Here is a 71,096-nt window from a genome sequence, read left to right as displayed (position 1 = left end):
AACTTTTATGGTTAAAATTTAAATTTTCGATGAGTTGATGATGATAGGTTAAAATTTTTATAGTCTATGGAACATTATACAGGACATCCCAATAGGCAAGAGACAATGAGACCCCACGAGAGCAACGTTAATATAATTTATCGGAATGCCAGTGTTAGATTTTTATTTTTTGATTAAATTTAATTCTTTTTACAAAATATTAACTAAAAAGGAAAAATCGAAGCAATTTCTTCCCCCTGCCCTCGGGCCTCGATAGCATAAATGCCAAGCAGACACACAAAGCTTCTTTATAGTGACTAACGCCCTTGCTCTCTCTCTCTCTCTCTCTCTCTCTCAGAAAATCCTCTCCCATTTGCCCATTTAAACGCTTCAATGAGGTCAATCTCTTCACACCATTCTCACTTCTGCGCTTCTCCTCTCTTTTTCATTATCTATTTCTCTTTCTCTCTGTTGTGTATTCGTTTGTGTTTTGTTTTAAAGAACCAAACCAAACCAAACCAAACCATGGTGGTTCTTTCACAATCAGCATTAGAACATTTCTCTGTAATCAAAACATACAAGCCTTCAAGCTGCGTATTCTCAGAAATTCCAGTTATAGACATCAAAAACCCTGAAGCCAAGTCTCATATAGTAAAAGCCTGTGAAGAATATGGGTTCTTCAAGCTCATTAATCACGATGTTCCATTGGAGTTCATGGCCAATTTAGAAGCCCAAGCTGTCAAGTTCTTTAACCTCTCTCAGTCTGAGAAAGACAAAGCTGGACCTCCTGACCCTTATGGCTATGGCAGCAAAAGAATTGGCCCCAATGGGGATGTTGGTTGGATTGAATACCTCCTCCTCAACACCAACCCTGAAATCAATTGCCAAAAAACTCTTGCCGTTTTCAAAGACAGCCCTCAAATTTTCCGGTAAAATTCTGCAAAGTTGCTTTCTTTATCATATAAAAGCCTGTATTATAATGTCAGTTGTTTTTTTCATAGGAGTGCTGTGGAGAAGTACATAACAGACGTGAAGAAAATGGCATACGAAGTACTGGAATTGGCGGCTGATGGGCTAAGAATAGAGCCAAGGAATGTGTTGAGTAAGCTTATAAGAGATGAAAAAAGTGACTCGTGTTTCAGGCTAAACCATTACCCACCATGTCCTGAACTGCAAACATTGAGTGGTAGAAATTTGATTGGGTTTGGGGAACACACAGACCCTCAGATAATTTCTGTACTAAGATCTAACAATACTTCAGGACTTCAAATTTGTTTAAGAGATGACACTTGGGTTTCTGTCCCACCAGATCACTCTTCCTTTTTCATCTTTGTTGGTGATGCTCTGCAGGTAACAAATATTATATATAATACACAAGCTCCATCCTTCCAATTTTTCATTCCCTTCTCTCTCTTTTCCAAACATGGAAAGGTTTTGGTGCCTCTTCAAATATTGACAACATCAAATCTATTTTCCCTTGTTTCTGTTTTAAAGTTGGTTTTCCAAAACATCCCAAATATGGACAAATACTATGATTTTGAGTGGTAAAACTTTATTGTTCAAACTTTTTTACCATTGCCTTTGGAAAACTTCTGGTAAAACTTTAATGGGTATCTATCTATATCAATCTTTCTATTTTAATGTTTATTTTAAGGTCTAATTTGAGTTTGGATTTGATGCAGGTATTGACCAACGGGAGATTCCAAAGTGTTAAGCATAGAGTGTTGGCTGACACAATGAAATCAAGAATTTCAATGATATATTTTGGAGGGCCACCTTTAAATGAAAAGATAACACCTTTACCCTCCCTAGTTTCAAAAGAAGAAGATTGCTTGTACAAGGAGTTCACTTGGTGTGAATACAAATACTCTGCCTACAAGTCCAAGTTGGCTGATTTTAGGCTTGGGCAGTTTGAGAAAAATGTTCGGTCAAACCAAAGCCAAAACCAAAACCATATTTCCCCAATATAGCAAAAATTAGGGTTTTGTCAAACCTTTTAATAGTTCACTCAACTTGCCATAGATGGAATATATATATATATATATATATATGTATAGCCTGTACTTTCTCTTATTTAATTTTATTTCTTCCTCGTTTATATATAAATATACTTATCTATCTATATGTATCCTCAACTACCCTTTGTACTAGTTATGCAAGTTTCATTCTTCTGCACTTATGTCAAATTCCTTAAATGCCCTTTAAATATTGAATAATAATTATACTTTGATAATATTGTAAAAATATTCAAATTCTATAAAGTTTCTAAAGGAATAAACAATGAACCGGAAAAAGTTTAGTGGGGTGGAGAAGATCGGTGATATCAAGAGTTTACATATCACAACATCCAGGCCGAATGACAAGTTGGCCCCTAATCTATTGCAAAAGAACACTTTCCCCCCTTGGTTTCGAAAACAACACCCACTATTACCTAATTTTTCGAAATATATTAATATAAGGCAATCTGATCAATTCATCTCACATATATAACATTATTTTGTTCAATTTTTACCAAAGTTAGTGTGAATCAAATGAAATCTCAATAAAAAGAGGGAGCCATTAATGTCACAGTCACAATCTCATGGTTTTGAACGGAAGGCAGCCCCCACACAAAATAAAACAGTGCGAGAATAGACTCTGAAAGGGAAAGCTTTTTTCATTTGAAATTGAGCAGCCAGCCCAACCGAAAGTCGCTCTCATGAAGAGTTTGTTTTGACCATCTCATCTCTTCTTCACCACCACCCTTTTCTTGACTCACCATTTCATAGCCATTCTAATATACCCACGTGCTACTTCAATCTTCTATCTATTGACTATTATACGAGTTTCATAATTTTATAAAATCTTTTTAATATTAATATTTACAACAAATTAGAGTCCCCTTAAAGTAAAAGAGCAAGAGGAGGATCTAATATGATCTTCCGAGTTCGAGTCCCCACGGTTGCTAATAGGGGTGGTTATTAAAACTCTTACCCAGTTGGTAGTTTCAGGATCCTGATAGATTAGTTAAAGGTTGAGGTGTGTGTAAGTTGGCCCGGACAACCCCTGGTCATAAAAAAAAAAAAAAAAAAAAACATATATATATGTCAATTCAATGTTTGCAAATTGAACCCATCAGCTCAAATAACATCCATCCTTTTTTTCACTTAAGTCCAAGGTGTCTCGTTTTACTTGATAATAAAATAATGAACCATCAACAAATCAGCTTGTAAACCCAATTCTTCACAAGTAGCCGACATAGTTTTGGACGAACCTCTTTTACCTAAATGGAAGCACAAATGTGAATATACAAAGCGAAANTTATTTTCCTAGTTTTACTATGTGGATGGATAAGTGAAAATCTTTGTCAGGAGAAATTCAAAATGTATAATCCAAGTAAATTTTGACCATTTGTCCTTATAAATGTGACATTTATCGACCCTTCTTTCAAAGTTTTGTATCTTTGAAAGTTCAGTCTCATCATCACATTGCTAATTTCCGTATCTTAACTCTTGTCGTAAGATTTGGTAATTATTCAAACTATGAATTATAATGATATATAATTAAAAAAAAAAAAAAGGTTGTGTATTGTGAATTGAAAATGATATAAAAATCTAAACTATGATTGAATGATCGAATAGTTTGATAGAAAATTTTGAGTCTATTACTCAAAATATCTTGAATTTGAGTCTCTCTTCAGTTACTAATAAGAATGATCATTAGAACTCTTATTCGATTGATAATTTTAAGGTTTGAGAGACTAGTTAAAATACGCGTAAACTGATTCAAATACTCCCGATTATTAAAAAAAATATATATATAGAAAAGTCTAGCAAGTGATGATATCACCGGATTCACTTTGCGGATTCTTAGATTTAATCAAATCATGGTTCAGTTGTAAAAATTTCATTAAAAACACTTGATTACATTGAGAAGGACTTTACAAAACGAGGTCTACATCACTTTTAAAAGGCAGTAGCAATTGGAATGGTGATATAAACAAAATGTACTTGCATTTTTTTGGTGAATGAATAAGTGCTCTCAAACCCTAATAAAATTTGACACATTTGATGGGATGTTTTCTGAATTTCTGAATTTTGAATTCAACTGTTCTATTACCAGCCTGGATGATTAGATTGGCCGAGAATTTTGACGTTAATTATAAGAGCATATAAAGTAGTATCCAAGAAGATTAGGTTTTATGTTTTAATTTTTAATTTTTGGTAGCATTTAAATCAACACTCATATCTTTAAGGGACCTACAAGAACTAGAAATAATTATTTATTGAAATCCTTATATGGCCTACAATTACTAGGAATTCTTGTTACTCTGTTTGGATTGAGAGAAAATAGAGAAGAAAATCGGGCAAGGAGATGTTAAATTTTCATTCTTTTGGAAATGCGATTAAAAAGGTGAATTAAAAGGCAAGGATTTAGAGAGCAGTAAAGTATATCGCTTTTTTTAATTTTTAAATATATAGTTATATAAAAAAAAATTATATATATTGTCTCTAAGATTTATAATATTTAACATAAAAAATTAGTTGAAAGACTTAAAAGTAAATTGACACTAATAGAACCACGTAGGATGTATTTGGATCTGACATACATCAACAGTTGGCATTAGAAGGAGGGAATAGGCCACTCCCAAGCCCCTCGCCCCCTGGGGGCTATATTGGTGTCAAAGTCCCACATCGGTTAGGAGATGAGGGTATTGGTCACTTATATAGCATAATGACACCCTCACCAGTCACTACCCAGAGGCGCATTTTTTAGGACCAAATCATGCGAGCTCCAAAGCCCAAAGCTAACAATATCTCAAAGAACCCACCTACCTATCATGTGTCTAGATCCGACACACATCAATATATCACAAACATGTCTTTAAACACGTAGGATATGTATGGATTTGACATACATTAATAGTTGGCGCTAGAAGGAGGGTCTAAGTCATTCCCAAGCCCCTCACCCCCTAGGGGCTGTGTTGGTGTCAAAGTCCTACATCGGTTAAGAGGCGAGGATCTTAATAATTTATATAGCACAATGACACCCTCACCAATCACTATCCAGAGGCGCATTTTCAGGACAAAACCGTGCAGGCTTCAGAGCCCAAAACGAATAATATCTCGAGGAACTCACCTACCTATCATGTGTTTGAATCCGACATACATCAACAAATCCCAAACATGTCTTTGAATTAAATCACAGATGAAAAAGTGCTTTTTTAATATTAGAAGAGCACTTAAAATATTAAAAAGAAAAATTAAGTGATAGTTGAAATAGATTAAAAAAAGGAACTTTAAAAGGGGAAACTACTTCTCATAAAAGAATTTTCTATATATATAAATTAATAAAGTCTTTAAAGATCCGAAATAAGTAAAAAAAAAAAAAAAAAAAAAAAAAAAAAAAAAAAAAAAAAAAAAAAGGTCCCCACAATGAAAGAAGTTTCCAAGCATAATCATTAATTCATTTAAATATTCTCAATAGAAGTCACTTTGAAGTAGAGATGTACCACCATTGAAGGGACACATTGCTGTTAATCATTCCGATTGGCCTTTAAGACCCACAACCAGTGGACAAGACTACTCACTCTTTCCCATTACAACCCCATCCATTCCCATTTTCACTTACTCCTCCTTTACCATAAACTAAATCCTTAAAATCATGAACAAATACGTCTACCACACTTTGATTCTTGGATGCCAAGTTTAAATTTTTTAAAAATTGGGATTCTCCTTATTGGGTATCAATAAAATTTAACCCATAGTTAACCACCACTGGGTTGGCTGAGCAATCAATCAGGACTCTTAAGTGTATTTACTGAAGAGGTTTTGAGTTCGATCCACCTCGTGCTCCTAATAGAAGTGGCCACTGGAAACTTACCAGTCGCTACTTTGGTCTTGGGGGAGCAGTTGAGGTCGATCACCTGACTGCTAATAGAGTGTGACCATTGGAGGCTTTCTAGTTGTTAACTTCAAGGTCTTGGGGGGGTTAGTTAGGGTCAATCCACCTCAAATACTATAAGAGTGGCTACTGAAGGCTTACTGGATGTTAACTTTAGGGTCCCAAAGATTAGTTGAGAATCGATTACCTCAGCCTGTAAATAGGGTGACCACTAGAGGCTTATTCAATCTTAACTTCAGGGGCAATAGATATTGAGGTATGCCAAGCTGGTCTCGACACCTTGCTCATAAAAAAAATAAACATTTAACCTATATTTTTTCCTTAGTGTTAAATGAAATAAAAAGCTTTTTAATAAACCCATCTAGTGGGATCGAATGAACTTTATGGTAAAATTTAAATTTTCGATGAGTTGATGATGATAGGTTAAAATTTTATAGTCATGAGAACATATACAGGACATCCCAATAGGCAAGAGACAATGAGACCCCACGAGAGCAACGTTAATATAATTTATCGGAATGCCAGTGTTAGATTTTTATTTTTTGATTAAATTTAATTCTTACAAAATATTAACTAAAAAGGAAAATCGAAGCAATTTCTTCCCCCTGCCCTCGGGCTCGATAGCATAAATGCAAGCAGACACACAAAGCTTCTTTTGTGACTAACGCCCTTGCTCTCTCCTCTCTCAGAAAAAAGCCTCTCCCATTTGCCCATTTAAACCCTTCAATTCTTCACACCATTCTCACTTCTGCGCTTCTCCTCTCTTTTTCATTATCTATTTCTCTTTCTCTCTGTTGTGTATTCGTTTGTGTTTTGTTTTAAAGAACCAAACCAAACAAACCAAACCATGGGGGTTCTTTCACCAATCGCATTAGAACATTTCTCTGTAATCAAAACATACAAGCTTCAAGTGCGTATTCTCAGAAATTCAGTTATAGACATCAAAAACCCTGAAGCCAAGTCTTATAGTAAAAGCCTGTGAAGAATAGTGGTTCTTCAAGCTCATAATCACGATGTTCCATTGGAGTTCATGGCCAATTTAGAAGCCCAAGCTGTCAAGTTCTTTAACCTCTCTCAGTCGGAGAAAGACAAAGCTGGACCTCTGACCCTTAGGCTATGGAGCAAAAGAATTGGCCCCAATGGGGATGTTGGTTGGATTGAATACCTCCTCCTCAACACCAACCCTGAAATCAATTGCCAAAAAAACTCTTGCCGTTTTCAAAGACAGCCCTCAAATTTTCCGGTAAAATTCTGCAAAGTTGCTTTCTTATATATAAAGCCTGATTATAATGTCAGTTGTTTTTTTTCATAGGAGTGCTGTGGGAAGTACATAACAGAAGTGAAGAAATGGCATACGAAGTACGGAATTAGCTGCTGATGGGCTAAGAATAGAGCCAAGGAATGTGTGAGTAAGCTAATAAGAGATGAAAAAAGTGACTCGTGTTTCAGGCTAAACCATTACCCCACCATGTCCTGAACTGCAAACATTGAGACGGTAGTAATTTGATGGGTTTGGGGAACACACAGACCCTCAGATAATTTCTGTACTAAGATCTAACAATACTTCAGGACTTCAAATTTGTTTTAAGAGATGACACTTGGGTTTCTGTCCACCAGATCACTCTTCCTTTTTCATCTTGTTGGTGATGCTCTGCAGGTAACAAATATATATATAATACCAAGCTCCATCCTTCCAATTTTCATTCCCATCTCTCTCTTTCCAACCCTGAAAAGGTTTTGGTGCCTTTTCAAATATTGACAACATCAAATCTATTTTCCTTGTTTGAAGTTGGTTTTCCAAAACATCCCAAATATGGACAAAATACTATGATTTTGAGTGGTAAACTTTATGTTCAAACTTTTTTACCATTGCCTTTGGAAAACTTCTGGTAAAACTTTAATGGGTATCTATCTAATATCAATCTTTCTATTTAATGTTTATTTAAGGTCTAATTTGAGTTTGGATTTGATGCAGGTATTGACCAACGGAGATTCCAAAGTGTTAAGCATAGAGTGTTGGCTGACACAATGAATCAAGAATTCAATGATATATTTTGGGAGCCACTTTAAATGAAAAGATAACACCTACCCTCCTAGTTTCAAAGAAAGAGATGCTTGTACAAGGAGTTCACTTGGTGTGAATACAAATACTCTGCCTACAAGTCCAAGTTGGTGATTTTAGGCTTGGGCAGTTTGAGAAAAATGTTCGGTCAAACCAAAACCATATTTCCCCAATATAGCAAAAATTAGGGTTTGTCAAACCTTTAATATGTTCACTCAACTTGCATAGATGAATATATATATATATATATATATGTATAGCCTGTACTTTCCTTATTTAATTTTATTTCTTCCGTGTAATAAAAATACACTTATCTATCCATATGTAATCCTCAGCTACCTTGTACTAGTTATGCAGTTTATTTTCTACACTTATGTCAAATTCCTTAAAGCCTTTAAATATTGAATAATAATTATACTTTGATAATATTGTAAAAATATTCAAATTCTATAAAGTTTCTAAAAGAATAACAATGAACCGGAAAAAGTTTAGTGGGGTGGAGAAGATCGGTGATATCAGAGTTTACATATCACAACATCCAGGCCGAATGACAAGTTGGCCCCTTAATCTATTGCAAAAGAAACACTTTCCCCCTTGGTTTCGAAAACAACACCACTAACCTAATTTTCGAAATATATTAATATAAGGCAATCTGATCAATTCATCTCACATATTAACAGTATTGTTCAATTTTTACCAAGTTAGTGTGAATCAAATGAAATCTTAATATAAAAGAGGGAGATTAATGTCACAGTCACAATCTCATGGTTTTGACGGAAGGCAGCCCCCACACAAATAAAACAGTGCGAGAATAGACTCTGAAAGGAAAGCTTTTTTCATTTGAAATTGAGCAGCCAGCCCAACCGAAAGTCGCTCTCATGAAGAGTTTGTTTGACCATCTCATCTCTTCTCACCACCACCCTTTCTTGACTCACCATTTCATAGCCATTCTAATACACCCACATGCTACTTCTATCTTCTAATCTATTGACTACTATACGAGTTTCATAATTTTATAAAATCTTTTAATATTAATATTTACAACAAATTAGAGTCCTAAAGTAAAGAGCAAGAGGAGGATCTAATATGATATTCCGAGTTCGAGTCCCCACGGTTGCTAATAGGGGTGGTTATTAAAACTCTTACCCAGTTGGTAGTTTCAGGATCGATAGATTAGTAAAGGTTGAGGTGTGTGTAAGGTGGCCCGGACAACCCCTGGTCATAAAAAAAAAAAAAAAAAAAAACTATATATATGTCAATTCAATGTTTGCAAATTGAACCCATAGCTCAAATAACATCCATCCTTTTTTTCACTTAAGTCCAAGGTGTCTCGTTTTACTTGATAAAAAATAATGAACCATCAACAAATCAGCTTGTAAACCCAATTCTTCACAAGTAGCCGACATAGTTTTGGCGAACTCTTTACCTAAATGGAAGCACAAAGTGAATATACAAAGCGAAAGCAGTTGAATGTTCCAGGTGTCTCGTTTTACTTGATAATAAAATAATGAACCATCACAAATCAGCTTGTAAACCCAATTCTTCACAAGTAGCCGACATAGTTTTGGACGAACCTCTTTTACCTAAATGGAAGCACAAATGTGAATATACAAAGCGAAAACAGTTGAATTGTTTCCAGGTGCCGGGTATTCCTATCTGTTGTGCCCAATTCCTGGATGGTCAGATTTGTGCCGCATGTCCCTAACTACATCAAAGCCGACAACCGGGATCCTCCTACGTGTCGTCCCATTGGCGCTTGGCTTCCTTCATAAGGTAATTATTGTCATAAGTATGGGTTAAGCTACCATTAGCATGGCTCGGTCTATCACAAGCATAAGAATTACTGACTCAAATCCTAATTAGGAGGATTATGCATGCAAGCAACCCTGTAACACTCACTCTTAATCATTGTCATCAGACGTGCTGAGTGTAAAAGGAGCAGACAACCTCCTTTTCAAAGGACGATTCCAGCACTAGTAAAGCTCAAGAGGAAAATATAGTTATCTTTTAAAAAGAGTTAAGAATGGATAAATAACGAGGAATAAATGTCTTCTGTTCACCTCACAAACTCCCCTTTTTGTAACCTCATTCAACCTTGTAACACCCCTCAACAATAAAATGACAATGAATGTAGGTTTAATTTCTATACCGCCGAACCACTATAAAATCTCTTACGTTCTTTACTTTATTATGTCGCTTTAGCGGTCTTGTTGGTTACCAAACGCACATCTTGCTTGGTCTCCTCTAGGACCAGTTGGGTATCTTTGGTTGATACAAATTATCGCATCAACACTATCCATATATTTTGACCTACTTATTTTTTCGAAACCAAAGCCAAGCTCACTCTACTCTCTCTTTTGCCAAGATGACTCAACACTATATATATTGTTGATGCTAGAATTTGACACCAACTATTCGCACGTGAGAAATGCTAAAAAGAATTAGAAGTCACACGTGATATGAGAGTATTGAATTTAATAAAGGGTGAGAAGTAATGTTTAAAGTGGTTCGGATGCTCAAATGCAAATCTTACGTCCATTGGTATTGTATTAATGAATAAGGTCAAGTCGCATTAAGCGAATTGAGTTACAGCTTAGAGAATACCAAGGCGAGAGAGAGAGAGAGAGAGAGAGAGAGAGAGAGTAAGCTATTCTAGAGTGAAATTAGCTAATCCTGCAAATGAGAGAGAATACCTCTATTTATAGTGGGATAAATCAAGGTAATGATTATTAATTCTGCAAGTGGGTGGATACCATGCAAATCCTTCTCTGTGTCTCATTGCTCACCTGCCCGAGTGATTTCCTCGACTTATGCAAGGATTGGACACATTGACGATTTCCAACCATTTGCTAGCCTGACACTCATCCATTGTACTGACAGGAGCGTGCCACTTACATCATTATGCGACGTGGGTGCGCATGAACGGTCGCAGGACTTTCCCAAGTTCTGGCCATCCCATACTGACAAGACTCTGCATCAGCCTTACTTTTTCAGACATAACATATATCATTGGTAATTGTCAAATGAATCAATTAAACAGTGACATTACAGATATCTTGTGCACATGTAGTAGGGTTTATTTAGTGTCAACTCTGTCCTGCATATTAAATATAAGTTCACGTGAAGGGATTTTTATGTATGCATTTCTGCAGATAACCTTGACTGATTTTGGACCCTCCAGACGGAACATGTTTGTAAACAAAATAACACCATTTCCGTAACCCTATCTTGTTTGTTTGGATATGTTTCCTTGATTATTCATTAAATTAATTTTCGGAATATAAACTAAATGGAGATTTACTATGACCAAAGACCTGCGCGCCCTAAAGTAATAATTTATGAGGAAAACTGAAAAGCATTGACAAATGATAACCGTCCAAAGACAAATGCCATAGCTGCCTTTGAAATTCTTTTTGGCCCCAATAATGAAAAGGGGAATATTATATTTGTGTGAGTGGTTTTAGAACATAGAATCATCAAATGAATATATCTAAGAAATAAAAGCATATTATATACAGTTTAAAAGCATGGCGAGATTTGGTTTCCCATTAGAAATATCGCTTTCCCAAACATTAGTCAGAAGTCACTAGAAAGAAAATGCCATTCTCGAGAAAGATCAAGTCAAAGAAAGGAACTTTCCAAGTTTCCAATTCACTTTTTTTTTTTTTTTTTTCTTTTTTTTTTTTAAACGGAGGAGAAAAAGATATGTATCCCACTGGTTTGGGCAGTTTGTTATTGGCTGAAAGCAACTCAAGAGCTTCTAAAGTCTACCCAACTCCTCCTCCGTCAATAAGTTGGTGCTTGCGCAAGAGATTGCGCCATTTCATGTGTATCTATATATATTGTGATAGTGATGATGACGATGACGATGACGACGATGATCAAAATGGACGGTTGTTTTCAATGGAAAATCTTTTCTGTCTGAAACAAACTTAGAGTCATACTTGCAATTCATATTGTCACAGAAGACTTTTTGACTGATATTATTTTATTAATTAGGTTAGTCGGCATTCTTCCACGATTTGGTCTCTCTTTAGTGACTTCAACTGTTGCAGTATTGGGTGTGTGTCACTCTCGCTTTGAATCTTGCCATTTCTTTCGGCCACCAGGTTCATTGAATTGAACTACTAGCTATATATTTCAACATGAACACTAAATGAAAATGGTAAAAGGAGTCGAACATCCAAAGAAAGAGATAAAATCAAAAACAGGAGATGAAGCAGAAGCAGTCATCCATCAACGTCATGTGGGCTAGACTTTGTCTCGTGAAAGAAAGTGAGGAATGACTAAAAAAGTAAGTAATGAAGAAGACGAAAGTTGAATGAGAAAATTAACATATCGATCCGACCAAGAAACCAATTATCTACAAACAATAGGGTCATTTTGGTTTGTGATAGAGTGCAACAATACATGCAGTGGTCCTAAGGACCACTCTTTGCTGTTAGGTAACCATCAATAAGAATCAAATGTTCGGAAAAAATTTGCCGGTCTTTAGGGACGTGCAAGTGTCCGATTTATGTACCACCCAATAGAGTAGGCACCCTATGTATTCTACTCTGTTTTCTATTTTTCTATTTTTTAAAAAATAATATTTAACTCTTTTTTTTTTTTAAAGGACCAGGGATGTCCGGACTAGTTTGTGCATACTTCAACTAATCTCCTAAGACCTTATCTTGAATGATCAAGAGTGTTTAGACAAATGTGCGTACTTTAACTAATTTCTTAGGACCCTAAAACTACCAATCAGGTAAGAGCTCAATAGTAATCCCTATTAGGAGTTGTGGGGTTCGAACTCGGAAGACCATGTTAGATCATTCTCTTGTTTTTATAATAAAAAAGAATCGAACCGGAAGACCGTATAGATCCACTCTTGTTTTTTACCATCAAGGAAACTCGAATCGGAAAATTATGTTAGATTCTCTTTTTCTTTTTTATATCAGGTCAATCAATATTAACTTTCATTATTAATCATACATTTAAAAAAAAAAAAAAAATTGCATTCAGTTTGCAAATAGTGATGTTCGGCTTTGGACCATTCGAATTGACATTACAAATATTAGTTCACGTCAATGCGTTTATGAGTTCAAAGAAGAAACTTGTTAGTGCCCGCTGTTCTACTGTCACCGATGTTGTAAACTTGTAATCTCAATTTTAAAGTTAAAAAAAAAAAAAAAAAAAAGAGTAAACGACTTTTTCCCATCCAAAATGAAATAATAGCTTAATGATATTTTTTCACCCACAGATTTTTTAAAATATCATTTTTCTACCTAAATTTTGTATTCCATTTTCGATTTCGACATCATTGCAACCTCACACTACCACTATTCCATTCTCTAATCATCACTCACCAAACTCTACTTCTATCAACCCCATCAATCGCTGGCAATCGAACGATTAGGGTTTGTACAACCCTCCTCCAGTCAAATTCTGATCAATCTCACCTACCAAAATCTAACCTTTTATCACCAAAATACTTATCGACCTCTCCTTTTCAAAAGCCTCAATAGTTTAGAATGAGATTGCTCTGTGTTCATCCCCAAATTATAAATTTGAGTAGTAAGATGGTATTTTAAAAGTCGGTGGGCGAAAAAGTGTCATTAAACCACTATTTTGGTGGGAAAAAGTGGTTAACTCTTAAAAAAAAAAAAAAAAAAAAAAATTAAATAAGTTAAAAGAAGCTGGCTGGACTTCAATTGCAGAAACGCAGATCCCTTACTTGCATTGGCCTTCGTTATTTCTTGTTGTTTCTGGAGTTTTAAAAGTGGAATATTATGACGCTCTTGGTGGTATGTACAGTTTTTGATTCCTTTGTGATTGACTCTTATGCGTTTATGCAGTTTTGTAGTGTATTGTATTTATATATAATTAGATTTTGTTGGTTGCACGTGCATGTAGTCAGATGGGCTTGCCTTTGTGGCCCATTTATATAATCACATCTAGATCTTACAAAGTTGTCATGCATGATACAATTCATAATATAATCTTTAAAGGTAAGTTCGTTTATTTTTATTTTAACAATGTTCATACTATAATCATACTACAACTTTAATAGTTTCCATGTGCATTTCTATGCTATCTTGGGTAACACCCGCGCATGTTTATTGAAAATTGCTAACTTTAACTTTATTCTACACCCATTATTGTAATTCGTACAAGAATATTCAAGATGGAATGTGGGGTTTATCTTCGTGAATAGTAAAAAGAGTAATCAACTTTTTCTCACTCAAGGTTTGGCCTAATGACACGGTCTCATCCAAAAAGTTTCAAAATACAACTTCACTACTCACCATAGTACATATCTGTTAGTAAATTTCATTGTGAAGAAGGGCATGATGGTCAAAAGTCTGTTATAAATAACGGCATACGGTTAATTAACCAACATTTCAACCGGATTGTGCTGTTTCCCATAACTCACTTTCTCATCGCGCGACTACCGTTCTTTGGCCAAATTGGCTTGATTTCGGCACTGTCGAACCTCCCCGATCCCACCATCATCACGTCCTTGCTCCCCCCAACAAAACCCACAACAGTAGCCGCGTCACTCGAATGTTCTATGCCAGATTTCAGCTGATTCTAGCAACAACAACCCCTCCTACCACCACCACCCCTTGACTCATCAGCACCTCCCTTGCATTTTTTTTTTTTTTGTTTAAATCAAATTATTGTGTATTATAAATGGTACAAATGTGGCCTAATTTACCATGTGAGGTAACTTACGACACCTCCAAAAAAAGATATGGTTTCTTAGTGTTGATGCAAGAATTACACCAACTAGAGTGATTCGATTAACCTTGGTGGAACGGGAACTGATGCATGCGTGATTAAAGATAAGTAGCAATGCAATGAATATAAAACAATAAAGTGACGAACATAAAAGGTTTTTAAAGTGGTTCGGCCAGTTTGAATCTTGAGCATGCGTTCGCTATTTTTCTTATTTGCTTAGAGAGCTTACAAGAAAATAGTCTAATGTCTGAAACAATTTGCAAACCCTTCTTCCATCGTTGGAAGGGGTTTATATACAAGTTTTTTACAAAGGAAATCGTGAAACTAAAGGAATTACAATTAAGATTGAAATGCAACTTCGATATTCTCGCGATTAAGCGCTAAGATCTCACCATTATTGCTGTTGATTTGATCTCTTCTGAAATATCTCGGATTTGAGCTTATTCGTGATTTGCTTGAACAACTGTCAAGATTGGTCACGACTAGCTTATGTTGGGTCAACCTATAACTTGACGAATTTATGTTGGGTCGGATAAGTGTTGAGCCGAGCTAATTGCAGGTCGAACTATAACCTCACGGAACTCTGACTTCTCTAAGCTTAATGGAAAAATCACACACAACATATGCTCCCTAGTTTTCGGTGCTCGTTTCGAGCTTCGAAGACTAATTGCTCGATTTGATATTAAGCTCGAGCTTCACAAGTCGTATGTTGAACGTAGGCTTGGACGAGCTTCATGAGTCGGACTTAATTTTAGTCGACGTGAACAAGACTTAGCCTTTTTTCTGCCGTAACATTCAAGATAAACCTAGAATTTGGAATGAGGGGCATGCGAGTAATTTCCACGTGGTCATGTCGCATTAAATGTAGCTGACTTTTATAGTTACTTTTCGTCACGCATGAGCGACTATAACTGTCCATGTGTGAAGTCCAGGTGATGTGTAGCAATGGTTGATCGCCCTTTGCAGATGATCGACAAGTGCCCACGTCGAACAGTCAAGATTTCTCCATGAATAGAGGGTTGGGATTCATCAAAGATTGACGGTCAAGGTCGAATCCCGCCTCTTCGTCTCCCATGCCTACCACCCTAAACTCCCACCACTTTCACACTTCGGTAAGGCCTTTTCTTCTCCCTTACACATTTTAAACTTTCTTTGCTTTTGAGGGTGGCCATTTTTGTGGCCACATTAGCCTTTTTTAGGGTTTTTTTTTAAGTGTACCTTCCGATTTGGGTTTTGGAAGGGTTTAAGGAGGTGGCCACCAGAATCCTGGTAGCTCGCTTGCATCTATTGATCGATACAACTACCCTGGGTGCTTGAATTGAAAGCAAAGTGTGGATAGCTCGCCGAATTTTTGAACTGTAAGACTTGGTTGCTTCTGTTTTAAGTATCCAGAGGCAAGCTTCCATTATGTTTTCGTCTTGCAGCCACAACATAGATCGACTTTTTGATTCCTCGACGACCTCAGTTGTTCATGAGAAAGTTGTCTCGAAGGTTTCAAAGGACCTCATTGTAAGGAGGTCAGATAGCGATGTTGTAGGCTCTTCAAACCATGCTTCTACAGAGACTCCTCCACCAAATTGAGCACTAGCGAATAAAAGACCGAAAAGTGCCAAAGAAGAGAATAGAGTAAGTTGTGCAATGGGGAACCTGTGAGTGATGAGTAGAGTCACGAGAGTGGGTGCTTTGTGATTCCCAGCCGTGCGTCCAGTAAGATGAGGCCATGACCATCACGCAAAGTGGAACATGAGGTTCCAGCCGTGCCTCCGGTAAGATGGGGCCGTGACATTCAGAGAGAGAGAGAATACACTCACATGGCCAAAGGTTCCGAATCCATGCATGACTAAATCCGATCGGTAGCGAAATGAGCGGAAGTCACGTAGAGTGGTAGCGCCCAGCCGTGCCTCCGGTCAGATGAGGTCGTGACATTGCAATGAGTAAGAATGAGAAAGAAAAGAAATAGAAAGAACAGAGATGCAAAAAGCTAAGAGTTAAGCTGTCTTATGAAGCTTGAGTATGAGTACTAGCTTGAGAAAGAGATGAGCAAACATGAGAAAGAATAAGAGAGAGACAAGAGCATAGAGTAGGTTATGCGATGGGGAACCCGTGAGTAATGGGTAGAGTATTCCCGCATGTACGCCGCATTGAGAGAGCGGCATGAGTATGAGAGAGAGAAGTGGTGTAGCCCGTGAGAGTGCATGCGGATAAGGGCTATACCCGAGTACCCGAGAGAGAGATTATACACTCACGTGGCCAAGGGTTCCGAATCCATGCATAACCAAGTCCAATCGGCTAGAATGAGAAGAAGTCACGTAGAGCGGGAGCGAGTCCCGACCGTGCCTCCGGTAAGATGAGGCCGTGACTACTAAAGAGAGAGTTAACAGAAAAGAGTTATGAGAAAGAGAAACAGAAATGAGAATGAGATAATAGAAAGAATTAAAGAATGAGAAAGCGTGAGAAAGCTTGAGAAAGAATGAGATAGAAAGAGAGAGAGAGTATAAGTTTAAGCTAATAAGAATAGAGAGTAGAAGAAAGAAACATGCAGTTCTTTCGTATTAATTTCATGTAGAGCTTGTACCAGCGAGAACCATGATTTTCCTTCATGGTGAGTAAGAATAAGAGAAAAAGAACAGAGAGAAAGAAAGAGTAAAGAGCAGAACAGAGTTAAAGGAGAATAACAGTATTAGAAAGAAAAAGGAAAACAGTGAGAAATAGAAATAGAAGAACAGTAAAGTAAGGAAAGAACCAAAGAGTGAGTTGCGGGGACAGGTAGTAGAGGATTTACTTACTGAGCATTGTTGTGCTCACCCCGTTGTTCTTCTCTGTTTTGCAGGAAATAGGAGCAGGGGTCGGATGGACGTCGAGGAACGAAGAGTATTGGCACTACTATCCACCAGCTATGATATTTTGTATTAATTAGAAAGTTTTTAAATACATAGTCTTTTGTATTTGTAAAGAATTATGTTTTATGAGTAAAGAAAAATTTGAGCTCACTATCTTTCATATGATATACATATCTATATTTTACATAGTATGTATTATAAGAATAGTACTAAAGAGGAGGTGTCACAGTACTTCAACTTCAACTTCAAGGTCAAGAATCGAGACTTCAGGGTGCACAGGTCGGATTGCACTTTTGAAATGCCAAATGCAAAATTTCCTCAAAATAGTCATTCTGCACAGGTCGCACTAAAAAGACCATAACTTGCGTTATACACCTCGGATTGCTACGGTTTTGGTCTCGTTTTAAATCTTAGAAACAGGGCTATAACTTCTATGTTTTGGTCTCAGCCCAATTCAATCCGTAAAATGCCCAAAAATCACTCAGAAAGTCACAGCTGTGACAGGGCAGTTTGGTAACATGTTTTCACTTAGGCATTTCATCAAACAACTCATGTGCATACAAAAACTCTTCTCTAACTACAACTCTCCTTCTCTTTTTAACCATCCAAAATGGGAGGAAACTCCCTTCTATGGGCATGGTTCCTATCATAGAAGAACATTCCCAAAATATCTACTCAATTTCCTCCAACTTCATCTCAATTTCACTCTCTCATCACACATCAAAAACACTTCTCATAAAGGAAATATCCAACAAACATAACATAAATACTCTTCTCAACTCAATTTCTCAACAAGTAGACATATATCTCTACTCAATTTTCTCAACAAGCATCATATATACATGCATAAATAAATCTCTACTTAAGAATTTCTTAAACTTTAGCTTGAGTTAGATTTACTTATCTCATACTTGAGTAGTCTCCACTAAAGCTCTCTACTCTTGTCAGATCATAGCTTTCCCTTATTTCCTCTTCTTGCTTAGGATCACTTCTTTGTCAAATTCCAACTCAAAACTCTCAAAAATCCCTTGGAAAATTGAGTGAGAAATTAAGAGAAAATGGGAGATGAAGAGGCGGTGGAAATGGGTGAAATGAATGGGTTTAGAGAATTCAACCCTTATTAACTCATATAATATCCACTCTTTCCCATTTTGCCCTTACTCTTTCTTGAAATTTTCACCTTTATCCTTTAATTCTTTACAAACTCACCCCCATTTTACACTATTCTCCAATAAATTTCCTTACATTTTACTCCCCACTTTTCCTGCTAATTAGGGGTAGAATGGTCATTTTACCCCTATGCAGAATTCTCTAGAAACTTCAAGGAACTTTTCTGCCGTCTCGTCGCCGCGGTGAAGAACTTTCTGTTGCCCCAGCGAAACAGTCCAGAACCGACACCGCCAACACAGAACCAACGTCGCCGCGACGAAGCTTCTCCCTCGCCCCGGCGAAGATTGCAACTCCAAAATCCGCTAAGTTTTGATCAATTCCATGGTACACACTCAATCAAACCCAAAACATAAACTCAACCAAACAACATGAACAATATACAAACTCATTTAGGGGCAATTCAGGAATCCTTTAGGCCATACCTTACACAATGGCTACGTATTTCAAGTGGGGTGTTACAAGTACCTATTGGCTCGCTGTTGATAGGAAGCAATCCTTCGTTTTTTTCTTCATCAAATACCTCTCTTTAAAACAAACTAATCATCACTTCTACTGCAACCATTACCTCGTATCTATAAGAAAGCGAGAACGAAGTCTCTCTTGTCGAGCTCCTGATAGTCATTCTATATAACCATAAGGCCTCAAGCAGTTCGTCTGCAATCCTTTGAGAGAGTCGAGCTTCTTCTTGATGATGTGCTTGATTACTTTATTAATTGCTTTTACTTGATCATTGGCTTGGGGCCGATAGACAGTGGAAAAGCTTTTCTTGATTCCAAGCCTTTCATAGAATGATTTTGAAACCTTCACAATCTAATTGTTTCCCATTATCGGTTATGATGATATGGGGAATTCTAAATCTACAAATGATGTTCTTGTAGACAAAATCCTTAAGCTTGTCTAAAGTGATGGTGGCTAAAGGCTCGACTTTTGCCCACTTGATGAAGTAATCAACTGGGACCATTGCAAACTTGACGCCTCATTTTCCTTAAGGCAATGGGCCTATCAGATCGATCCCCCAAATCATGAACGGTCATGGGCTTGTCAAAGTGATTAACTCTTTGGATGGGACTCGCGGAATATCTGCGAACCTCTGACATTTGTCGCACTTTCATACGAAATCGGCTGCATTATCGAAGACTGTTGACCAATAGCATCCACGACGAAATACTTTATATGCCAAGGATCTTCCCTCGGCATGGTTTCCACAGATACCCTTGTGGATTTCCTTCAAGATATACTCTGCATCTTCATGATCAACACATAGCAAGAGCGGGGAATTATAACTTTGCTTATACAACCTATCGTTGATAATCGTATACCAAGCTGATTTTGCTTGAAGGGTTTTGGCATCATTTCTTTCCTCAAGCACCGTTTCATCTCTCAAGGGACGCGGTTATTAAATCCATCCAATTGTACCTTTGCCCTGTTACCAAAACTAATTCTTGCAAAGAAAAAATGCTTGGACTTGGGAGGAATTTAATAATTAATGGAATTAATCGCTTCTTTGCTCATTGCTAAAGCCAGGTGAGCTAGAGCATCAGCCACTGAATTCTTCTCCTTAGGGATTTGTAGAAAAGCATAAGTCTTAAATTGCTCGAGTTCAGATTTTACCTTCCAAAAATAGTATGCCATTTTGTCCTCTTTTGCCTAATACTCTCCAAAAATTTGGTGGACCACGAGCTGAGAATCGCTCTATATTTTAATTGACTCTACCCCCATTTCTTTTATGAAGCAAATCCCCATGAGCATGGCTTCATACTCTGCCTCATTGTTCAAGAAGACAAACCCAAATCTGACTACAGCTCGGATTGGGTTCCCTTTAGAACTTTCAAACTGGAGCCTCCCACCCCCTTCTCATTTGAGGACCCATCCATATACAAGGTCCACTATCATAAACTGTCAAGCTTTGGCTCTACTAGCTTGTTTTTTCCAGAGGTGCTAGCTTCAGGCGGGCTTATCTCCCTATCGGGCTAGTAGGAGAATTCTGAGATGAAATCAGCCAAAGCTTGTCCATTGATCACAATTCTTGGAATATACTTGATGTCATGCCGACTCATCTTTATAGTCCACTGAATTAATCTACTTGATGTCTTACGCTTTTATATTATCTTTCTCAATGGAAATTTTTTCAGAACATGTATGGAATGTACCTAAAAATAAGGCCGCAACTTCCGAGCAGCTATGACAAGTGCATATGTGAGCTTTTCCATCTTAGGATACCTTGTCTCGACATTGAGCAACCGTTTGCTCACATAGTACACTAGCCACTAAACTCCCCCTTCTTTGAGTACGAAAGCCGCATTGATCGCAGACTTGGATACCAATAAGTATAACAATAAGGGCCCAAGATGGGCTTTGACAATAAAAGAGGTTGCCCCAGATACCTCTTCAACTCTTGGAATGTTTTCTTGCACTCCTCTGTCCACTTGAAACCCTTGTTACCCTTTAGGGTTTCAAAGAAAGGCAGACACCTATCTGTAGCTTGGAAATGAACCTGCTCAGTGCAGCTACTTGCCCTCTCAAACTCTAAATCTGTTTAATACTAGTCAAACTCTTCATGTTCAAGAGAGTTTGAATCTTATCTAAGTTGGCTTCAACACGTCACTGATTTACAAGGAAGTCCAAAAACTTTTTGAGGTTACCTAGAAAGCGCACTTCAGAGGGTTCAATCTCATTTGGTATTTTTTTAGGATACCGCACATTTTCCCCAGGTCCTTGATGTGGCTTTTGGCGACCTTCAACTTGATGAGCATGTTGTCAATGTACACCTCCGTAGTTTTGCCAATTTACTCGATGAACATTCGATTCATCAAATGCTAATAGGTCTCTCCAACGTTTTTCAGGCTGAATGGCATAACCATGCAACAATAGATACCCCGATCAATAATAAATGAGGTGTGTTCTTCATCGCGCTGATACATTAGGATTTAGTTATATCTTGAGTAAGCATCTATGAAGCTTAGTAGTACGTTCCCGACTATCGCATCTACTAGTTGATCGATCCGAGGTAGTGGAAAGTTGTCTTTGAGACATGTCTTGTTCAAATCAATGAAGTCGGCGCAAGTCCACCACTTGCCATTCAACTTCTTCACCAAGATCGGGTTGTCCAGCCAGTCTAGTTACCTTATTTCCTGGATGAAGTTGATGTTTAAGAGTTTACCAACTTCATCCTTGACCACTCTAGATCGTTCAACATCCATAGATCTTGTCTTTTGTCTTATTGGTCGAGCCCTTGAGTCGACATTCAATCTGTGGCACATTACCTCAGGGGCTAATCCCTACCATATCTGCATGTAGCCAAGCGAACACGTCTAGGTTTTTCTTTAGGAACCCCACCAAACTGCTTGTCAGTTCATCGCTCAGATTGCTCCCAATTTTTAGCACGCAAGTCGGGTCCTCCTCGCTGACAAGTGCTTCTCGCAACTCTTCTACAGGCCCTACTACAGGTTTTTCTTTATGAATACGAGGATCTATGGTGCCTTCCAATGGTCCGGGCTTAGGTTCGAACTCAATAATTACTATGGTTCTCAAGAGCGCCATTTTTGTGTAGCATGAATGGCCCGATTATAACAATCCCAAGAATTTTTCCTACAACTCCTGATTGTTGTGACCCCACCTAGAGTTGGGAATTTCCATTGCTTGGTGGTGTACCGAGGTGACTGTGCTTAGGTCATCGAAGATCGTCCTCTCCATAATGACATTATAGGTGGTCAGGCAGTCGACCACTAGGAATTTTGCCATTACCGTCCTTATCTAAGGCTCCTTCCTAAGAGTTATAGGTAAATTGATTGTTCCCTTGGGAACTAAGCTATCCCCAGTGAATCTGTATAGCAGAGATGGACATGCCCTCAGGTCTCATTCTGTGAACCTCATTTCTTGGAAAGCTCCCCAAAAAATGATGTTTGCTGCATTGCCATTGTTGACCATTACCCTGAGTACTCAAGCATTACTGATCCTTGCTACGATTACAATTGCATCATGGTTGTGGCGAAGAGATTGTTCACACTCATCCTTAGTAAATCCTATCATCTCGCTTTCTTGCCTAGGTCACTTCGGCGGCTTTTGTTCATAGCTCATAGCTCATTACTCGGGGAACCGAGTATGTCTTGGCCTCTCATGCATATTGCTCACGAGAGTGCTTGGAACTCCCTGTAATGTCTCACCAAGACATCGTTGTTCAGTTGAGTCTATTCGACTTGATTATTCTACTTGCTTGGATTTTCACGAGCTGGCTCTTCCTTGACAAATTCTTTCAAGTGGCTTCTTCTGATAAGATCTTTAATGGCATCTTTCAGAGCCCGATACTCGTTTATGTTGTGTCTGATGTCTTGGTGGTATCAAGGCGATCTTTCCTGCCTGGCGTCCCCCTTATTTTTTTTGGCGCGAGCAGTTTTCTAGCCTCGCAAGAGACTTCATAGATATGAGCTACATATTGAGTCAGGGGGTGTACTGTGCATACTGTGGAAAAGGTTGTCTTTCCTATGGTTTTCTATTTTCTATCCTTTTTGGAACCTATTTTGGTCTCTATCATTGCGATATTGGCCCCTCTGTATGTCTGTTGGGTGATCTTATCACCTGTTAGGGCTCTTTTGAATGAGCTTTTGGCTAAGGTCACCAGCAAGCTTTCTACTCACTGATGTTTAGCGACCATTTGATAGAACTTGGTCAGGCTCACATGGTCTTCGCTTTAGAGCTTTTTTCATAGCTTCATCTGAGACCTTATTCCTGCTATCAGTAAAGTCCGGATTGATTCCTCAAGTGCATTTGCGACCTTTGCTTGTTCGTTTTGGAATCTCATTAAATATGAGGTTAGAGTTTCGTCTCTTTCTTAATGAATATTGCTCAGATAGCTAAGCGGCATTGCAAACTATCACCTCACTTGGAATTGTTGTAAGTACAACGAGAAGAACTATTGCCAAGAATGTATTGAGTTCGCCTTGAGCCTCTTATACCACCTCTTGGCATCCTTAGTAGCGTGTCGAATGCTCCAAATTAAAAACCTTCCTAACTTAACTACTGAATTGTATATAGGGTAAACAAGGGTCGATCCCACAGGGAATGGTTCGATTAGTTTCTATGTTCTAAACCAATAAAAACAACAGAAACGCAAATTAAACTCTAAACAGTAAACCTGACAACAGTAATGAAAGGGGGGTGTACTCAATGCAATCTAAAGTAAAACAAATCAATCGCTAACGGTAGAAAATATTCAATTAAAAACAATCAGTTCTCGATTCAATATCCACCTAAACATGCATTGGACATAAAGTAACTGTAACACTGTTCTATCTCGTCATTATGGAACTACTGACCCTAGGAAACAACAAGGTCTGTTACCCAAATTCTCCCTTAGTTTGTCACTACTGAAACAAGCTCTTCGAGTAGATACTAACCCTTGAACAACCTAGAACAAGCTCTCTAAATTTAATTCAATGGCAGCCTTAAGAATTAGGAGAATAGATCAATCTAAGCAACAATCACGCAAGCTCGGATTATTTAACTTAGGTTATGTTATTCAAGACAATAGACCGAAAACTTGTCCATAATCAGCTATCATCATAGCTCCCTCATTGAATAGAAAAAGGACATTACGTATCACAATTCCTAATTCTAACAGGTATTCTGATTAAACATTTATCAAGCCAAAACTAAATCACTCAACAAGAATCATAGACAATTAAATCAGAATAACATAAACAATTCTAATAAACGAGATTGAGAATAACGTTACTGAGTTAGTTACACCAATGACATGAAACTAGCTTCAAAATCCCCTTGAACTGAAGAAGGAAATTAGCCCCACATCTTGATGTAGAAAGCAAAAAAAAAACAAAAAAAACAAAAAAACCTCTACTGTCCTCCTCCGTTTAACCTAACAAATCCTCCATAAATAACATGTTTTTCTCCTAATTCTACCCCAGGAATCACGGAAAATCTTTCCTAGACGTTTCCTAAAAGATAGACTTCCAGATTTGACAAAATCTTATCAGATATGGATTCCAGAATTCGTCTCCAGCTTGCACTAGGATTCTTGCAATGTAAAAGATCTTTTCTGGGCTCGGTCACTTCATAAAAATTGTAGTCCCAGATCTGTAAATGAATCTGGGCTTTTGAATCACCCGCTTTTGATATTTGAAGCTCCAGTTAGGCACGTTTGAAGATTCAATACTCAGCTAAGGAATTCTTCTGCGACTACGATTCCAGGTCTGGTTTTGCAACAACTACTGAGAACCCAAACAAACTCAGATTTTCTCCCATAATATCTTCCTGGAAAGCTTGATTCATCTACTTTACTTCTTCTGAAGGAAACTTTTGCAATCGAGAAATTTGACTCTATAAAAAACCTGAAAAACAAAGCACTGGTCAGAATAACGAAAAATCTAGAAAATCTGGAATTTCCTAATCTTTTCTCAATTATTTCCTAAAGTCTATCCAAATATGCCAAACTTACAAAATTAACTTTAATCAGCTCAACTAGGCATAAAACATAACAAAAACATAATATAGAAGGAATAAAAATATATAAATTACACTCTTATCAATCCCCTACTAGAGTGACCGCGAAACAGTGACACTTTGCCAAGTCGGAGACCTGATGCAGCTTCATCAAGTCGTTAAAAGAATCTAGGTGGTCTCTAAGATCTTCTTTCCCATCAAATTTGCTCTTTGGCTGCCTGAATCCTTAGAGAAACAGGGTCTAACAAACTTCTTCCATGAATGGAGAACTCACTATCTCTTCCATCGCATTATTTTGGCGGGCTTTTAGATCATCGACCATTCTCTACACCCGATCTAAATCCTCTTCATGAGGAGTGTTCTAGCTCTGAGCTCTATTTAACCTAACCTCGAGTAGATGAGTTTAAAGATCAGTCGCTTGCTAGCCTGCTCTATCGTGCGCAAGGTGGAGTCATGATGGCTAGGTTAATAAGTGATATTATGCTCGTTTGTGTGCTACTCATGACGTTAGTTAAAACTGGAATGTTAGTCACTGCTTGATTGGCACGCATGACTGAACTCGCGAGTTTGCAAGGTTTGACCCCGCCTTTGCCGTGGGTTAGAACTGGCACGCTGGCATTGATTGTTTCGTCGATTAGGGCGAGCATCCCTTTGCAAACCATAGGGTTCATTTTTCCCCGTAGGTTGTTTTACTGGTCGCCTCCCGGGGTTAACTTGCCTGTGGGATTCACGCTAGTGAGCAGAATGCGCCTTGTGGTGTTAGGGGTGATGGTTGCTCCTTGTTGCCAACGAGCCAAATTGGTCATTGGCCGAGCCAATGGGGCCCCTTGGAGTAACCTCCGTGAATTTGGCTAATCAAGGTTCTAGTGAGCTAGTTGCTGATTCCTTAGTTCAGCCACATTCTGTTGCACCACCTATGCAAACATCATCCTTATCATTTCCATCAATTGGCTATTCTTGGGATTTGACATCCCTACCCCCTACTGATTTGTGACCTACTGCACTGGTGGAATTGGTGGTCAACCTAGATGAGTAGTCTGATGCTCCTGATTGGTAGTTTCCACGTTGTCGTGGTTCCTAGTGGTGGTTTTCCATTTGAATTTTTAGATGGGTCACTGAAATTGATTGCCAGAACTTTTGAAAGTAGGCGGAAGCCCTCCTTTTAGTGCAAAAATGTTGATGCAAGAATTACACCAATTAGAGTGATCTGATTGACCTTGGTGGAACCGAAATTGATGTGTACGTGATTAAAGATAATGAGTAATGCAATGAATGTAAAACAGTAAAGTGAAGAACACAAAAGGTTTTTAAAGTGGTTTAGCCAATTTGAATCTTGAGCCTACGTCCACTATTTTTCTTATTTGCTTAGAGAGCTTACAAGAAAATAGTCTAATGTCAAGAACAATTTGCTAACCCCTCTTCCATCATTGGAGGGGGTTTATATACAAGCTTTTTTACAAAGGAAATAGCCTAATTAAAGGAATTACAATTAAGATTGAAATGCAACTCTGATATTTTCGCGATTGAGCGCCAAGATCGTGCCATTATTGCTATTGATCTGATCTCTTCTGAAATATCTAGGATCTGAGCTTATCTGTGATTTGCTTGAACAACTGTCAAGATTGGTCGCGACTAGTTTATGTTGGGTCGAGCTATACCTCAACAAGCTTATGCTAGGTTGGACAAGTGTTGAGCAGAGCTGATTCTAAATTGAACTATCACCTCGCAAAACTCTAACTTATCCGAGCTTAATGGAAAAATCACACATAACACTGTTAGTGTATATTAGTGTATGCCTTAGAAACCATTCATGTTATCGGTTTCAGAGCATTTTGTCTTGTATCTATATATATCATAAATAATAGAAGAAAGAGTTCTTCAATTCATATATGTAAATTGCTTCCTTTATTCAGTCATGCATTTAAAATAAAGTATGTATATGAATTGTCCAGATGATTCATTTAATAGGTAAATGAATTATCGAAAAGGGTTCCCTACGGAAGCAATATAAATTTGGGCAACTATATTGTACAGTAGGCATACCGGATGCTTCCGAAAGATATCATGAGTTGATATAAGTACGGATGACGATGATAGTCATGTCACTGGGGCATTGGTATGGATTAACGGTTGGTGAACTGTTTTTCGAACGTGACCGAATAACGACAAATCACTTGGAAAAGCATGTAGTCAATGATTTATCGTTTGGTTATATCAGTGCACGATGTAGTCCTTTGACCTGAGACATTGTAGTCGGATCCGATATGGATGCGTATGGTTCATACGGTGTATAAGTACGAGACTAATCATGTTTCGTACAATAAAGCCTATTTGGTCATGCGTTGTTCATATGCGGAAACGAACGATGGTCAAGAGGGGATCCATTGACTCGGAAATATAGGATCGGGAGTACCGCTGACTCCATCCGGATTCGAGTTCCTAGACGAACATCGATAAATGTCGGAAAACTGAATCTCTGGCCAGAGTCTATTATTAGTCATACAAAAGTAAGTTTGTGATGACAAGTTCCGGACATATTGATCGACAATTCGGTAGAAGATCGAGTTTAGGATTTTGACGTTCCATGAATCCATACTCGATTAGGATATCTCAATGGAGGGACTTTACCTGCATGGTACGTATGATCTGAAATGGGTTCGATGAAGTATTTCTTCATCGTGGTTTAGGGACTATGGCACATTGCTAGATGTTTACCATAGTCGTTGGGCCTCCGGACGGGTTTCCGGATTCATCCAGAACCGGCTCACGGCTAATCCACGGTGGACCTACATGGTCACACCAATAGCCTTGAGAAGTTAGAGAATGATGAGAGAGAGAAATGATTATCCGAAGAGGGCTAGCACCTTCCGAGGGTAATAACGGGATTTCTATAGTAATAGTTACATAGAAAACAATTTGTGACATTTTAAGGGTTAAAATGGTCAAGCAATAATTAATTATATTTAATTATTATATCTTAAAGTGTTAAGATTAATGAGATGAACAAAAATAACCTTTTAATAGTTAAAGGGTAAAAAGGGTAAATTTATGGGTTGTTAATGTAAACTAGTTTAGTTTACATGGGCCCTTGAATAATATTGATTATTCAAAGGGTAGCATATTAAATTCGTGGGGTCCCTTTATAAAATAAGATTTTATTGGGCTTGGAAGTGAAAAATAAATAATTGCAAAATAGCCCAAGTATATATAAGTGCAAAAGGTTGCATTTTTGTTCATTATTCACTTGTTCACTCAAACACAAACTAAAAGCTCTCTCTCCCTAGCCAAGGCCACTCTCTAATCCTCTCAAGGTGGTGTTAAAGTGTGGAGGTTTCATCCTTTTGAAGCTAATCTTCATCAATCCAAAGCAAAGGAGTAGGTATAATCTCATATCCAAGCTTTGCATGTAAACCGTTTTTTTTAATCCATGCTTTCATGCTTTCATTCTCCATCTCCACCACTCTTCATGCATGCTGGATCTTTCAAACACTTAGATAAATTTCCCTTAAAAGATCACACATTCACTCTGTCAAGCTCCTTACATTTATTAATTGACCGAGCTATTCCTAGTCACAACCCATACTAAATTAGCAGCGGCCAAGCACAACAACGACTAGGGGTGTTCAAAAGTGGTTAACCAAATCGGCTTTTCGGTTTAGGAAAATTCCTGAACTGAAACCAAACCAGTTTGGAGGGAAAACCTATTTTTTAGTTAACCAAAAAACCGGTTAACCAGTTTTGAACCTATTTTCCCCTTAAATTAGATTAAACCTTTTTTTTTTTTTAATTTTTTCTTGAATTAAACTGTAAGCATCAACAATACATATCCATTGACCACAACTAACAATACATTAAAAATTGATACAAATAAAAGTCCAAAATGTAACAAAAATAAAAGTTTGTAATGAAACATCCATAATAAAACAACAAAATAACTAAGTCTCAATGGAAAGCAACAAAAGAAATTGTGCAAATACAACTCCACAAGTGGAAAACGGAAACCAATATTAAGTTAATACGAGTAGCTCTCCCAATTTCTGGCCAAATAAAAATTAAATGTTAGAAATTTATAAAAATTAAATCATGTTTTTTATTAAATGCCTACAATAACAAAACTGTTAAAGAAATCGAATCTCAACTAATGTTGGGATTTAGGTTTAGCCGTTTAGGGATTATATATATATATATTAGTAAACCAGTTAGTAAAATTGATTTCAATTAATCGGTTTTCAATTTCACTCAAATTGGAAACCAAACCTAAAATCTGATTTTTTGAATTCTTTAAACCATAACCGAATCGATTTTTCAGTTAATCAATTTTCCGTCCGATTCAGTTTTTGCATTTTGCATTTTTTTAAAGGACCAAACAAGTAACAACGACAGACGGCCTGATATAAATAAATCAAAATAAATATTTCCGTTGAAGTGACAGGTAGTTCAGACTTTTGAATCCAACCCCCAATTCGATTGGTCGTGATTTGTGGATACGGTTACGTAACAAATACCTCGTGTCTTCCAAGTGTTTTGCTTGCAAAAGAACATTGACAACTCAGCAAATATCTATTTAATAATAAATATTTTTGTTAAATTCACGATTTTTTTCTTAATTAAAGAAAATACAAAAAGCTTCAGATATGATATAATTTATTTCAGAAAATACGATTATACGAATGCTACTCTGGAGTCACATTACAGACGAGACTTAGGCTTCGTTTGGTTCAAAATTTGGGGGTTTTGAGAAAAGTTTTTTGAGAAAAGTTTTTTGAAAAAAGTTAAAAAAAAGTTGAATTGGACGGGTATTACGAGGTAGGATTTATAAATTTAAAATGCCCCTTATGTTTGTTTTTTTACAAAATACCCCCTATAATAAAACATTAAAAGTTAACAAAAACACCCCTAACCCACCCTCAAATACCCCCAGCCAGCCACCACCACCGGAGGTGGCTGGAGTCATCTTATCGGCGCATGACCGGCTGGATCTTGCCGGTCATGCGCCGCTATGGCCTTTTCCGGCCAGATCTACGGTGGATCTGGCCGGAAAAGGCCAGATCTGGTCGTCAACAGCCAGATCTGGCCGTATTTGCTCTGAACGACGGCCAACAAATGGTCAACGACGACTGTTTGTTGGCCGTCATGACCGACTGTTACGGCCAAAGATCCGACCGTTAAAGGCCAAAGATCCGACCGTCAACGGCCAGATCTTTGGCCTTAGATCTGGCCGAAAAAGGCTAGATCGGCACACTACCGGCCAGATTCAACCGGTAGTACGTCATTCTATCAGATTCCGGCCATTTTTCGATGGTTGGCCGGATTCTGGTAAATGTGGATTGTTGGGGTGTTTTTGTAATTTTTTAAAAAATATTTAGGAGTATTTAATTAAATTAACAAATTTAGAGGGTTTAAAAAAATTGAATAATATTGAAAGTAGTATTCTAAAAAATGAGAATTTTTAGATATTTTACTATTTAAGTTTTTTGGGAATACTAAGAGTAGTATTCCCAATTTTGAACCAAACGAAGCTTATTCTTCGATAAATTGATTTATAAAAGCACATGCTTTTCCTTCTACTCTTTTCTCCTCTTCTCTAAATAGTGTAGAACCTCGTGCGAGTTTTCACTGGCAATCGAACTGACAAGCGAGCGACACAGAGAGAGAGAGAGAACGAAGGAGAGAGAAGTTATTTGAGATCTCTCTTTTGCTTCTCCTCTCAAAATTATCAGCAATGGCCGATGAACCTTCCGTTACTCGCTGGTCATTTCAGGTACTAAATTTTTTATGTTCTTTTTCTTTTGTTCATGTGTTTGTGTGTGATTGATGTCAGTTATTACTCTGTTTGTTTGGCTGTTGAGAAATTTGAGGAGAAAAAGACAGTTAAATTCCGGAAGTGTTGAAATAGATCGTCAATTTTTTGAATGGAGAAAATGACGTTTAGAATGTTGAACTGAGTGTCACTGTTTGGTTAGTAAGGCTGACGTCATTTTAAGAGCTGGATAATGTAATTCAAATTCATATTCTTATTTTCTGAGTTGTTAATGTCTTACTGATAAATCGTCGATCTATTTTAACTCTGTTTAACAAACTGACATGCATGTCTTTGTTTATATGAAATCTGAGAAGTTATTTGATGGTAGATTACTAGCTTTTGCTTAAGTGTATTGGTCAAAGTAGTTCTTTGGCCTTGTTTTCTTGTTGGTGAATTGTGATGCAATTGATGAATCCGTAAAAGAAACGCTGCATTGTGCATTTCTTTTAAGCTACCATGTTTATCTATAGGATTTTAAAATGTTTTATGATGCCAAGTTTGGGAGAAAGAAGCCAACGGAATCATCACAAAATGGTCAAAGCACTGAAAAGCCAGTTTCTAATGGGAGTTCATCAAATGGCAATGGCCATGTTCAGAGAGAGATGTCCATTTACGAGCAGTATCAGAACCAGGTATTGCGGTTTGCTTTATCTTCCCATGATGGTGAGACTTTTCTAGTGCTTTAAGAGCTGATTTTTTTTTTTTTATATTGTTATTACAGGCTAGGAGCGCAACGCACCTGAATGGAGATTTGTCGAATGGAACTAATGGGATACTGTAAGAGCCCTTAATTTAATATTTTGTTTTCGTAAAATTGAAGTATTTGTGATACTCCTCACTTTCTTAAATTAAGTAGCACCAATTTGTGAAATTTTTTCTTCTGACAAACTTCATGCCAGTTCTAAAATGTCAATCAGTAGTTTCTGATGCTATTAATTTCATAATGTTTGTTGTCTGATGAGTTATGTCAAAGATTTAACATAAGAAGATATGATATGATACAGTCATCATTTTTGCTTCTTATGTTTTTTTTTTTTTTTTTTAATAATTGTTTTAAAACATGAAACTGCTAGCATGATGCCTATTCATTTGAGAACTTGCTGATTTTGATATTGGCTGTTTTAGGCAGAAGCCACTGCTTCCTTCTTTTGAATCAACTGAAACTCGTGCTTTAGCTGAGAGTTTATGTAGGTAATGTAACTTTTTACTTCTACTGCATTCTTAATTTCTGCAAGGTAAATTTTTTGCCTTTTAACTTATTCTTTGCTGATTTAATGTTGTCCATACCATAAAAAATTGCACCTTACGGCAGGGATATAATTCGTGGAAGTCCAGATGTTAAGTGGGAAAGCATCAAGGGGCTAGAGAATGCCAAACGTTTACTTAAAGAAGCAGTTGTCATGCCGATAAAATATCCCAAGTAATTTCATCTTGGCCTTTTATGTCATTGCATGAATTTATTTCAAATCTTCTACTCCTTTTCTCTTCAATGAGGATATGTTCATAGAATTGAATATTTCAGCGTTACAAGAAATATTTATTTATTAATGTAATTGTTTCACTCAACAACTGAGCTTTTCTTTAGAATACTGTTGGTTTATCTGTCACCTATATTTCTGCTTCTGTAACTGGAACATGGATGTTGCTGATTCTCTACATGTTTTCAATTCATAAGAACTTTTTATTTGTTTGAGCATGTTTGTGCCCTATGTAGAATTAATATATGAAACATTCAGAAACTTTTCCATTGACCCTTTGAACTGTCAATTTGGTTTAATAAATGAGAGCACAAACTTGTTAGAAATTTATGTAATATAACTTTAAGTTTTTGAATGAAGCTTACTTTTTTCCTTCTTCTAGGTATTTTACTGGCCTTCTATCACCATGGAAGGGTATTCTTCTTTTTGGCCCACCAGGAACAGGAAAGGTTTGTTAAATTATTTTTTTTAAATTATATTGGTAATAATTTTTGTTATTTTGCTTGTTGCTTTATATATTTTATGACATTTTCTATTCATCTGTTATCTTTGACAGAGTTGCTATCTTTAGTAAGTTTTACATATCCTCATGGAACTTGTTTTTCACCTAAATAATGTTTCCCCACTTCCTCTTGTTTTCTAGATCTTGTAAAATTTGAGGATGTTAATCAGGTGATTATGAGAACTGCTTGTCCTTCTAGACACCCATTTCAACTTAGTAGTATGCTTGCTTTCAAGCCAAAAATTTAGGGGTTTTAAGTTATTGGATGAATGTAGATTTTCCATTTTTTTGCTGGAATAACGGATTTAGAAAGGAAGTGTATTTATTGCCAACATTTGAATCTAGAGTAGAGACATTTCAGGGATTTTTGTGCATCCATAAAGTCAGATAGATATTATTGTATGAGCCATTATGACCAAGAGGATCATCTGTATGGCTAGTCATAAAGTCTCTATTCTATGAACATACATGCTTTTTCATGGTGCTCCATGTGGAAGGACACGTTATTTGCATGCTATACAGGGACGTGTATGAAATGGGTAATTAAAACCAACCCCTAGACTTTGGTGGTTGGGGCTTGTCCATGGTTGGCTAGAATCTAATGGCTGTTTTCTGCAGAAGGGCACAATCTTTGCTAGTGCTGGATAAGAGAGATTCTGGGCTGAGCAAAATTAACAGTCTTGTCTTGATGGTGCTCATTATCATTTTTCTTTTGGGTATTAGTTACAAAATAAATTTCTATTTTGATGTTTCAGACAATGCTTGCAAAGGCTGTTGCAACAGAGTGTAAGACTACATTTTTCAATATTTCAGCATCTTCTGTTGTCAGCAAATGGCGTGGTATGTCAAAGTTTGCTAGATGTTCTTATCATGCTTGGTCTTTTCTAGATTTTCAAACCGAGGGATGAAAATGTACATTATCTATAATTTGTCTGTTATATGTAATAAAAGTGTTGTAGATTCACTTTTGATGGTCTCAAATTATATAATTAACTGTTACAGAAAAGACTGTGAGTGAGGATTGGGCATAATTTAATTCTGTGATATGAAAGAGGTAAAGAGGGGGCATTTCAAGATTGGCTTGATTTCCAGAAATCTACTGAGGAAGCTGTAAGACCCAAAAATAGCATGTTCTTATGTTTCTCAGGACAGGACTTAATTGGGTTGTGGTTTTTGATTGGTGATAGATAAATGAGCTAAAAGTTGTATAGCTCTGATCTCTACATCTTATCTTCAGTTTGTTTGATTATAGCATACTATAAAATTATTAACCAGATTAATCAAATAAGAAGTTTTGAGAAGTTGAACTACCAGTATTTTAGATAAGGCATTCTTGATGAAACAGGTTTACAAGTACCATATTTTGTATTTGGAAGGTGTGAAATATCATAGTGATATGTTGCTGCTTAACATAGATATCTCTTTTTGGAGGTGTTGTTTTATCACTTTATTAACTTCTGTTTAAAAAGTAAAAAGAACTTATGGCATATGATATGTACCTTTTCTTTAAGACAATTTGCCATATCATATTACAAGTACATCTAATTATGGAGTTATATGACATTGCAGGTGATTCAGAAAAGTTGATAAAGGTATTATTTGAACTTGCAAGGCACCATGCTCCTTCAACTATATTTCTGGATGAAATTGATGCAATAATCAGTCAACGTGGTGAAGGACGCAGTGAGCATGAAGCTAGTAGGCGTCTGAAAACTGAGCTACTGATACAGGTGATTTTCTAATATCTATCCATTACTACTTGCTTACCTGTTCCAAATAATACCTCAGCTGCATTTATGTCATCATTCCTGGCCATGCCGCTTCAACCATGTCAGTTTTTCGATTCTGTATTTAAATTTTTTTATTTGTGTAATTGACATAATCAGGGATAATATTTTTTCCAAATTGTGGTGCTGAAATGAACTGTCTGCATTTCAGCTCTTCAGTGAGAATTGCTTAAAATGAAACCATAATAAAATTTCAACTTTAGTTTATCAAATTATTCACTTGGATTAGATTGCAGATGGATGGTTTGACACGGACTGATGAACTTGTATTTGTCTTGGCGGCAACAAATCTTCCTTGGGAATTAGATGCAGCCATGCTTCGGCGTCTCGAGAAGCGAGTATCCTTTTGATAGATAAATTTATGACGAATTTCCTCATCATAACTAGATGGGATTTATACTGAAGTTTTAGATACAATGAAAAGGATTAGGTCTTAATATTTCACTTTTCTGAATGTTAATTTTTAATGACTTGAGGAAATCGTATTATTGTGGTTAACTGTTAAAACTTTTGCTTATGTGTGGAAGCTTTTGATGATGCTGTTACCAAACAATTTTCTCAGACCTCATCAAGTATTCAAATATTTTTTTACTTTCATTTCTTTCAAAACTAGCTATTGTGGAAGCCTAAGAGGTCGTGTGTAGAGGTTCAGGTTTGGCTTATACAGCATTTCATAGTTGCCATATAAATCATGTATGTTGGGGTATAGTACTTCTCACCTGTGTCAGTCTTGGTTGCCACGTAATTTAGTATTATGATGGCAGTGTTCCACACAATTCAGCAGCAGATTATGCAACTTAAGATCCGATTATCAATAATATTGATCCTTTAACCACGGTCAATAAGATCCTTGTACCTTTGCCTGAACCAGAAGCGAGAAGAGCCATGTTAGAAGAACTCTTGCCTTCGCAGGCTGATGAGGAGGGCCTTCCTTATGATGTATTAGTGGAAAGGACTGAAGGATATTCAGGTTCAGATATCCGGTTACTCTGCAAAGAGACAGCAATGCAGCCCCTGAGACGAGTAATGGCACTCCTTGAAGACAGGCAGGACGTAGTTCCTGAGGATGGTATGATTCCTGAAACTATGTTCTTTGAATTATACATTATACCCATTTCCTCCTCCCAAGGGAAAATATATTTAGAAAAATTACCTCTCATACTTGAACAACATATAGACAATTCCAAGAGAAATAATTTGCAGAAGCTGATTACTGTATATTATTGGTTCCCCTACACTTGATAGACATTACCATGTTACTGCATCGAATAAATTCAAGAACGAGGCAAAGAGGGCGGTGCTTCACTATTTCTTCTTTTATTCTTCTTTTCAGTTTCTTCCAGCCTATTTATTCGTGAAATTTTGAACTATCTTGAATGTAAGCATATCTAAACAACATTAAAGTTATACAAATAGGTTGTACAGAGAAGTGGCTTCTTTTTACTTTCTTTGCAGGCAGGGAGAGCTGGACATGTTGCATAATTATCCTTTTCTCCCTTTCATTAACACTTTCAGATAGAAAACTTAGCAATAAGATTGTTCATTCATCTGAGCTAGTAACAAGACATCTTTGTCTCTTTTTTTTTTTTTTTTTTTTACAGAACTACCAAAAGTTGGGCCAATTAGAGCAGAAGATATAGAGGCTGCTTTGAAGAACACAAGACCATCGGCTCATCTCTACGCTCACCGATATGATAAGTTCAATGAAGATTATGGTAGTCAGATACTCCAATGAAGGTACCCCGTTGCTGATAGCCTTTAATTTGATAGATGTAATAATCCGTGGTTGACAAATTGTTAAACCTTTGTAACATTATTTGTCACTAGGTGGTCAATGAGTATTTAAGAGTAATGTGTTCCAAATACCCACGGATGTATGTGTTCCGTTATGTTGTTTTGGTGCGGTGACTGAACATATTCAGGTTAGCCATTGTCTTATATGGTTTTGTTAGTTATTATTAGAGCGAGGGCTGATTGGTTTTAATAATTTATATCATATCATGCAAAAAAATTTCACCTTCAATCACGCTGAAGCTCCATTCTATTTGCGGAATAGGCATTGTTACAATTTTCATTAAGCACACAATTACGCAGTTTCTCCATATCCCACTTGATTGCAGGTCAAAGTTTGGCCGACGTTTTGTTTATTAAATTGTGTCATAGAAATGTATTTTTCTTCGACGTCTGTATCAGTGTTCAGTGTTTTAAAACCCAGCTCGGCCCGACCGGTTGAATCGGTACTCGAGGCCTTCACCGGGCTAGATTACCAGTTTTATTGTTTATGATAAATCATAAATCCTAAAAATTAGAACGACGATTGGCGAACAATTTGTGGTTATGATGTTGGAGGTTTTAAAGAGAAAGAGTCAATAACTCGAAAGGTGGTAACAAAGGTGATTTCTAGTAAGTGAAACCGAAAATTATAAAAATAAATCAACGACGAGAATGAAAAGCTAAGAAGAGTTTTTGTAGTGATAGGATGTGTTTTCAACGTCAGTTGTTGACACCGACAATATAATTTCGAGTATTTTTGTGCAAAATTTCAAACCTGTAAAAATTTATTTGTAATTTTTAAAAGTACTTTTGCTAAATTTTAAACTCATGCATTCTGACATCACCGGTTTGACCCGATCTGCCGATCAACCCAAGACTCAACCACTTTGCCAAAACACTGTCTGCATTGCTAATCAACCAATATAAATTAAACACAACATAATTTTCGATCAAACCAAATTTCTAATTAACGATAGGTCTGACAGCCAATGGAAGTGCCTGAATTTGGTTTTAGTATCATCAAATTATTTCAGGAGTCACGACACAAGCAACTAGGTGTAGTTGAAATTTACCATTCCGATAGTTGCACAAGAAAAAGAAAATTGTATTAATCTACTAAGGCAAAATACTTGAAAACAAGGATCTTACAAGTTAAAACGCGGATCAACACCCCCAAAATACGCAAAACAAGTACTAATCAATTAACATTCCCACATACCCGTAGTAACACAAAAAGCCATGCCTTATCAGAGTACTACTACAAAGTGAGATCAACCCCCTCTATGTTCAATGATATTAACTTTGTCTAATTTGATTTAGCGATACCCTGATAGAGGGTCGGCCGTTTTACCGGATCTCGCATCAGTCCAAGCCTTTGCAATCGTTCGCTTCATTTCCTCATCCCCTTCCTCGTACATATTCTGTAGTTTTCAATTCATAATGTACAGAAAAAAATATATATATATTTAGCATTCACCACAGATTATGGCACACCCATAAACAACAATTTGTATAGATATCAAATAACCATGAAGTGAACTCACCTTCATCAAGTCCATAATTCCACCCATTGGATCGCGTTCCTTATCCAGATTTGGCTTCAGCTGTAAGACCGGAAAAACAAAGTACAAACATTAGTCGAAAGTGTTCCTCTATTACAACATGAAACGAAAAACCCCATCTCTTGCATTTATCTGTTTTTACCTTGTCCTCTTTGAAATGCAAGTCTAACCAGTTCCCTTTGGAAGCTTTGATCAAGGTAATGATAACTCTAGCAGGTTTAACAACCACCTTACATTTCTCTGGAACAATCTCCTGGTTCAACTTCGGAATGGTTAACCGATAATTCTTTCCTTTGACATCATGGAATTTGACATCAAACGACATCTGCTTAAAATCAGTTTCCATTTTGTCCTGCTCAACTCCTTCTAAAGAGATATATATCTACGGATGGAAGAAAAGATTAAAAAAAAAAATTCATTTCAGCTCCAATTGCAACAGTGAAATATCAAGACATTTATAATCTCTATAAACAATTGCTTTGATACCTTGACTTTCTCGTTGTCCTGATCCCAACTGAAAGACGCAAGCGTAACATAACTTGGTGCTGGATTATAAGGCACCTTAACTGGTGCAGGAATTGGAGTTGGAGTTTGTGAAACAGGGACATTAGCAGCCTGTTTTGACAACTATAAACCCAAAAAATAAAAAATAAAGGTCAGAAAATTAATAATCAAGAGCATTGTAGCATTACCAGTAAAATAAAAAAATGGCTCATCCTATATGGATCGAATAACAAATATGCAATTGAAGGCATTGTTAATGTAAAGTGAAAAATCACAAGCCTGCACATTTCTGGCCAACTTGATCAAACATCTCAACGAAATTTCAAATATAGCAGTGTACTAAAACAAACCATCTTGATCAAACTTTGTCTTGGGCAAGATCAGACATTAAACAAATTTTGTTGTTTTCCATGGATTCAAATGAAGGCTACAACCAAACACGAAATCATTTCGAGCAGACAACTGTCTTCAGTATTCAGTAACAAATAAAGAACATAGAGCATGTTATATTTTTTCTTCAATAGCAAAATAATTGGAAAAAAAAAAAAACAGAATGACAAGCGAAAATCTCGAATAGTAAATGAATAAAACATGAAGAAAAGAAAAAGAAAAAATGAAAACCTTCTCCAAGTTGCGAATCTCAGAGTCGATAAAAGAAACAACTCTCGGCCTCTTTGCTATGCTCTGTAGTTGTCTAAGCTCTTCCAAATCTAACGCCAATTCTTCTGCCATTTTTTTCCTTTGTTTTCACTCAATTTGCAATGAGAGGAGAAGAGCGTAGAGAGAGAATTTATAAGAGTTTTTGGGTGAACGTGGAATGGAAAATGCCAGAACTTAGAAAGGAAAATGGAGAGCCAAATTTGAACCTTTAAAATTTTAGGGTTTTTCTTTTCATCTTAAAAAGAAGGTTCTAGAGACAGGGAGATGTAAATTCTGTACACCACAACCAACGGACAGCTGAGAGTATAATTAACACGTGGCAGTATCTACTCAAATCAATAATTTAAGGTTTGGCTTAATGGTGTTTGTTTGAGTGTTTTTTTTTACTGATTTTGGAGGATTTTTAATTAGACTTGTTTTGAGATGTTTAAAAACTATTAATTATAGACTGGTTTTAACTGAGTTAAAAACCCTTCAAAACTAGTGTAATATATTTTTGAGGGGTTTATAAAACACTCTAAATCAGAGTGTTTTGATTGGTTTAAAAATTTTATCCCAAAAAAACTCCTTTCCACTATTATTCATATACAATAATCCCTTTGCTGGTTTAAAAATTTCTTCAAACGTCGTTCAATCTTCAACTTTTAGATGATTGTTACAATGCTTTTGAATCTTTTATCTTAGGCTTTCTAATCCTTCGTTAGAGATATGAAGGTTTTTCTTTCTTTCTTCTTTATTTTCCCCTTCAATTTTTTGTTCTTTTAATCTGGTAAACTCCTCTGCAGGCTGTATACAATTTAATTGCATTTCTTTACCAGTTTTTTAATAAAATTAGGTGGTTTTTCCTCTATTTGATTCTTTCTATTTGCGTTTAGGTGATTGATTGAATCTTTGTCAATTTGTTAAATAAAGTTTGTTTTTGATGGTTTTGCTTCACTGATTGAAGAAAAGAACAAAAAACTATTTTTTAGAAATGCTGTTGCGGCTGTTATATTGATAATTTGTGAAGTCCAACATTGTGGCAGCATATTTATTCTCTTACAATGACAAATTTCGAATGATTGTGTGATGAATTAAATAATATACAATGAAAGAACTTACAAATAAATTAAACTTGGAATGAACTTTGATACTAAGTATTGGTAATTAAAAAAAAAAACTCTCAAATACTGGTTGAAGTTGTGGTATTTTTATGGGCATATATGTAAATTTATTATTTTAAAAAACTGTCAGAACCGTTGGAAAATAAACTCCCAAGCACAGGTTGGGTATTTTAAAAACCGTTACTAAAAACCCTTCAAAACCGCTACGATGGTTTACCCTCAAAACCGCTACGATAGTTTACCCTCATAACCGCTACCATAAAACTCCCAAGCAAACCCTTAGTTTCTCATTCAAAATTAATATTCCATTATCACTCAAAGCCAATTCTGACAGCAAAAATCCTTTTTGTAACCTTTGATCTCTTATTTATAAAACCCCTCTCACTTTGACACTTGATTTCAACATCGATTGTTGACCATCGCAAAACTAGGGTTTCTTATTCCTAACTAATTCTGATTGATTTCGGTGGCACATATTCAATCGGTCACCACCATTTAATCCAGCAGCCTTCACTTTATAAAATCCCTCTTACCCTAGTTCCTGGTAACTCACCGAATGCCGATTGAAAAAGTAAAATGTATTTTAGGTATTCACGGAATATAAAGTTTGGGTGGAAAGATAATATTTTGAAACCTTTTGGGTAAGAAATCGCATTAAGGCAAACCTTGGGTGAAATACTGGAATGGGGCGTTTGGTTTAGGAATGTTAGATTACTAGGAATGTTGGATCACTGGAAAGATAGATTACCTTAGAAGATTACTGGAAATCTTTAGAAAAATGTGTTTGGTTAGTTGGTGGGTATGTTATATTAATATGTTTGGTGACGGGGAATAAATTGGTAGGTATGTTATTTAAATTACCAAATTGTCCCCTTTTCAAATATTAATATAATATATTTTTATTATTAATTTTTGAATAATTTTTTTTAACCCCCAATATTTCATATTTAGTTAAAACACCCCCGCTTATATAAAACTCTAATTTATTACGAAATCACCCCCACCACCTGCCGTAACCGCAGACCACCATCGGAAGTCTCTGAAAGTCCCTATTAGCAGCTGACCGTGACCAAGAGGCTTCGATATGGCCGTTTCCGGCCATATTGATGGCCGAAAACGGCCATATCAGGCCATATCTATTACAGCCAGAATAGATCTGGCCGCTAACGGCCAGGTCCATGGCCGTTAATGGCTAGATCTCATCCAGATCTGGCTTATAATGGCCAGGGATCTGGCCATTTTTTGCCATCAATATGGCCGAAAACGGCCATATTGAAGCCTCCTGGAGTCTCCCACCGAGTCTCGTTCTTTTTTAGGGACTCCGATTATTTTTCGGCGGCGACCCATGGTGGTTGGCCGTTGTCAGCGGTGGTGGCTGGGTGGCAGTGGTGGTCTATAAATTATTATAAACATAAGGGTATTATTGTTCAAAATTTTAATTAAACAAGCGTAAAATTGAAATAGGATATTAATGTAAATTTGTTTTAAAGTAAGGGTATTATTGTCCAATTTTTTTATTAATAAGGGATAAAATTGTAATAAAAAAAGATAACCCTGATAATCTCAAAATACCTAAGAAAATAGAGGTAATCAGATTACCTCCGATACTACCAATAATAATCACTATTGGTATTTGAAGATTACCAGTATCTTATATTACTTGACAACCAAACATGGTAATCAAGTAATATAAGATGACATTACCCCAGTCATCCTCTATAACCCCCAACCAAACGGCCCCGAATAGATATGTTTATTACAATAAAGTATCTGATATTAAAAATATAAAATTATTTGTTCTTTATATTCCTTTGAAAGCGGGTTAATTTAATTTTAGGAATTTGGGTCTTTCATTTTTCACTATCTCAATCATAACTTGTCTATTTTTTTTTTTTGATATTGAGAGGTGTCCGAGTCAACTTGCGCGCATCTCAACTAGTCTCTCAAAACTCTAAAGTTAAATTTCAAGGTAAATAGAGTTCAAGTTTGGTACAAAAAAAATAATGTTTTCAACAACAATATTTGGTTTTGGTCTCTGTACAATTGTTATTATTGTCACTCATCACTCTGGTTTCTCGTTTGATCATTACAGGCTAATTTATTCCTTTGCTTTACATAAATTGGGATGGTCCCCTTTTCTCTTGGTTGTGTGAAATTAACACATTCTGAAGCTGCTTTTGTAATTGTGCTCTTACATGGTAATTAGAAGCTAAGTTTCTGTTCATATTCTCTTTCATAGCCAAAAGTTCTGACTTCCTCATCTCAGCTGCGGCCAATTCAGAATTACTCAAATGTCCATTGTTGCCTTGAAGATCCTTGACGGTGAGGTTGAGCTAAAAGAAAGATCAGATTAGTAACAAATGCTTAATTTTATTTGATTAGAATCAAGATGTGTAATTAACACAGAAGTTCTTCCACATTATCATCAAGAACAAACCATTCTACATCATCACTTTGAATTCAGCTAGTTGAAATAACCAAATCTATTCTGCTTTATCATGCCAGTAAAAAATAAAACTATCACTGTGTTCTTGCCTCAGTCATAAAAATGAAATACACATTCCTTGTTCTTTATAAGGAAGGGAACAAAACCATAAAATTTCAGTTGTATCTACATGCAGAAAATTGCTTCAAGCATTTTGATAAGAATTCTGTCCTAATTACTCCTTTTTTTTTTTTTTTTTTCTTTTTATGACCGAGGTGTCTAAACCAGCTTTTACGTACCTCAACTAATTCCCAAAACCCTGCAACTACCGATCGCTTAAAAGCTCCAGTGGCCATTCCTATTAACAACTGAAGAGGGATTTGAACTCAAGACATCTTGCGTAATACACCCAAGAGTTTCTATCAAACCACTCGACCACCCAAGGGTTGGTTATTACTCCATTTTCTCACTCCTTTTATCTATCAATTTAGTATCAGCTAGAAGAAGCCACTAATATAAAACTCACTTTAGCCAAGAAGACTTGGAGAATTTAGCTCAATTCGATGTTTTAACGAATACATGGTCATTAGTCAAATTAGCTTTGTTTGTAGTTTCTCAATTTCACAAAAACTTAATCACACTTCTCAACTTTTGCATTCAGTCATGAAGCTTCAAATTATTATGGCTCCAATCAGATGTGAGTTAACTGAATGCATCTAACTGACTAATTAAGTCGGTTTCTGAGCTATATATATGCATGGTGAAATGTTCCAAAAACCTTAACTAATGTAACCATAACATCATAAACCAATGACAAACTACAAATCCATTTTCAGTAAGAAGAAAATTCTTGCTTCGTAATAGCATTACGCAGCACTTGAGAATTACCTTCAGAGGAAACATCAGTCTATACTCTACTTTAACACATAGAACAGTATAAAGTCTTCACAGCTAGAAAAGCTACCAGTGTCTGATCAGATAAAAAAATGAATATGATCACCCAGCAAGAAGTTGCAATCCATGTCTTTGGGAATGCATGTCCATGACAGTAGTCTCTTTAAAAAATGGATCGAAGTTTAAAAAATTATTCCTAAAACATGCCATTTTGCTCTTAACCATACCTAACCTTACAAATTTATAGCCTCAGGTCCCCAACAAGCAGATCCTATTCAGCCACTTAGAACTATATATATAATGCAAGCACATATCAAATTCCAGAAATAAAATCTTACAATTCTGCCCAATTCTCAGCCATTGCCCCTTTTTGGTGCAACATATCCAGTACTGTTCAAATTACAATCGTATGATTTTCAATATTTCCTCATACAACATTCATAAAATCATAAGAGCATGATTGATTTCTCAAGTATGGAGAAATGAGATGCAATAATTTTACCTTATTTATGTTATTTCTCAATCCTTCAATTTGTAACCTATATCCTTCCACAAAGTTCTCCACATTTTGCCGAAACTCCTTCATTTCAATTCCTTTTAACTCATAATACCTCTCCTTCTCTTTCTCCATCATCTCCAGCTCTTCCACCTCACTCTTCAAAACCCTAAAAGTAATCCAATCCAATCCAATCCAGTTCATTTCAAACGACGAAAACAAGACAGAAATCTAAACAAATACTTTATATTTACCTCAATCTTTCTACACTTTCTTGGTACTTCGGATCCAAAATCTCAATCTCGGACTTGAGAGACGATATTTTGAAATTCTGTGACGCAATTTTTTGATCAAGTAAAAGGCATCTTTGCTCCATTGACCGTATACTCGCGTGCTTCGACACTAAAACTTGAGACTTGTTCGCTTGCACTTCTTTCTCTAGCTGAAATTACACCAAAAATATTATTTCAAACTCTATTTTCTCAGTAAACAAAAAGAAATATAGGGTCAGGGTTTGGTGTGAGGACCTGGAGAAGTGAAATGCGTTGGTTTCTGGTGTGTTCCATGTGTTCGAGCCTTTCTCGAAACGCGGAGGAGAGCGCCATTGTGAACTGAAACAAAGAGCTGGAAAATTAGTTCGAATTTTGGTATTTATATAGGGAGAGGCCAGCCCATTTGTTATGGGCCCAAAACGGTGGGCGGCAAAGCCCATTTGTTAAGGTGAAAGATGGATGTTAGTAGTAGCAAAGGCCTTATTTTATTTGGTTAGAATCAAAGTATAAGCTAACACAGTTTTTCCACACCGTCATAGTTTAAGCAACTTTAAAATGAACAACCATTCTACCTGTAAGGTGTTCCGTGGCCCTGAGGATTAGACAGGTTCAGTTGACAATTATGTCTGGATATCTCAGTTATTAAAAAAAAAAAAAAAATGGTAATAGTCGGTTGAACTTTGTTTGTAGATTCTCAATTTCACAAAACCTGAATTGCATTTCTCAATTCTTGCATTCAGTCATGCAGCTTTCAAATTGTTATGGCTCTCCAAACCATCTAATTAGTTTGAATTTTTGGGTTTTTATAACAAAAGGTTGAGCCCACTAGTTTTGACTGATGGGCCCAAGTCGGGATGCCTTAATCGTGGGCTCGCATCTCTTTTTTTTTTTTGGTAAACGTGGTGTCCAAGTCAACTTGTGTACATCTCAACTAATTATCCTAGAGTTCATTAAACACCCTATAAGCCTAAAGGACCAGGTAAACCACAATATTATTGTGATAAGTGACCCTAAGATTTGAATCTCAAAAACTCAAGGAATTGAGCAAACCTTCTTGACCGTGAGACCCTAAATTTCAAATATTTTTAAAAATAATCAACAAAATCTAATAAATTTTCTTTATTGGGTACCTGTTTTAAAATTGAACTATCTTATATGATATCTTTTTTTCTATATCCTAAAATTTAAAAAAAAAAAAAGGAATTCATTAAATTTTAAATATAAAATATTATTAATAAAATTTTTGAATTTTCTAATTATTCATTATATTAATTTGAAATTATAAATATTTAATTCATGAATAAAAATATTCATATATTTACAGGAGAAGCAACAGTCTACAAACGAATCCCCCTTGAATCAACTTTGGGAGGGGATCAGGTTAATTTGAATTTTTTATTTTCTATTTTAAAAAAAAAAAGAAGAAAATCACTAATATCCATTTCTTTAAAGTTAACTATAAAATATAAATCTTGATGTATGAGATACCAAATGAATTTCAATTTATGATAATGTACTGAGGAAGCCAACATATAGCTTTATTTAACTCATTGAAATCATCTTTAATCCTTATTATATACTTACATTTCCTTTTTACAAAATCAAAAAGATTTTATTCTTTACTTTGACATTATAAAGATAGATAATTACTACATAGATTTAGATTATATATATAGTGTATGAATATGATTACGTTAAATGAGAGTTTTGGTAGTTCAGATAGTCATGACGAATTGAAGATAGTGTAGATAATTGTATAGTCTCAGATTGGATTTTTTATCTGAGTATCTGCGATTTAAGTGGTCGGTCATGACAGTGGATTGTTGTGTTAGTTTCTCCCAAAGATTAGTCGATGTGTCCGTAAACTAGTCCGAATGCCTTGGTTAAAAAAATAAAAAATTCTAAAAGTAATTCGATATGTACATTATAAGATATGACATTTACAGATATAATAGAATAACCTATGAAGATTTAGTTGTCGAGAAAATAAAAATAAATAATAAAAACTTGGAGGTTTGGATTTGTAAAAGGGTTTTATATTTTAATATATCTGGTTACATATAGGTCCAAACTCCAAAGAAATTCGGTCTAAAACTGATGAAAAACTTCCAAGTAAAAGAGGATTCTGCTTTACAAAAGCATCTTGCTCAAATTATGCCCCATTAAAGCTACCGTCCCTCAACACAAGCATTATCATAATATATCTTCATAAAATTCCGATGCCAGTCAAAAAAATAACCCAGAGACACTAGGAGTAGGAACCCTTTCACATTTTCACTTTGGCCATTCTTGTAACCAAAACAATGGATCTGTCATCTGGCTCTACAATTATGCTTAAGCCAAGAGGTGCCAATATGATTAAACCAACGTTTTTTAATAAAATATTGAAAGTAATAAGATCAAACTGAAGAAGGCATAATGTTTTTAATAAAATAATTACATAATTAAAACAATCTATATGAAAATTTCAGTTAATTAAATCACCTGAAAACACCCTTATCCTGTTAACTGAGGTATCCGGGCCAGTTTATACGCACCTCGACTAATTCTTAAGGAAAGTTATTCCACAGTGACTCATCATAGGCAAAGGTAGTTTATACGTACCTCAACTAATCTTCAAGTGAAGAAGCTATCCCACAGTAACCTATCGCCCAACAGGAAATCGAATTTGGGATCATAGATTAAAGTCATGCACAACCCCCTTGGTTCGCCCTTATCATTGGGCTACCCGTGGCCGTGGGTAAGTAATATAGAATAACTTTCATTTGTTTGATTGAGTAGGTTTGATTTCTTGTAGTTAATTTTGAGCCAATTTAATCTGTATGTACATGTTTAATCGTGACATTTTAATATAAATAATTTTTTTTTTCCTATCAAAATCTTTATTTGATGAGGTTTCTTTGATCATATCATAATTCTTTATTGTTAATTGAGCTATCTAGGTCCGTTTATGTCCATTATGCACAACCCCCTTTGTTCATCATTACTACTGAACTACGACTGCCCATGGGTGAGTCATATTATAAAATTTTTCTCGCTGATATATATAGTTTATAAATTCAACACCACTTCTAAAAACATATCATTAAGTTTCTTATATATAGTTTAAATTGTTTTATGACTCATAATGGACCTATTTGTAAAGTAATTTTCTATGAACTCATGATACTGGGGATAACATTTTGTTATCACCATGTTTTATTAGGGGCCCAATGGTGATGATTAAAAGTTAATCATTCATTGATATTAGAAACAAAATACAAAATCAGCAACCCATCCATGATGAATCCAATGATTTTTGAAGAATAAAGATAATATTAATATACAAAATTAAAAAGAGGGTCATCGATTCCTTCTTGTCATGTCATGAGTGCGCCAAGGAAATTTAATAATAGATGAGATCAGATATATTTATTTATTTATTTATTTTTCGTCCCCCCCTTTTGGACTTAGCCATAGCCGGTGATTTATGACTCTAATTCGTACGTCAACATCCTAAAGTTTTATAAAAGCATGTTGTCAAAAATAAATAAATAAAAATCTCAAAAAGAATCAATAAAGTTTAGAACACATCCGCAAGATTTACCTTGTAATTTGTTAAATTCATTATTTTATTCTAGCTAATTCAATAAAGGCATTTTTTAATTTGAATAAATAAACTCATTCAGATTGTATAGTATAAACTCTTAATTTACAATCTGATATTAAATCTATTATCTATATAGACCATATCATCTATATACTCTTAATTTGTTAGGGGGTCAAGGATGAGATAATGATGGGGTTAGGGGGGTTCAACAGTGGCCGGAATCAAGTCAATTTAGCTTGAGAACGACAATCGTGTGGTGAGGGATTGGGTTGTGGGAAATGGCGAAATCCGGTCAAATTTCCAATTAAACGGGGTTGGGGTGGTGTTCTTGCCGTGACGGGTGAAGAAAACTGATTGGGAGGCAATTTGGATCTTTGCTTGATTTGAGTTGTGTGTTGTTGGATTCTTGAATTGTTTTATTTCGAGGTATGAAGTTTGGATCTGAATTTGAGGAGGAGGAGATGAAGTTTGGATTTGGTGGAGGTCCAAGTGTCGGAATAGCACTCGGCCGATTGCGATTCCGATCAAATGAGATATGGGATTTGGTCATTCTATATTATAAATCATAGACTATGAACTTATAATTTAATTTTCTATGAATATAAACTTTTGGTAGCCATATTTTCAAACCTCGTTTCTACTTTCAAATTAAGTAAAGGAAATGCCATGACCCACTTGCTTTAATTTGAGGTAAAACAATAATTAGTGATGAAATGACACTACATTATCCAATCTAATGACACTTGGTCATGATAAAAATGTGGATTTGTCAAAAAGAGCCGATTAGATCATTAAACCATTCAATGTATCAATTAACCAATTAAAACTTAATTAAAGTTAGAAGCACATGGTGAATTACGTGTGCATGGGACCTATCTATGATGTTTCCCACTAAAACCATGTCATCAACTAGCAGAAAGCCGACGAAACGCCGGGCTACACCAACCCTTTCTTCTTCCCTTTTAAACTAGAATAGTCTTGTTTTCAGTAGAAGCTTCAAAGATCGATACGACGAATATAAAGATGAATTCAGAGTTCCAAAATTCTTAGTGGGGTTACACAAAATTTTAGACAACTTACATGTATCTTAACTAATTTATATTGGAGTTATCGACCACTTCAACAATAAGAGGTCAAGCAGACGCATTCGGAGGTTTTTCCATGACGTAGGTAGTTTGGGCCTTTTTCATGGAAAGCCGTTGAATGATTTCTTTAAGTTATTAATTCTTTATTGGATTTGAGTTTAAGAATAGAAATCCTTGTAATATTAGGTTTTAGTCTTTTAAACTTGATATATAAATATATTTTTCTCTTATAATAAGTGGTAGCAAACAATAAGGCAAATTACATTAATTGTAAACAAATAAGTTAAGGCAGTATTGCAATAATATTGACTTAGCTAGACGCAGCTTGTTAATTGGGTAAACCAAGGTAAAATCGCACGTATTTCTTCTTCTCTTTATTGTTTGTGGTTTGTATGTTTACTATTATTTTTGTTTTCGTAACTCTCTATTAGTTCAATCCCTGAAGTCTGTTGAACACCCTACAAACCCAATAATGTTTCAAAGTAAGTCACAAATATGGTAGACGGGTGGTTTAAACCCAAAAAGTTAATAAAATGAACAAACCTTCTTGACAGCCAAACCAACCTCTCTCTCGGGGAGTTTTATACCAAAATTCTTAATGGCATTCCATAAAATTGGGCAATTTTATTGAATTTCTTATTATTAAGTTTAATTTGGTGGTGGGGTTGAGGCTCAACTTAAGAATGGCTGGGGTGCATGTGCTCCACGTTGGTTGATGAGAGAATTGTAGACCAACCCCATCAAGTTTAAGTAAGGATGAGGTGAAATTGTCTCCCCATGTTTGAAGACTAGATAGATAAATTAAAAGAAAACAAAAGCTCCTTTTCCTTTGCAAAAAGGATTGGTAATGACCAACTGCTGACGGTTTTTTGGCAGGGAAAGGGAATAAAGCCATAGCTAGGCCGCCCAAAATTCAGTTGAGGATAGAAAAAAAAGAACCAGAACAAAGCCTAACCTTTTTGCACTTTATAATATTATCGTTATCTCTCTTCGTATATATTTTATTTTATTTTTTTCATAGAGACAGAGGAAAGGTAAGGAATTAAAGCTAAGAAAACTATTTTTATATATATAACAATGTTTATGGATTCCACGTTCAAAGAAGGGGGCTTTCCTGGTGACCAATAAGGTGAGCCTTGTAGTACTCTTTTTTAATTAGATTAATAAATACATTTTTTACATAAACATATAGTTTCCTAGAATGACAGAAGAAATAAATGAGAGAAATTAACAATAAAATCTAATTAGAAAAACTAAGCTATGGCTCTCGTCAACTCATGATCAAGCTCTCATGCATTTTCTGATTTGAGACAGCGAGCGCCGGATTGAATCTTTGTTGTGAATAATCGTGGTGAGATTTTGAGATCATCGAGGTTATGGCCTGTGAATAAAGGTTTTCATGCATCAATACTTTGAGGTTTGGGTTATTAACTTGTGCAAATGGGGTTGGATGGATACCTTTTGGTCTTTCATTAAAAAGACCCAAAAGTAAAACCCCATATCAATTTTCTTACCAAAAAGTAATATTTACATGAAATTCCCATTTCCTTAATATGGTCTTCGCATAAAAGCTTGGAAACTCAGCAAAAACACAAACATCCAGTTCATCAAGCTTTGATTTTCCCTGTTTGCTGCCTGTTCCATAGTAAATTTCCATTTAAAGAGGAAAAGAAAACAAGGATAAAGGAAAAGAATTAGATCATCAAAGCTAAATTTCTTATTAAACATATTAATTACAACAATAAAAACTTCTATTACTGTATATGTAGATATATGTACAAATTTGCTCTTTGCATTTCTATACACTTTTTTTTCCTTTTGTCTATAATACACACTTTCCTATATCTTTTGTAATTGAATTACACTAAAAGAATTTGATGTAGCAGGAAAAAAAAAAAAAAAAGAAAGAAAGAATTTAGAACCTATGGTTTTACCTTGGATGCAGAAGAAGTGAGAGAGACGGTGGCAGAGGAAGTTGATGATGAAGAACTTGAAAGGGCAGAGATCCCCACATTATAAGCCATGGTTCCATCAGGCTGATAGAGACCATAATTTCTTTCTGAAGTCGGTCCAGGCTTCCTGTCTTCATTGAACAAAGCAAACAAGTAAACTTCAAGCCTCATATTGGGCCTCAATGGTGTCCCTTCATTCGCCAATTGCCTTCTCAACAAATTCCTGTTATAAACTGCCGCATTTTGAACAGATGCACCAACTTCATCCGCGTCACCTTTTGATGGCCACCCCGTCTCTGAAACCCTTACTTCAATCCCATTGTAACCCAATCTAGCCATTGCAAAGACGACGGCGTCTACTTGTGCGTAAAGCATGTTGTCATAGTGTAGCTTTGTGGAAGGATCAACCATGCCTGCATTAGGATTAAAAAGCACATAGTCCAAGGAAATTCTATTGGGGTCACCTTTGTATGCAAAATATGGATATGCATTAATCCAAAATGGCGCCTTGGTACTAGACAAGAACTGTAAAAGCTGTGACATGACGCCGGCGACTTCGCTTTTGAAACTACCGGCTGAAGGAGGGAATGATTGTTCAAGAACTGCTAAAGAACTTGGAGTTGAAACATGCATGTACTTATCGAGGCCTAATTGAACTAGGGCACCATGGATGCTCACAATGGCTGGAACTAGGTATTGTAGAAGCGATGAGTCACCGTCAGTGAAGAGCTCATTTCCCACAGCGATTCCGGTGATCTTTGTGGCGGGAACGTATGGCTTGATGTGGGTGCTGACCCATTGAAGCGCTTGTTGAGGATTCGTCACAACCGCCAACATTTCGTTTTCGATTGTGACAATAAGCTCAACGTTGGAGTTGGCAAATGCTGTTAACACTTGAGGATTCGTGTCATAAATTCTTGCTTTTGTGAGCTTAACCGCGCTCAAGAGATCGAGCACCTTGTCCGGTGAAGGCAAATTGTCGGCAACTTGCCCATAATTGATTCCAAAAGAGTTGACTCCTAGTAGAAAACCATAGTTAAAACTTAATCAGAAAATGCAAAATAAAAGATAATTAAACACAAAATTTTAAGGTAAAAAACCAAGAGGGTACCTGAGAAAGTGAAAGAAAATAGAAGAAAAACATGAGTTATGGAAACAATCCTTGAAAAAGTTGCCATGGAGATGAAGCAGATGCCTTATTATTCAAAGTTTGAGTACGGAAGAGACAATAGATATATATAGAGAGAGAGAGAGAGACAGAGAGAAATAATGAAGAACAGGAAGAGGCTATGAATTCTTTTCTTTGCTTGGTTGAAAATTCTTATGTTTGTGGGGATGTTTTAGTTTGCCTTGTCGATGTTGCCTTTGGTGTCTGTCTTATACCTCTTAACAGGTTTTAAAATGACTTGGTTTTGTTAACTTCTTGTGCTAAAATTAAACGGCTTAGCTTTCTCGGTACGACTTATCTCTTTCCAACACAAGCCGACATTAGAATTTCTTATGGCCAAATTGACCCGACCACTTGCTTCAGACAAAAGCAAAGGGAAATCCCACTACTTGGTTAAATATTACAAGGAAGCAATAGTATAGTATCCCTCTAGATTTGGGTTTCGATCGGTGGTGAAATAATGAACATTAATTAGCTAACTACAATGATAAGTGATTCTACTTTTATCTCAATAAATATATCAATAGATTCTAACACTTTTTAGGCAGCGGACTATTTTGCTTTTCTGCAATAGAAAGCATCTAGACTTAACATGGTTACCATCTGATCATCTATGGGATTATCTTTTAATTACGTGACAGCTTTTAGTTAATCAAGGATCTAATTCATAATTAATTACTAAAAACTATCAAAAAATAGTGCTTATGTATGTGGGTTTGTCTCAAAATGTCCTAAAACTTAGGATGAGTTGAACTTTCTCTAACCTGGAAATGGTCATTCATTGAACTCTGATCTGAGAATTCAAGATTGGTTTGCAGTTTTCTTTTGAAGATATAGTTTGACCAACTTAAAAAACGTAAGCTCATTGAAAGTTAAACAAAGTCATCATCCTGTAGAGATTAGACAATTACACATCTTTTTTGCATCGTGCTATTTCATTAACTGATATAAATATCAGTTAGTCTACCAAATTTTGAACATAGAATTTGACCACTTCAAAAAATTTGAAGTTTATTCATCATCCTGTAAACTGTAGAGATTATTAAACTATTACAATTACTGGCCATCAGAAAAGTAAAAGCTTAGCTGACAAGGAGTCATTGACTTTGTGGTGTTGAAATAAAGTTATAAAAACGCCTTTCTGATCAGGAGACAAACAAAGAGTGTGACATAGGGTTCTTGGTGGGAAGATTCAAAGATATATATAACTTACGTGATTTGGCCAAACTAGAAGCCCCATTGAAAAGTGAGGTTCGGCAAAGGGATAAGGAATGGAATTGTTTGTCGACGTAATTAAGCTAGTCATGTCCTTATCTTTAGTTAATGACAATTAAATTAATGGCTGCTTCTTTTCTTTTCCTGGGTGACGATGCAAATTACAATGTTCGTTTCATATTACTTGGTCAATTATATTGAATCTGTATTTCTTCACATGCAAATACATTAGAATTACTCCAGCCATCAGGATATTTATTAACGTTAAGAAAAGAATTTTGATTTGGTTTTGTCACCAATCATTTTCATTTATTTTATTTTATTATTCTTATAAGTAAATAGTATCATTAAACAAGAGAAAGAATGTGCAGAGAAACCTTCAAAAAAACCGACATCTTAGAAACCTAATTTTTTTCTTGTTTGTTTATGTTAAGCATACGAAGAATATAAAACAGGACATGCCCAATCATTTTCATTGCCTTCGATATTTGAGTAACACTAACCTTACAAAGAGACATACAAACAGCTATACAAAGAGACAATCCCTATCTTTAAAATTCATGATTGTCTCTCTCTCTCTCTTTTCCTTCTTTTAAGGGTAAAAATTGTTTTTTTTTATGACTCTTTGTATGCCTCTTTGTAAGGTTTGTATTACTCCTGATATTTATTTTGATTTCAACTTGTGGTTTTATTTATACCAACACGTCTCTCATAACAGTAGTTTGATGTTTGTCCAGTAGTAGAAAAAAAGAGTCCATTCTAATCTGGGTTCGAGTCATTGTCTGTGTATGAAATGGTAGACCTTTGGATACAGTCTACTTTTTTGTACTTGTGAAGTCAATAATGTAACAATCAAAAACCCTTTTGAGCTGGTAATTAACACGTATGATTATGATATGCAACAAACTGTCTATTAACTTGGTGGAGACTGGAGAGTTCTAAGATTTTGTATTTGGCGTTGCAAAATATCAAAATCTTGGAGATATTCATGATGAATTACAACATGGACAGATAAATTAATGGTTTCAAAAAACAAAAGGAATGATCATTTACTTTCCTCATCATAATAGCAATATGCCAAATTGAGATTTGTTATCTTATAAGTAACGTTACCTAATATGACAAGTCATGGATTAACTATTCATGAGCAGTTCTTAATCTTTAATCCAAGTGGCTAATGAAAATTTATCATCCATAACTTATAATATCCTTAATTCTTGTGCAGTAAAACCCTGAGGCACAGATTCACGTCACATGACAGTCTTTTTAGGTTAATTTTAATTACAAGTTTATTACTGTAACAGGATATAAGCATACTTTTTACTCAAATTAAGGGTCTGAAATTATTCACTTTGTAAGCCACACGGTGTGCAGCAAAACAAAGAAAACAATACAAAAACAGTGGACGTAAGATTTACATTGAGCATCTAAACCACTTTAAAAATTGTTTTTCTTATGCAGTCCAGTATATAATCTTTGAGTATTATACAAACTCCCACATAAATCATCTTGAATCTTACATATTTCTCGTTGGGGCAAATTGGTGTATATCAACATTATTCATGTACTGAAACTTGTTAAGTTTTTAAGTACTTAATTGATTAACCAAACTTATTACAGTAATGGCACTTGTATGAATAGGGATTTTCATTCTCATGACCCTTCATATCCTTCTTTCTCTTCTTTTAGGATCATCTTGAATGCTCGATATTTTCTTCGCCTTTCCTCGATATTTTCAGTGGCTTCAGCATTCATACTGCCTAACCCAAATCTTGATCCTATTCATAACTATGAAATTAATTACTTAATCAAGTTGATCTTTTACGTAATTGGATCCATCGGGCATCAACTAAGATTCGGCATATAAAGGGGTTTCCATCCTTTTAATTTCAGTACAAACAAGTAGATTGTTAGATGATTGGTTAGATTAGCCGGATAATTCAAATATAAGTTGAAGTTGAAGTTGATTAGATAGACATCCATTCCTGGTAATCTTTGAGCAAAAAACAACTTGCGGTGAAGATTTTCATTTGCCTTTAGTTGTTGGTGAAATAGTATTAAGTGGCGTCACCCCGGCCAAGCATGTGATCTGTACTAGTATAAAGAGATAAAAAGAAAGGTCTCGCCATTACAAAAGGTGACCCTTTATTTTTGCTTAAAGCATTCATTCATGGTCATCAATATTCTATTGAAAATAGTTAGATTTATTACCTCATTTAATATGCTTTTTAATATCCACCTCATATTTATCATGTATTTTCTTCTCCCACCTCTCACCCTCTTCCTTTCTCACTTTTCTTGTTTCTTTTCTTTTGTTTATACTAACAAGGATAAACCCTCTCGTTAGCTTAGCCCCATATGATTTCACAATTGTATTATGGGCAAACACTTGGGGCCTCTCTCATTTTCGTTCTATGCAAAATGCAAAAAGCAGAAGAAGAGGAAGGATCAAATCTTTCATTTATTCGGCCCCATGAATTAAAGAAAAAAAAAAAGAAATGGTAACCACCATGTAGTCCTTTGTTAGTTGGTCAATGCTAAAAAGCAAATTTTTATATATCCAGAATGGATTTGTTTTTGTGTGGGTGTGTGTGTGAGTGAGAGAGAGATATGATAAAGAAAACCAGTAAAGATGAGATTGCTTTTGTTAAAGAGATATGTGCATGTTGATGTGTGTTTAAAAAGATGGAAGAAGCATCATGGAAGAAAAAGGAGATAGATAGTGTTAAACTGTGGAATTTAAAGTTTGTGTGAATTGTACAATGCATGAAAGGCTGAATGATTCATCAACAGTGCACATGCACTGTAGGATCAAGTAGTATATTCCATTCCTTAGATTGGTTTGTAAAATCATTACCCCAATTCCCCAAGGGGTAACCATGATGGAAACCAGGAAAGAGATAGTTTTGTGAAAAGGAGAGGCAAAGGCGAAAATATAGATGGCCAAGTTTGCTCATCTCATCATCTGCAACACAGGTTATCATGATAAGCAAATTGATGAGACAAACGAAAAGCAAGAATGGTTATTGGTAAATTTAATTTTCTTTTTTCTTTTTTCTTTTTTCTTTTTTTTTTTTTTTTACAGCAAAAGAGAGTTATATGGTATTGCTTTTGAGATATGGTATTGTCAAAGTTGTGGTGCCCATCTAGCTAGATGCGCCCATCTCTAGAGTTGGAATTTCTCTCTTTCAAATAATTTTTCACGAATTCTAAAAGAGGAATGCTATACTTACAAAGATGCATACAAAGACGGGCATACAAAGATAAATCCAACCCTTGAAAGAAGGGAAAAAGAGAGAGAGAGAAAGACAATCATGAAGATTAAGGGTAGGATTTGTCTTTGTATACCCCTCTTTGTATGTATCTTTGTAAGGCTAGCATTTCTCATTCTAAAATGTCCATTAAAGTTAACGATATGTAAGGCAAGTTAAGACAGCAAACTCTAAGAGATTGGTCTGATAATCAAGAAGATTTTCTCTCTTTATTGATTTCTTGAGTTCGAATCTTAGGGTTACCTACCACATTTTTTACTTATCTTGAAACATTGGATTTGTATGATATTCAATGGATCACGGAAATTAGTCGAGATAAGCGCAAGCTGATCCGGACACCCTAGTCATAACAAAAAAGAAGTTAAGACATCAAACGAGGCCTTATAAATATGTTTACATGTTTCATTCAATGCAAGTAAGGACACCAAACAAGGCCTTATAAATATGTTTACATGTTTCATTCAATGCAAGGACACCAAACAAGACCTTATAAATATGTTTATATGTTTCATTCAATGCAAGGACACCAAACAAAGGCTTATAAATACGTTTACATGTTTCAACCATGGTTATTAGTATCCTACGATACACGATACATATCCTACGATACGATTTGATACAAATCGCCAACGATACGTATTAAAGAGTGTATCATAAACCTTTTGATACGTTGATATGTATCCTACGATATGATAAGTATTAGTTCGTATCCTTAAAAATATTGATACGATTTTATTAATTTTGGCCAAAGGCCCAAAAAAAATTTCAGGTCAGATCTGGGTCACCCAACCTAATTCACTAAAACCCACCCAAATTTACCTATTTTGCAGGGAGAAAGTGAAGAAGAAGATGTGTTGCCCATTTTACATGATAATAATAACATAGACATTGACAGTAATCTTGGAAATGATATGAATAATATTCTAAGGGATTGGTCTGACAGTTAAGAAGATTCTCTCTTCATTGATTTCTTGAGTTCGAATCTTAGGGTCACCTATCACATTTGTGACTTATCTTAGAATATTGGGTTTGTAGGGTATTCAGTGGATCACAGGGATTAGTCGAGATATGCGCAAGCTGATCCAGACACCCCGGTCATAAAAAATAAAAAAAAGTTAGGACATCAAACAAGGCCTTATAAATATGTTTACACGTTTCATTCAATGCAAGTAAGGACACCAAACAAGGCCTTATAAATATGCTTACATGTTTCATTCAATGCAAGGACACCAAACAAGGCCTTATAAATATGTTTACATGTTTCATTCAATGCAAGGACACCAAACAAAGGCTTATAAATATGTTTACATGTTTCAACCATGGTTATTAGTATCTTATGATACACGATACGTATCCTATGATACGATTCGATACGAGTTACCAACGATACGTATCAAAGAGTGTATCATAAACCTTTCGATACGTTGATATGTATCCTACGATACGATATCTATTAGTTTGTATCCTTAAAAATATCGATACGACTTTATTAATTTGGGCCAAAGGCCCAAAAAAAAAAAATTCAGGTCATATCCGGGTCACCTAACCCAATTCACTAAAACACACCCAAACTTACCCATTTTGCAGGGAGAAAGTGAAGAGGAAGATGTGTTGCCTATTTTACATGATAATAATAACATAGATATTGACATTGATCTTGGAAATGATATGAATAATTGAGAGGAAAAATAATATAGATTCTTAATTTTGTGATTAATTTTTATTATGTAAAACCATAATTTAAAGTCAATAATATGACAAAATTCGTTAATTAATCTTCAGGATGATATTCATTTTTAGAATTTTTTATTATTTTATTTATGCGATACGCGATTAAAAAAATTAGGTTTTTGATATACGATATAATACACGATTTGACAAATGGTGAATGGGTATTGGAAGGCATTATTTTTATTTATTTATTTATTTTGAATTATTTAGTTGATGATAGGCTGGTAAGAAACTTGCTAAATAGGTAACAGGAAAGATGAAGTACTGATGATGGGCGAACGAACTGTCCTCTCTAATTCAAAGTCCACTTTGAAGAGTCTCTCTTTTGCTTTTGTGCCACAAACGAGGAAATGGGCCAACAAATATTGAATTCTGGGTCAAGACAATTAGCGTGTCAAGATCAAAGCACTTCCTACAAGCCATAAGAGCGCATCATATAGAATTTCCTTATTTTTATATGTATCTCAATTCATGGGACCAATGATTTAAAACCCAGCCTGGCTTGGCCTGGGAAGTCGGGGCTTAGCCGGATCAGTTACACCAAAAAATCGATTTTAGCAGTTAACCTACTTTGACCCACAATTAAACCGATGGAACAATAGCGATACCATTATAATACTTAATTATCTGATATATAAGTTTATAACATAATTCACACGATACTAGGGGTGGATGGGTCCGGGTATCCACCCAAAATCAAAAGAACCGGAACCGAAACCAGCCGGTTCTTTTGATTTGGAACGTTCCGGTTTCGGGTACCTTAGAAAATATCAATTACCCCCCTATTTTTTTAAAAATGACAAATAAACTCTTATAAAATTATAATTACACCTCTAACAATTAAGTGCAAAACATTAAATAATATATTTGTTTATATTTACTTGATGTTTAATGATTGATTATAAGTATTTAATTGTTTGTTTTCATCGATAATAAACTTTTAAAAGCTATTATTTAACGTAAATGTTTTAATGTATATTAATTTCTTAATCAAGTAATAAGTAAAACTTAAATATTAATAAGAATATTTTGAAAAATTGATCTTTTAATGAAAATTAATAAGACTTTTGATAATAAGATAAAAAAAAACCAAAATTTTCTTATATATTTATATGATATGCAAAATATCAAAAAAAAAAAAACCCTATTCTTTAATATTATATCAATTTAGTCCTGGTTCCGATTTTGGTTCATTTGATTTGGAATCTGAACCGGAATCGTACAGTATCAATTCTAATTTTTTGAAACCGAAACCTACCCTGTTACGATCGATGCCGGGCAGGAATCGAAATCGACACCCAGGTACCAGTAGGTTCTAGTTCTACCTTAAAATTGTGCCCACCCCTACACGATACCATTGTAATACTCAAAATTTTATTCTATTTGATATCATAAAAGATTAACCTGAAAATTTGGTTGGTTATAAATTCTTTACATTACTGTGTCTTATGTAATTGTATTTGGAAAATTAATTAAAATAATACTGTACTATGTTTCGGTCTGATATGTAAGTTGCGTGTAGCGATAGTCAAGAATCAATGACATGCATAAACATTAGATGACAAAAATACCGGCCCACTACACGTGGAGCTCATATGTATGTATATAACTTTCACTTTCTTCAAAACTAACATAAAATTGGAGACCTTTTCGCCAACATTATTATGCGAGTGACTATATAATATTTCTTACAATAATAGAGACTTGAAAGGAAAATAACAGATTACAACAACCTCGAAGAAACGGCGTAAGGAAAAGTCCAGAAACCAGTGCAACAATATAGAACATTGTTAGGAAAAGTCTAGAAAAAACACCCAAACAAATGTGATTATGGTACCGTTTACTAGGGACAGGCATTTGCCCTGCTTCGTCGTAGACCCACCCTGCCCTTGCCCAAACGAGGTAGGGGATTCTCCGAGATAGTTGGGAGCTAGGACGAACCTAGGCCCAATGACATTTCCCGGTCTCGGGGACGAGCTGGAGACAAAGGTGGTCGTGTCCCTGGCCTGCCCCATCCCCGACTCGTGTATATATATATTTCACATTTAATATGAATAAAATCATGCTTTTCCTCCCCTTTAATATTAATTTGATACATATATAATTCTCAATTACAATAAAAATTATTTTTTGGGTTACAATTTCAACTAACTTATATGATAAATATTTTTGTACATTATATTCTCTAACCATGGAAATAGAGATGGCAATAAACCCGATATTTCCAGGTACCCGACCTGGCCCAGCCCGAAAAGGTTGGGTTTTACCCAATGTTCGTGAGCTTGGGCTTAAGCCTGATTTAATGCCCGACCTCGGGTATAGGCCGAGCTTGGGTATGTTTTCAAGCCCGGCCCGATAATTTTAGTATTAATTATATTAAATTACCCTTATACTATATATTTAATTACAAGATTATCCTACATATATATACTTATTTTTCCCAAACCCTACATGCATGTAGAGATGGCAATGGGCCCGATATTTCTGAGTACCCGACTCGAAAAGGTCAGGCTTTACCCGATGCTAGCGGGCTTGGGCTTGAGTCTGGGCCTGATTTTAAGGCCCGACCTCGGGTACGGGCCGAGCCTGGGTATGTCTTCAGGCCTAGCCCGGCCCAACAATTTCAGTATTAATTATACTAAATTACCCTTATACTATATATTTAATTACAAGATTATCATATATATATATATATACACTCATTTTTCCCAAACCCTATATGGATAGATGGATGCACTTTGTGGAAAGTTATTTATATATTCAGTGAGTATTTAAAAATAAATTAATATTTAAAAATTGTTTCTAGAATTAAAAATATAAAAAAAAATTAAAATTTATTAATATTTAAAAATTCACATTATAAAAATGGGTAGGTTGGGCCGGGCCTGAGGTTGCAAAAAGCCCGGTCCGGGCTTTACTTGTCATACCCGTGACAGGCTTGGGCCTTTTTCATGAGGCTAGGCTTGGGCCTGTGCCAAGGAGTACCCGGTCCCGGCCTGGCCCATTGGCATCACTACATGGATGGATGCATGCATGCATTTTATGGAAAATTATTTATATATTTGGTGAGTATTAAAAAATAAATTAATATTTAAAAATTGTTTCTAGAATTAAAAATATAAAAAAAATTAAAATTTATTAATATGTAAAAATTCACATTATAAAAATGAGCGGACTTCAGCTAGGCCTAAAGTTACAAAAAGCCCGTCGGGTCGGACTTGCGCTTTACCTGTCATACCTGTGTCGGGCCTAGGCCCAGACTGGGCTTGGGCCTTTGTCATGAGGTCGGGCTTAGGCCTAGGCCAAGGGGTACCTGGTCTCGGCCCGGTTTATTGCCATCACTACATGGAAAGTAAATATCACAATTACGAGACTAACTATATAAACGTAAGAAGTAGTAAATCATAATATTGAAGCTCAATTAATCTAATAATAATATTGTTATATTTTAAAATTGTTAAAGAAACAATTTCATTTTACTATATTTTCATACCAAGTAGCGTAATAAAAAATAATATATTTTTTTTTTCTTGAAAAAAAAAATTAAAGCATGATAAGAAAAACCTAAACAATAGAATATAAAATAATATCAAGGCTAGCTAGGCCGAGGATGGGAGTAACCATATCACCTAGGGGTGTTCGGTTCCGGGTACCCTGCACTTTTGGAAGGAACCGGAACCGGAACCGGAACCGACGGTTCCTTGAATTTTGGAACCAGAACCGGAACCGACGGTTCCGGTTCCTAGATACCCAGAACCAGAACCTGTAACAACGGTTCCGGTTCTGGTTCTGGGTACCCTGTAAAATTTATTTTCTGTCCCCCAAGTGTTTAAAATAACAAAAAAAACTCTTAAAAACTTACAAATACCCCCCACTTGGCACTTGTTATTAACAAAATTAAAATTATAAATTTCAAATTTCAAACTCCAAAATTAAAATAATACAATACTCCGTTGAAAATCACAAATTCAAAATTATAAACTCCAAAACTAAAACGATGAAATTACAAAACAGATTTCATCCTCCTCAGCTCACAAAATGTTCTCTTAAGGAAACTGCATTTCCTTTGCTGCCCCTGTCCAGTGAATTTCCCAGGCTGCCCTTTTTCTTCTTTTTGTATAATTTGGTTGTAGGAGGCTTATCACAATGACATTGTTCCTGCAAAAAATTTGCCAAGTTCAACTTCAAAAGAATTTAACATACATATAATGTTTAATAAACATAGTGACCAAAGGCAACTTCCTTATGCCATGGGCTGTTTCTCTTGTGTTCTATAAAAACAATCAAAATCTAGACCCAATTGATTAAGACATTCCAAAAAATTCCTAAAAGACAGCAACAAGCAAAGAACCCCAATACAGAATCATTGCCATCTCCCAATTGTGAGATGAATAAAGAAAAAAGTGCACATCTTTAATTCCCAGGAAATGGAAGCCCTGAGAGAAGCCCAATACTTGGCCAAGCTCCATAAATACTAGACTTCTCCCCATTATATGTTTAAAACTCTACTGACTCCACTTTCAATTTTATACTTTTCTATTTCAGTATACTGGACGGGAGAATTTAAAAGACATGTATACTCTCTTGAATATTGGCTTACACCACTTGGCCTTTCTTTTAAAGGAATCAATCATCAAAGAAAATTAAATGCATACAGATCCAGCCCATAGCTCAATATGAAATACTAGAAATTACGCATAATATTGTGGAATGAGAAATGGGAAAAGAATAAAAGAATGCAAATAGAATATACATCAGCAATGCAGAGAATAGAGGGGATAGAAAGAAAGAATATACCAGGTAATTCTGCCACTGATTTACTGCAAGCAAACTTTTTTTGCAGCTCTGATGCTAATGCTTCAGCATCCAGCAAGAACGATTCCAGACCTGAAACTTTTGTCACCTTCTTGTTTCCTTGTCGCGTTCCGTTAATATCTGAATTGTTTTCAGAGCACCTTTACGAACAACAGACTCGTTTCCTCGGGTCACAACATGGTGGGGCTGCATCCGGCTTAAAATAAATTCAAACACGCATACACATTTCTTAAAATAAAAGTCCTGTCCGGGCTTTGCACACAATACTCAAAGATCACAATACCCAGCACCAGCACAGATATATAAAATCAAATCCATCACAAATAAACCTAGAGCTAACTTGATAACCACTTTTTACACAATAATTAATCAGTATACACATTAGAGAGTATAAGGAGATAGTGTTCATTTATGGTTAAATAAAATTCAGAAATAAAATTAAAAGAAAGAAATGGAAATTACCTTAAGAAATTAGAGTGCTTTAGTGTCTTCTTCTAGATTCCAAGGATCACGCTTCACCAAACAAATTAAAAGAAAAAAAGGCTGAAGTTTTTGCCTTGATCTGAAGTGAGTGGACAGAGAGCAAGAGCAGAGGAAGACGTGAGAAGGGAAGAAAGAAAATGAAATTTTTTGCCCTAATCTGAAGTTTTTATATGTGGCAGGTAAATTACAAAAACCCCCCCACTCTTTAATAATATTTATTTCAGTCCCGGTTCTCGGTTCCGGTTCCGGTTCTTGACTGTAGGAACCGGAACCGGAACCGTACAGTGTCGGTTCCAGATTTTTGGAACCAGAACCTACCCGTTGACGATCGGTTCTGGGTAGGAACCAGAACCAAACCCCGGGTACCCAACGGTTCCGGTTCCGAACGGTTCTTTTGAACACCCCTAATATCACCTAGGCCAGGAAATCCCGGTTCCATCTGAGGATTATGTTTATTGTTTCATTCAATGCAAGTAAGCACACCAAACAAGGCCTTATAAATATGTTTACATGTTTCATTCAATGCAAGGACAACAAGGAAATGCTTATAAATATGTTTACATGTTTCAAGCATGGTTATTAGTATCCTACGATACACGATATGTATCTTACGATACAATACAATATGCGATTCAAAAAATTAGGTTTTCGATATACGATATGATACACGATTTGACAACCATGGTTTCAAGTACTTCTTTAAATTTGTTTTGATGCTTAATGGGTATTGGAAGGCATAATTTTTATTTATTTATTTATTTTGGATTATTTGGTTGATGATTGGCTGGGAAGAAACTTGCGAAATATGTAACAGGAAAGATGGGTATTCATGATGGGCGAACGAACTGCCCTCTCTAATTCAAAGTCCACTTTGGAGAGTCTCTCTTTTGCTTTGTGCCACAAACGAGGAAATGGGGCATTCATGGGCCAACAAATATTGAATTTTAGGTCAAGACTATTAGCGTGTCAAGATCAAAGCAGTTCCCACAAGCCATAAGAGCGCATCATATATAATTCCTTATTTTTATATGCATCTCAATTCATGGGACCAATGTTTTAGAACCCGGTCCAGCTCAGCCTGAGAAATAGGGGCTTAGTCGGATCAGTTACACCAAAAAATCATTTTTAACAGTTAACCTACTTTGACCCACGGTTGGACCCGATGGAACAATAGCGATATCACTATAATACTTAATCATTTGATATATAAGTTTATAACATAACTAACACGATACTAAGGGTGGGTGGGTCCGAGCACTGGCACAAAATCAAAGGAACCGGAACCGAAATTGGCCGGTTCCTTTGATTTGGAATCGACCAATTTGAAAGATCATTTGATGTAGTTCAAATAACTGAATTTTGGGTTGTTCGATCACGTAAGGAAAACTCGATGGAATTCATGATTGTCTCAATGTTATTTTTTTTTATTGTCTGAATATTCAAAAACTAAGACCACTCCAATGCTCCTTTTCGCCACACATAAACTGAACCAACAATTAGGATAAGCATGAAAATTAAAGCTTCTATAAATACAGATACCCCCAATACATCAAAACTCATAGCCCATGGATAAAGAAAAACCGTTTCAACATCAAAAACAACAAAAACTAGAGCAAACATATAACAACGGATTCGAAATGTCGGTTTCGGTTCTGGTTCCGGGTATCTTAGAAAATATCAATTACCCCCTATTTTTAAAAAATGACAAATAAACCCTTATAAAATTACAATTACACCCCTAACAATTAAGTGCAAAACATTAAATAATATATTTGTTTATATTTACTTGATGTTTAATGATTGATTATAAGTATTTAAATGTTTCTTTTCACTAATAATAAACATTTAAAAACTATTATTTAACGTAAATGTTTTAATATATATTAATTTCTTAATCAAGTAATAAGTGAAACTTAAATATTAATAAGAATATTTTGAAAAACTGATATTTTAACGAAAATTAATAAGACTTTTGATAATAAGATTAAAAAAAAACCAAAATTTTCTTATATATTTATATGATATGCAAAATATTAAAGAAACCCTATTCTTTAATATTATATCAATTTAGTCCCGGTTCCGGTTCCTTTGATTTGGAATCGAAACCAGAACCGCACAGTATCGGTTCCAATTTTTTGGAACCAAAACCTATCATGTTACAACTGGTTCTGGGTAGGGACTAGAACCGACACCTGGTTACCCGTCGATTCTGGTTCTACCTTAAAATTTTGCCCACCCCTGCACGATACCATTGTAATACTCAAAATTTTATTCTATTTGATGTCATAAAAAATTAACCTGAAAATTTTGTTGGTTATAAATTCTTTACATTACTGTGTCTGTTGTAATTGTATTTGGAAAATTAATTAAAATAATACTGTACTATGTTTCGGTCCGATATATAAGTTGCATGTAGCGATAATTCAAGAATCAATGACATGCATAAACATTAGATGACAAAATACCGCCCCACTACATGTGGAGCTCATATGTATGTATATAACCATCACGTTCTTCATATGCCAACATTTTTGTCTCTTACAATAATAGAGACTCAAAAGAGAAAAAACAGATTACAACAACCTCGAAGAAACGGCGTAAGGAAAAGTCCAGAAACCAGTGCAACAATATAGAACATTGTTAGGAAAAGTCTAGAAAAAACACCNAACATATCATAAGATTCCCGTTCTTGAAAATCCGTACTTTTCCAAACCCAGAAAACAGATGGAATTCTGGGATTACTCCTGTGAGTAAATACTTTTATGCAAACTTCTTCCGCTTGATTGACACCATATTCTATTCTCGTAAGATGATACACACTGGCTAAGAGGCCACCTGGTGCCACATCATAGGCACATTGGGAACGTAAATAATTGTAACCATATACATATAAAATTACAGCAATAGAATGCCAATCTTCGGGCTTTATTTGTAAAGTCTCTATTCCTTGGTAATCGAAGCCCAACGATCTATGAACCAGCCCCCGTTTGGCTAGCCAAACGGACAAAGTGCCCTGCATCTTTTTTATTTCCCCCACACCTTTTTTATATAAATTTAAGTATTTCACATTTACCATGAGTTCTAATTTATGAAGATTTTTTTCTTATTCTCTCAAATCCTCCCTAATTCACTAATTCGTGGGAAGATACTGGGCTTTTGTATTTAAAAAATGTTTCAGTAGAGATCTCTGAAGTAGATGATGGTGGATAGAGTAATTCTTGATCATAATTTCCAGTAGGAGTACTGCATACAACACGAAACTTGTGATTGGTAGTAAAACACCGATTACCCCGTTGAGGTCTAATTCGATCCTTATAGATTTCTCTAGCTATTTTCTTACGAAGCTTTGTTATAGCGTCTATAACAGCCTCTGGTTTAGGTGGACAACCCGGCAAATAGACATCTACAGGAATTAGCTTATCAACCCCTCGAACAGTACTATAAGAATCGGTACTGAACATCCCCCCTGTAATTGTACACGCTCCCATAGCAATAACATACTTTGGTTCAGGCATTTGTTCATATAATCTCACTAAAGAAGGAGCCATTTTCATTGTTACTGTACCTGCTGTTAAAATAAGGTCCGCCTGTCTAGGACTTGATCTTGGTACTAGCCCATAACGATCAAAGTCAAATCGGGAGCCTATTAATGAGGCAAATTCAATAAAACAACAACTGGTACCATAAAGAAGCGGCCATAGGCTGGAAAGTCTTGACCAATTTGAAAGATCATTTAACGTAGTTGAAATAACTGAGTTTTTTGTTGTTCGATCAAGTACGGGAAACTTAATGGAATTCATAATTGTTTCAATGGTTTTTTTTTACTTTTTTTTGATTGTTATTGTACAAGTATTCAGGAAACGAACTAAGACCATTCCAACGCTCCTTTTCGCCATGCATAAACTAAACCAAGAATTAGGATAAGCACGAAAATGAAAGCTTCTATAAAAGCGGATACCCCTAGTACATCGAAACTCATTGCCCACGGATACAGAAAAACGGTTTCAACATCAAAAACAACAAAAACTAGAGCAAACATATAATAACGGATTCTAAATTGTAACCAAGCATCCCCGATCGGTTCTATACCTGATTCATAACTAGAAAGTTTCTCCGGCCCCTTCGTAATTGGAGATAAAACCCCGGAAATTAGAAATGCCAAAACAGGAATAGCACTTGATATTATTAAAAATGCCCAGAAAATATCATATTCGTAAAGCAGAAACATAGACGAACTCTCCTATGAATGTGGAAAAAATACCCGCTTAGTCAATTCCAATCGGAGTGGATTGGGCAAGGTATATATAACTCTTGCGTCAAAACAAAAATTCAGGTTAATCGAATCATTTATTTTCGTTTGGTTGCTGTGGTAGACGTCTCCTTTTAAGATTTATTGATTGTAATCTTATTTTCAGTACACTTATTACTTAATATTTCCATGTTTCTATTACTAATAGTTTCTCATATTAATAATATAATATTAATATGATTAATAACTAGTAATTTTTTTTATTTCTGTTTCTTAAATTTGCTTTATGTTTTATTTAAAAATAAAACAAATTGATAAAAATATCTTCGTTTTTAAAATTATGACGTATCAAAAAATCCACTTACGACTATGAAAATGAATGAATAAAAAACGTTTATTCTAAATTATAAGTATCTATCTAGATATATCGATAGATAGTGATTGGATCCACTGAAATCAAATTTGGTTTTCCGTTTTATTCTGAACGACCCCCAGGACTTATGGTTTAGGGTCTGGGAGTTTTTTTTATGAACCAACAAATTGAAAGTAACCAGTTAGAAATAAAGAATACAATAATAAGTCAAAAATTATCCAATTATTTGGATTTGAATGTCATTTATTAGAATAAATTTATTAGTTAGGGCTATACGGATTCGAACCGTAGACCTGCTCGGTAAAAGAGCTCGAACTTATTATTATCAAAATGATTCGAACTCTTTCAAAGACCCAACATGCATTTTTTTTTGCATTGGGCTCTTTCATTAACTGATAGAAAGATCAGTTAGTCTACCATATTTTTTCTTAAAAAAAAAAGATAAGAAATGGTTCCAAGTACTCTGATTGATTATTTTTTAATTCTATAATTCTAATACAATACAGAATAACTACCAAAGTGTTTCAAAGAAGGGTTCTCTTGACGTAGGTTTGCTTTTGGTCTAGATCAACTTAAGTTAAATATAGTCTCTAACATCCTGATTAAAAAATCAAATATGAAACTTGCTACACCTTAAGGTTCATAGGACGAAAAGATCATTTTTGAGTTCCTTATACTCATTCTGCCTAGCATTAAGTAGACTGGGTATTCACCCTATCAATATCTCAAATCAATGATGGGTTCTATTAATTCCCTACCGAAATGGGGTACTTTAATAGGACCTAATGTCAGGCTATTGTTCTCCTCTTTTTCCTAAAAAAAAGTCATGGAGTAAGACATCGATTTATTAATAAGATCAATCAATTGGTTTGATTGCGTGATGGACTCCTCTGAAAAACTTTGGCGCACGTGTAAACGAGGTGCTCTACCTAACTGAGCTATAGCCCTTGTGTTTATGATCCACATTTTATCTTATCATGTAGATAATTTCTTGTCAAGATTAATATTATATGATCGAACATTATATCTCTTTCATCTCGTTGTTTATTGGTATTGCTTAGAAATAATATTGGATTTATAATCCTATCGATGTGATAAGTATCCCCGTGCCTTCTCTTTACGATGATAAATAACCTACTTAACTCAGTGGTTAGAGTATTGCTTTCATACGGCAGGAGTCATTGGTTCAAATCCACAGTGGTTAGATTAGAACTTATTAGATACCGCGGTCAATGGTATCTAATAAGTTTTTCTACCCACCCTCTTTTTCTTTTATTGATTTTGTATCTTTTCTATCCTATTCAAGTTGATTTTCGAATTGAAACGGAAACTTTTTTCTTTCCATCAGAATTCGATTCCACTTGATTGGATTTGATTGTATTCAATCGCCAGAATCCAAATCAAAAAAGGGTGTAAAAACAGAAATTCTTAGGATTATTCTATGCGGACGCACCAATTAGTTACGAACTCACATTGATAACTTCCCTGAAGAGGGAAAAGAGATTATAACCTCATGAAGATATCTGAATTTTCTTTCTCACCAAACAGCTACGGGAAAACTCCTGGCAAACAGAGTGACAGGGGATCAAGTTCGGAAGAGCAATAGTCCAATTTCAATTGTCCTTCATCTCTGCCGAAAATTGCAGAGAAATTAGTCGAGAAAAATTACAATTACTGGCGTTCCCGAGTACTACTAGCATTAGCTTCATTCGAGCTAGAAGAAAAAGTCAAGATGGCCAGTTTTCATGTCGTCGGTTCCAAACAATTTAGAGAAAGATTCAAGTCGCAATTCCGCTGCCGATTCAATGAATTTCACGAATTCTCAGTCAATTTTTTCTTCTACTCTTCCAGTAATCTCGTCCAAATTGACAAGAGACAATCACCGATTCTGGAAATCTCAAATTCTTTTTGCCGTTGGATCACATGATTTAGAAGATCACCTCACGGGACTGATTCCGTGTCCTGCTCCATTTATCAAAGTTCAATCAGAGGATTCCAGCTCAGAATCGATGGTGAAGAAGCCTAATCCAGAACATGTGCTTTGGAAGAAGATCGACAAACTTCTAGTAAGCTGGTTACTTGCCTCTATCTCTGAATCGATGTTTACAGTAATTTCGAAATGTCAATATTCGGCTGATATTTGGCTTACTTTAGAGCAAGAATTTCTTACTGACTCTCAGCAAAACCTTTCATTTTGACAACATAATCATGAATACTCAGGTTAGACCAAGACCTAAGGTCGATCCAAGACCCAAAGGGACCCTGAAGGTTTGACAGAGAAGGGCTCGGAAGAAAGAGTGAATACCAGTCTTCCTGCGGGAAGGGTATAGACAACAGGCGTCACCTTCTTTAGTCCAATGATGCCTTCTTTTCTTCCATNTTATCCATCCTATTCTCCATCTTGGATTTGACCATTCCCCAACCTAGCTCTGATACCAATGATACGTACACCTGCAAACAAACTAAAACCACAACCAAAAGGCAACAGTTCTCACACAAATCACACACTCACTGTCAATCCACAACCAGAAAACACAAGGACACAACTGATAAAAACTCAGCGCAATTTGTATTAATCTGATAACTTGAATGAAACAGAAATGATAGGTGATGATTGGAATGTAACCCAACAACCCTGGCGTTTCGAGGAGCCAGGAACCTCCACTGTTTTATCAATGCCAAAAAAGATGCCCTGCTGCAAGACCCTCGCTGCTCTTATATACAGTTCCCCTTTCCACAATTACCCTTACTCACACAATTCATATTCTCAACACAGACTCTCAACCATGACA

The 71,096-nt window shown here is 35.7% G+C and overlaps 6 protein-coding genes and 1 pseudogene across 8 annotated transcripts in view; 4 read left to right on the top strand and 3 right to left on the bottom strand.

Moving 5' to 3' along the window:
- Nucleotides 1-407: 407 nt before the first annotated feature.
- LOC116115586 (gibberellin 2-beta-dioxygenase-like) lies at nucleotides 408-2,163 on the top strand. Its single transcript, XM_031401719.1, has 3 exons — nucleotides 408-908; nucleotides 981-1,329; nucleotides 1,662-2,163. Exons 1-3 carry the CDS (start codon nucleotides 505-507, stop codon nucleotides 1,947-1,949), a joined length of 1,041 nt encoding a protein of 346 aa, XP_031257579.1. The 5' UTR covers nucleotides 408-504; the 3' UTR covers nucleotides 1,950-2,163.
- A 4,546-nt stretch (nucleotides 2,164-6,709) lies between these two features.
- LOC116115585 lies at nucleotides 6,710-7,894 on the top strand (annotated as a pseudogene).
- Nucleotides 7,895-30,673: 22,779 nt separating this feature from the next.
- Nucleotides 30,674-36,625, top strand: LOC116115578 (katanin p60 ATPase-containing subunit A-like 2). 2 transcript variants are annotated; one of them, XM_031401710.1, is made up of 12 exons: nucleotides 30,674-30,874; nucleotides 31,387-31,548; nucleotides 31,638-31,693; nucleotides 32,042-32,107; nucleotides 32,229-32,336; nucleotides 32,777-32,843; nucleotides 33,652-33,736; nucleotides 34,466-34,626; nucleotides 34,920-35,021; nucleotides 35,530-35,752; nucleotides 36,285-36,420; nucleotides 36,511-36,625. In XM_031401710.1, exons 1-11 carry the CDS (start codon nucleotides 30,836-30,838, stop codon nucleotides 36,416-36,418), a joined length of 1,203 nt encoding a protein of 400 aa, XP_031257570.1. In that variant the 5' UTR covers nucleotides 30,674-30,835; the 3' UTR covers nucleotides 36,419-36,420; nucleotides 36,511-36,625. The 2 variants fall into 2 exon arrangements, with proteins under 2 accessions (XP_031257570.1, XP_031257571.1); XM_031401711.1 differs by having other exon boundaries at nucleotides 30,676-30,874; nucleotides 31,414-31,548; nucleotides 36,285-36,624.
- Nucleotides 36,626-37,715: 1,090 nt separating this feature from the next.
- LOC116115587 (calcyclin-binding protein) lies at nucleotides 37,716-39,429 on the bottom strand. Its single transcript, XM_031401721.1, has 5 exons — nucleotides 39,144-39,429; nucleotides 38,505-38,645; nucleotides 38,161-38,400; nucleotides 38,001-38,060; nucleotides 37,716-37,877 (listed from the first exon to the last, which is right to left on the bottom strand). Exons 1-5 carry the CDS (start codon nucleotides 39,252-39,254, stop codon nucleotides 37,773-37,775), a joined length of 657 nt encoding a protein of 218 aa, XP_031257581.1. The 5' UTR covers nucleotides 39,255-39,429; the 3' UTR covers nucleotides 37,716-37,772.
- Nucleotides 39,430-44,031: 4,602 nt separating this feature from the next.
- LOC116115584 lies at nucleotides 44,032-44,706 on the bottom strand. Its single transcript, XM_031401718.1, has 3 exons — nucleotides 44,628-44,706; nucleotides 44,355-44,542; nucleotides 44,032-44,269 (listed from the first exon to the last, which is right to left on the bottom strand). The coding sequence occupies exons 1-3, from the start codon at nucleotides 44,703-44,705 to the stop codon at nucleotides 44,032-44,034; spliced, it is 504 nt and encodes a 167-aa protein (XP_031257578.1). The 5' UTR covers nucleotide 44,706.
- A 5,458-nt stretch (nucleotides 44,707-50,164) lies between these two features.
- Nucleotides 50,165-52,381, bottom strand: LOC116115579 (glucan endo-1,3-beta-glucosidase 11-like). Of its 2 annotated transcripts, XM_031401713.1 has the most exons (4): nucleotides 52,110-52,381; nucleotides 50,981-52,017; nucleotides 50,561-50,681; nucleotides 50,165-50,427 (listed from the first exon to the last, which is right to left on the bottom strand). In XM_031401713.1, the coding sequence occupies exons 1-3, from the start codon at nucleotides 52,174-52,176 to the stop codon at nucleotides 50,595-50,597; spliced, it is 1,191 nt and encodes a 396-aa protein (XP_031257573.1). In that variant the 5' UTR covers nucleotides 52,177-52,381; the 3' UTR covers nucleotides 50,165-50,427; nucleotides 50,561-50,594. The 2 variants fall into 2 exon arrangements, with proteins under 2 accessions (XP_031257573.1, XP_031257572.1); XM_031401712.1 differs by having other exon boundaries at nucleotides 50,165-50,681.
- Nucleotides 52,382-70,049: 17,668 nt separating this feature from the next.
- LOC116115582 (flowering time control protein FY-like) overlaps nucleotides 70,050-71,096 on the top strand; it is a 7,599-nt gene continuing 6,552 nt past the window's right edge. Inside the window, exon 1 of the mRNA XM_031401717.1 lies at nucleotides 70,050-70,370. Within this exon, the coding sequence (XP_031257577.1) occupies nucleotides 70,050-70,370 (321 nt within the window). The remainder of the gene's footprint in view (nucleotides 70,371-71,096) is intronic.

This window comes from Pistacia vera, unplaced genomic scaffold (assembly GCF_008641045.1).
Source record: "Pistacia vera cultivar Batoury unplaced genomic scaffold, PisVer_v2 Contig746, whole genome shotgun sequence".
Lineage (NCBI taxonomy): Eukaryota > Viridiplantae > Streptophyta > Magnoliopsida > Sapindales > Anacardiaceae > Pistacia > Pistacia vera.
Note: the sequence above shows the minus strand (reverse complement) of the source record. Positions and strands in the feature narration are given on the sequence as shown.

What these genes read in the sequence shown, in the direction of transcription:
- LOC116115579 (XM_031401712.1), bottom strand. Translation starts at nt 52,176, where the DNA reads ATGGCAACTTTTTCAAGGATTGTTTCCATAACTCATGTTTTTCTTCTA. An exon ending in ATTTTCTTTCACTTTCTCAG is followed by an intron (nt 52,018 to 52,109) that starts GTACCCTCTTGG and finishes GTTTTCTACTAG; the next exon opens with GAGTCAACTCTTTTGGAATC. An exon ending in TCACTTCTTCTGCATCCAAG is followed by an intron (nt 50,682 to 50,980) that starts GTAAAACCATAG and finishes ACTATGGAACAG; the next exon opens with GCAGCAAACAGGGAAAATCA.
- LOC116115584 (XM_031401718.1), bottom strand. Translation starts at nt 44,705, where the DNA reads ATGGCGCTCTCCTCCGCGTTTCGAGAAAGGCTCGAACACATGGAACAC. An exon ending in AACGCATTTCACTTCTCCAG is followed by an intron (nt 44,543 to 44,627) that starts GTCCTCACACCA and finishes GTGTAATTTCAG; the next exon opens with CTAGAGAAAGAAGTGCAAGC. An exon ending in GAAAGTGTAGAAAGATTGAG is followed by an intron (nt 44,270 to 44,354) that starts GTAAATATAAAG and finishes GATTACTTTTAG; the next exon opens with GGTTTTGAAGAGTGAGGTGG.
- LOC116115578 (XM_031401710.1), top strand. Translation starts at nt 30,836, where the DNA reads ATGGCCGATGAACCTTCCGTTACTCGCTGGTCATTTCAG. An exon ending in TTAGCTGAGAGTTTATGTAG is followed by an intron (nt 32,108 to 32,228) that starts GTAATGTAACTT and finishes ACCTTACGGCAG; the next exon opens with GGATATAATTCGTGGAAGTC. An exon ending in TGTTGTCAGCAAATGGCGTG is followed by an intron (nt 33,737 to 34,465) that starts GTATGTCAAAGT and finishes ATGACATTGCAG; the next exon opens with GTGATTCAGAAAAGTTGATA.
- LOC116115586 (XM_031401719.1), top strand. Translation starts at nt 505, where the DNA reads ATGGTGGTTCTTTCACAATCAGCATTAGAACATTTCTCTGTAATCAAA. An exon ending in GACAGCCCTCAAATTTTCCG is followed by an intron (nt 909 to 980) that starts GTAAAATTCTGC and finishes TTTTTTTCATAG; the next exon opens with GAGTGCTGTGGAGAAGTACA. An exon ending in TTGTTGGTGATGCTCTGCAG is followed by an intron (nt 1,330 to 1,661) that starts GTAACAAATATT and finishes GATTTGATGCAG; the next exon opens with GTATTGACCAACGGGAGATT.
- LOC116115587 (XM_031401721.1), bottom strand. Translation starts at nt 39,254, where the DNA reads ATGGCAGAAGAATTGGCGTTAGATTTGGAAGAGCTTAGACAACTACAG. An exon ending in AGATTCGCAACTTGGAGAAG is followed by an intron (nt 38,646 to 39,143) that starts GTTTTCATTTTT and finishes TTGGGTTTATAG; the next exon opens with TTGTCAAAACAGGCTGCTAA. An exon ending in GAATTATGGACTTGATGAAG is followed by an intron (nt 37,878 to 38,000) that starts GTGAGTTCACTT and finishes TGAAAACTACAG; the next exon opens with AATATGTACGAGGAAGGGGA.